We start from the raw sequence: 72089 nt of genomic DNA, 5'->3' as shown, positions 1-72089 counted from the left end.
TAGTTGAAATTTGAACGTTGTCACTATAGTGTCCACTCAATAATAATACTAGTAACTAGTAATAAACTAGTAATTATATATAAAACATTTGTACCAAACATTTTAAGTTTGTGTTCAAATCCCAGACTCAAACCTAGATAGGGAATGGAAACTACCAAGTCGAAGTATGGAAAGAATAGAGGAAATCTCCAATGAAGCAGTGAAATGCATAGAGATTGAAATGATTTCCAATGGCAAAAGTGCTTTGTTTGGCAGACATTGACACTAAGAGATAAAAAGTTATGGGAGCAAATTACATTAGAGACTCCCAAATCCCAATAGTTTTTTGGTTTATTTAAATTGGTTTATTTAAATTTTTTTATTTTTCTAATCATATAAGCAGACACTACTATTATTTATGGTTAACACCACACCGGATTTTGAGCTATCAAAATATAATTTGTAAAAAATTAATTCTCTGTAACGATATTCTATGTTAAAAGTGTATTTAAGAAGTTTCATTTGGATTGTCTAAAATAATTAATTTGTTATTTGTTATAGTAAAAACTACCAAAAAAAATGCATGAAATTATTTGTGGTAGTTGCTTTTATATAAAGTTGTCAATTATACTATTATATTTTACGTTCTAGTATGTCCTATTCTTTTAAAAATATTATTCTATAATTATACTATTATGTTCAGATTTAAATTAAATTGGATGTCTTTTTATATTTTTATATCAATTTGATTGATTAAAAGAATATAATAAAGTGATTTTAATATATATAATAAAATAATCATAACTATTTAATACATTTACGAGGATTAAAATTCTAGCTATTATCTAATTTTCACCAACATTATCAATCAGGAGAGAACAGGATTATAAACAGTTTTTTTTATAAAAAAAACAGATTATAATTCTTAAAATATAATCCAATTCAACGAGACGCCAAATATGATAAAATTGTACATTTAAGCTCCTCTAAAATGGGAAAACCTTTAGCATGCATGTAATGAGCATTTTTGGATGTGTTCATTTTCAAGATTATCAATTTAAATCCTTTCATGTTATTCGATAACATGATATGTTAGTGTTGAAGACAGAATGATACTGTACAATCTTTATTAATAAAGATCCAACATGATTGAATGTCGCAACCACTAATTATATTTGATAAAAATTATATCATCTTCCTCACTCTAACATGACCATATAATCTTCTCAACAAAAAAAAAAAAAAACATGACCATATAATGTTACTGACTATAAGATACAAATCTCAATGTTACAATTGATAATCAAATTCAGTAAAAAAAACCAATAATCAAATGAAAAAAGGAAAGAAAAAGTTATTTACTATTTAAATATGTTTGATTATTTTATATTATAATCAAAGATTAAAATATTAACGAAGAAAAAAATTGTAATAAACAATTTTGAAAATTATGATTAAAAGATAACAAGTTACTTTCCAGATAACGCTTGGTTTCTCATTTTATTCTCAATAATTCACTGACAAATTTAAATACAAAAATAATTATTACAAATAACTTCATCCACTTATTTATAATTTTATTATTTTTTTCAGACAATCAAACAAAAATTAATTCTTCCAAAACATTTTCTACATAACATATCTAAAAATAAAACTCATTAACGCAATCAATTATAAAAATAATCGATTATACATTCGTAATATATTAAAAAATCACATATCATATAAGAATCAAGATCAATAATAATTTATAAATATTCTTCTTCTTTAACTCATTAAGACATCTTTTAAAGATGAAATTGTGAAAGGTTCATATGAAAATTAAAGCAAACAATATCTCAAATATCTCAAATATGATTAGCCTAACAGTGCAATATACTTGAGTTCGAAACATATGTATAATTGCAATCATCTCTGAAAAGTATATCTAGCTTTACATTAAAGTGAACTAAGTTTCTTCGAGACATTAGGAAAAACTTTCTTAAGAGGAATAATATTCCCTTGTTTTTCAAAAAGTTCCCTCACTTCTCAGAACTGAACAAGCACTTAGTTAGAATAAAGAATGTGCACGCCCTCTCAGTCTCATATATACTTCAGAGGTTTTCTCACAATAAAAGATCTATTTCCAAAATTGGAATCAACCATCAACTTCATCCTCAAAGCATTACTCTCTACGTACCCTGTATAGTCCCTAAAGTTAAAAATTAAAATCACATTAAGCAGGACAAAACTTAGATGCAATTCTTTATGTATTTTTAGTATTGTTCTTCATTAACAGTTAGAGTTTCACATTGGTAATCAGCATAATAAATGTCTACATGCAAATTATCGAAATGAAACTATAATTTTAACTTGAAAACAGTTCCTAATTAACTGTATCTAAGTTTTTTCCATAAAAGTATCACTGAGTATTATAAATTATCCTAAAATTGGTGGTATTCAATACTTAAAGAAATTACTTAAATAACTTTATTACTTTAATTAATTTCATTATTTAAGGGCTACAGGACAGAAAGTAATTGATGGTTTATTTCCGAAATTGTGAAAGAATTCATGGTATAATTATATTATGTTTGACAAGTCATTTTAGCTAATTAGTAGTTTTTTTACTACCTTGTAACTTATAAACTTGTTTGATTATTTAATAAACAAGCTTTTTTTGGTAATTTTGTAGTAGTTTTTAGTTTTTTTAAACGCTACTTGAATTCTAAGTTCTAATTTATTTATATTTTTTACCCACTTTTATCCTCGATATATTTATTTACTTTCCTTGTTTATATTTGTTAAATAAATCATGATTTTATTATTTTTGTCATTTACACTTTTTAGTTACTCCAATCCAAAAACTAGTTTCACCGAACATTTGATAAGTTAATTTTTTCAATTTCATCTACCAACTTTCACTACCAGCTAGTTTTCTTTAGCATTTTAGCTTACAACTAGTGTTACACATAACCTATAGAGATGGTACACGATAGGAAACCATTATCAACATAGATTTGGTATGGGAGTTATAAGGTTGGCCAGTAAAAGAAGAAGGGAGGGAGGAAAAGATAGGGGTTCGATTCCCCGCTAACAAAATAACTAACAATAACTATTAACATTTGTGGATAAAAAAAAAAACATAAATTTGATATTACTAATCATCTATTGATCCAAAACATTGCCATTATTAACATAACTAAATGTAAGCTAAATGAATTGAAAATCAATTAATGCTAAAACGGTAAAGCAACTAACATGAAACAATGTTGCACCAGAAGCTACTTGCAATCAGCACAAATTGGGGGAAGAAAAAAACGAATCAGAAAATGTTTATTTCCACGGAATCCATGTGGATTTGTCATAAGTCATAAGAAGCAGAGTAAAAGCAAAAAAAAATGTGATATGTAGCTCCGAACTTAAAAAAGAGGGGCAAAAACACATATTCAGAGAATGAATCACTCGTATCTACGTGAAAAGCAGGCCAATAAATGCATATTTATTTATGAAGATAAATTTGAAGCTTACCTTGGCAGATCCGTTTGGGTTCTTTGGCTTCCTCGTTCTCCATGTTAGGTCACACAACTAACCATAACTGTTCACAGTAAGCAAAACTACTCAGTTCAGTTAAAAACGCCGGCGAAAACAACAAAAGAGAGAAAGAAAGAGCCATGTGCTTGCCGGCGAGAAGCAAAGCACGACGGCGATCGGCGAAGAGAACGAGAAAACGAACCAACGGTTCTTCATTTTGAATCATTCAGAGGAAGAATCACTAATCAGCGTTTTCTCAAGAGTTTGGTTTGGTTTGCGGAAGGGCATGAGGTACTATAAAAACGGCAACGTGGTAGAGAGAGAAGAAAATATCTTACTCAATAGGCATTAAATTATTAGTTAAATAGTTGGAGGGATGAAATTCTCTGCACAAGAGTCAAGAGGAAATCATGTACCTGCACAGCTGTTACTCATTCAGTGGAAGTCGATTAGTGATTATTAATTTAATAATTACTACTGGTATTTTAAACATACTACTAATTTATAATTGAATTATTTTTCATCTTATTTTTTCTTTAAATTACTGTATTGTACTATGGAAAAAGTTATTATATATCAATTCATACAGTTGTATGTACAACAATATTTTTTTTATGTTTGTCTCTCTTTTTGGTATCATTTATTAGATATCATAATATTAGAGAGATAAAAATAAAAATAATATTATATAAATTAGTATACATTTCTTCTTATTAAATATAAGAAGAAAAAAACTAATTGATATAAAAAATAAGAAGTCATTGTAATTAAAACTCATATTGAATGAACAATATTTTAAAAATGATATTTTTAAATAAAATAAAATTGATTGATATTTACTTATATTTAAAATCAGCATTCAAGACTTTTTGGTTATATTTAAAACTAGAGGAAGTAGTTGTATAAATTATTTCCGTTTAAATCACAGGTATTAAAATTATTTTCGAGTAGGATAAAAGTACTTGTCTGAATTATTTTACACGTATTACATCTTTTTATTATTAAAGCACTCCTTACATTTTAACATAATAATTTTTAGTTTTTTTCTTCTTCAAAATAATAGTTGTTTTAGCCCTTTGTAAGCTTCTTTTTTTTTGGAAAATACTCTTGGATATAATTAAAGGGATGAAATTCATTTTTGTATTCGAAAGAGATACCAGCCGTAAAATTAAGTTGATGAATAGTTGAATGTGTTTGTTATTGATGAATATTATAATCTAAAAATACATATTACTATTATTGTTTGCAAAATAAACAAATTAAAACTACCTAGAGTTGTAATCCGTGCAATGCACATTTTTTGGTAAAAAAAAAGTGATAGAAAAAAAAGTAATAGAATAAAATGTTTAATTTTTTTAAAAAGACAAAAATAAGATGCATTAAAAAATAAAAAAAAAATGCAGTAAAAAAAATTCAAACTGTCCCGTCGTTGATAGTATGACCTAATAACCTTTTTGTCAATTTTTTTTTTTTTTTGGATTTTTTCATCATCTAATTTTCTATCAATTTAACACATAAAATTAACATAATCTTATAAGGTTTCATTGTGTCATATGTAAAATATTAGGAAAACAATTTATTTAATATTTTCTTGGATAAGAGGGTCGCGAATTATTTTTTGGTCCAATAAATTAAAAAATACCCTATTTTCTCTAACCCAAAAAAATAGGAAATTTTTATGGTTAATTGTCACAAAATTTCTAGAGGGTTTATGATTAACTGTCACAGAAATTAAAAACTGATGGATTTATAAAATTAACAGAGTTAGCATATTTAGATTAAAAAAAACTTTCATTTTCCACTAAAAAAAGTACTTCCGTTTGAAAACTTAAGTTTTAAAACCACCACCAATATGTTTTCCTTTGAAAAACTTGATTTGAAGGTAAACATAAATGTGCAAAATTACTTAATAAATAAGAAATCAAACATATCACCTGAGTTTAGCAAGATAGACCGACATTGAAAGCAGGTGAATGAGAAACCAAGCATGGCTTTAATTAAACTTACGGTTTTTAAATGTAGAATCCAAACAACTGTGTGGACTGTGGATAAGTGTAAGAACTAAATTATTAATTAAACAGAGAGAATTATATAAATTGTACAGGACTAGGATCACCAGTTAATTAATAACTCGAGGGTACTTTAATTTAGCAATATCTACGTTCATTTGCTACTACTTCAATAGATCAATGTATTAGTTTTTGACAAAATTCATATAGTCTGACCGAAATTTAGAATGTCAAATCAACTGCAACTTATTATTGTTCCAATGCTCTCATGCCAAATCAACTGTATGGGTATCATGTTCTCGTGTATATGGTTTTGGGCACCCATTTGTACCCTCTTATACATAATTTAACCTTTTTGCTGATTAAAAACAAAATTTATTGCTCCAATGCAGAAATTTATCAGAAATAGACACCGGGTTTGTCAAATGCAATTAATTAACAAAAAGATCTAGGGCACATTCTATGCTAAGTTAAAAAAATCTAACCAACCTATTTATGAACTTTGTGCTTTAGAAAATAAAATGTTAAGTAATATCATAAAAACATTAACTAAGGAACTAACAAGACTAAAAAAACTATAATTAAGAAAAAGTACAAAGAAATAATATAATAGAAGTTCTTTAGTGGACACGTAGAAAGAACAGCTGTCGGAAATAGGAAATTTTAGAGACAAAGACAACCAAAGAGTAGTGTCCCTTCCCTTTTTCCCATTGAATGTGGACGAGCAGAGAGCTAGTGGGCAACTTGAGCATTATTCGTGGTAGCTTTGGCGACCTCCAATGCTTAAAATTGATTAATATTTCTTTATGCATACGTTTGAGATGACGAATGTTCCTTTGCATGATCCAGCCTCCTCTTACCTTCTTACTACTTAATAATCAACATGTTGACAAAGATCATGAATAATATATATATATATATATATATATATATATATATATATATATATATATATATATATATATATATATATATATATATAACTTTAGTCGAACATTTGATTGTATTGAGCATAATCTGTAGGGATTTCCATTTGTTTTAAAAAAATGAAAAATATAAAATATATAAGAATAAATAATAAATATATTATCATTTAATTACAAACTAACATCTACCACGAGCTAGATAAAACAAAACAAACTTGTTATCAACCCAAATTTCATATGTTATGGCTTAGAACATGAGGTGCTTAGGATCCTCCTACATCTGGGTCAAGCACTTTGATCATAACTTGGCCCAAAAACCCCATACTTGTGGTATGACCCAAGTCCACTCTGGAGACAAGAGTCATTAGGTTCTTTAGGATAATTAGTTGGTTCGCATGATCAGTTGAGAAATCGTCAAGATATTAACATTAACGAGGATCTAGATCATGCTCTCCTAATCTTAGTCACATTCTATGATATTCAGTTTCCCTCAATTTTTAGCTACAAGTCTACAACAATCTAGCTTAAGAATAAAATACTAAGCTTATGTTTGGTAGATAAATTGAGAGAAATAGAGAAAAAAATATAATAAGTCTTACTTACTTTTACACCTTTTACATTCTACTTTAATTTAAATATTTATTTTTTATTTTTGTCTTCTATATTTCCATACTCTCAACTAAACAAAGACAACAATTGCTTCATTTAGAGCTAGGCCTTAGGACTACTCTCCTACAATTTTATTTCTCAAAGCAATTTTACTAGTATAACCCATTTTGGGTTCTTAGCACACTTTTTATGGACCTTTTATCGTCACTTAGAATTTAAGAACTCTAACCATTTTTTTTACTCTAATTGTAGAACCAATATGAGTTCTACATTACATTTAAGAAAGAGAGATTTTACCTTTGTGATAACAAAGATCTTTAGAGTTCTTATACAATAATGATTCTTTAAGCTGACAATCACCTCATTCCTCTATAATAGAAGAACTTAGCAAAAACAAGTTCTTACTTATAAGATTTCAATAAGAACTTAACGATAAAAATGCTTTCAACTATATCATTCCAGCCAAGAATTGAGGAGAATGAAACCTCGTGGAATCCATCAAAGATAGGGGGAGCAAAATCTAGATCCTCATAAGTGTTAGAGAGCTACTATTTGTTACAAAATGATATTTGCTCAATTTATAAGAATATACATGTGCACTGTTTTAACAAAAACAAGGAGTAGAGATGAATTGGTTTTGGTGGAAAAATATGAGAGTAAAGATTATAAAGTAACTAATCACAGTCATTCGTCTTTATTCATGTAACTAATTTTTGTATAAAACATTTTCCTTGGTACTAATTAGGGGTGGGTATATGGACCGATCCGTGAAACTCACATCTTAGACAGGTTGGATAAGTCCAGTCTGCGAGATAAATGATCTATTTTTCTAGGTCTGTATCTAGTCCGCAAAAGCCTATGGATAAATGAACCAGTGCAGGGGCCTAAATAGCAAACTAAAAAAAACCATCAAATTTCACAAAGTGAAAGAACAAGAACAACAATTTGATCTCAACATCAAAACAAAAGATAACTTTACTATTATGGACTAATCTCAATCATGAGAACAACAACAAAGCTACAACAAAGTAAAAGCTTCAAATCAGAGGCAAATCGAAGTGACCAGGGCACTATGACAGTAACGCAACAACGACAAGAGAAAAGGAATGAAGGTGGCACGACCAAGGATGATTCAACAATCTGCAAGAGCGAACAAAACATTGATATGCGAGCATGGAGGTGGTGCGAGTGCGACCAGAGAAAGGATTATGCCCAACGGTGGCAAGAGAAAGTCGCAGTGGCACGAGTAATGCATGACTAATGAGATTTAGAGGTGCGACACAAGTTTGATATTGACTGCAACCACGATGCGTGAAGGTGTAGGTGGTGCGAGTGCCACCAGGGAGCAGACGATGTATGAGCACGATGGCTAGAGAATGTCGTTGTGGCGCAACTAGTGTAGGGTGAAGGAGGTCTGGAGGTGTGGCGTGAGGAATAAGAGTTTGTTTAGGTTAGGTTTTAAGTTGTAAGTTCTAAAATTCTAAGTGAGTATTCTCTCCTAGTCAAACAAAGTGCACAACATCATGTGTTTAGTGGGCTAGTCCATGAGCCTGAGGATTAATCCCGCAAAGTTCATGGGTTTCAGGGACCAAACTCAAATTCACCTATAGTTATGCGAGCTTTTAAAAAATAGGTTTGTTATCTGCGTGGTCCACAAACTTGAACCCATATATCCACTCCTAATACTAATATCTCAATTATTCCCTGATCATACATGCATGCCAAATAATTGACCTAAAGAACCCAATAACTTTCGCAAGAGAATGGCTTGGTTCATAACTCAGTTGTGGGGTTTTTGGATTGAGGTATGACCAAGGTGTTTGACCTGGAAAGGGTTCACAACCTCTCAAGTCTCAAGCTAACTGTATAAGGATTTTAGTCCTAGATATGGCTAATTTCTTAAACTAAAATCGAAAGGGTTCACTACTCCTTGAGTCCCAAGGCATAGGCATAAGAACTGTGGGCATAGTTGTGGACTAGGTACTCGGCCTAGAATGGAGAGGACTACAACCCCTAAAGTTCTAACCGACGGATGTATAGTGTGTTTGGATGGAGTAATTTAATAGGAAAATTCATTTTTTCAAGGAATTTAAAATGATTCATGATAAAATAGCTTGTTTGGATAGAATATTTGAAAGGAAATTTAATTTTTGGTATTTTTATGAATCATTTTGATTGACTAAAATAGTGGGATTTCAAATTCTCTAAAAAAATATAGAATTTGAAATTCTTTTTTCGGAGATGCTCACTCTAACTCACATTCTTGCTCGCTCAACACTCACAACTATGGGTGACCAAAGCTTTTACGCCCAATATCGACATAAATTATTTTTCACTAACATTGATCGAAGTTTTTTCGGTCAGAATTTTTTGTATGATGTCAACCAAAACTATTTTTGCCAATATTGGCTAAGATTTTTTTAGATGATGTTGGTTAGGGTTATTTTCTCACTGATGTCAGTCATGGGAAATTTTTCCTAGTGTCGGCCAAGGATTTATTTGGTTGTTGTCATCCAGATTTTTTCAATTGATGTTGACCAATGATTTTTTTTTTTTACTGACATCGGTCATGACTAACTTTTGAGTGGACACCTGTTAGGGTTTTTCAGCCAATGTCAACTAGGTTTTTCCAGCCAATATCAACCAAAGCTATTTTTTAGCCAATATCGGCTAGGGATATTTTTTAGCCGATGTTAGCTAGGGTGTTTTGGCTGATGTCAACTAGATTTTCTTAGCCGATTTTCGTTAGAATTTTTTTGCTGACATCGACTAGGGTTTTCTGGCTGACATCAGCCAGAACTATTTCTTAACCACATTAGCTAGTTTTTTTTTATCGATGTTGGCTAAGGTTTTTTCTGCTAACACCAGCTAGGTGTTTATGATCGACATCGGGCATGACTATTTTTAGTCGACACCGACTAGGTTCTTACAATCGACATCCACTAGAGTTTTTTCGGTTGACATCGGTCAGAGTTATTTTTTAACCAACATCAGCCAACGTTATTTTATAGCCGATGTTGAGTAGGGTTTTTTGTCCAACATTGACCAGAGCTAATTTTTAGGCAACTTCGACTTGGGATTTTTCGACCAACGTTGATCAATGATGTTTTTCAGTCGACATCGGGTAACGTTATATTGGTTGGCATTGACCAAACTATTTTTTAGTTGATATTGGGTAGATTTTTTTGTCAACGCTTGCTAGGATTTTTTAGGCCGACGTTGGCTAAAAATAGCCTTGGTCAATGTTATTCGAAAAGACCCTAGCCGATGTCAGCCAAACAAACCCTAGGATAATCACACCTCTTGTTGTACCCCGCAGTGAGAAAGAACATCAATAAAAAGCGTAATAAACCATGTAACACTAGCTATTTACTTGAAAATGTAGTTCTTTTATGTTTTACATTTTGTATTTGCCATAAATACGTGTTTTTCATGCGTGGCATTGTGCTGACAGAACATAGTTGTACCTCTGCCACCATTTCTTCCTATAACGGAAGATAAAGAAGTTGAAAATTTTTTCAACGAAAATCCAGGCATTGTAGTTCAATGGGGTTGCTGGTGGCATCATTCCAGTTGCTCCCAAGAGAACTGGGAGATTGATTAGTGAAATCCATGACTATTTGGGAAATGCTTTGTGCAATAGGCAACACAATTGCGGGTCCTAATGCACCTCCAAGGAGAAACCAATTCATTGCACTGTACTTTCCTTGGGAACCAAATATACACTTTGGTCCCACCAGACCCCAAATAACTGATGCATCAAAGAATGCACGGTCACCCGGGCATGTCCAAGGACTGTTTGCAGGAAGGAAATCATCATGACATATTTCCTTGATAGAATTCAGCAACCACCACGCTACTTAAATGTTGATGGTTCCATCGAGCATTGTGCTATGAACTATACGTAAATGTGTGAACAAATTTAATGCATAAGAAATTGCAGAATAGATGTAAGACAATTTTATGTAAATCATCATGACATATTTCCAGTTTCATTCGCAGCTTCAGCTGTGTCATGGCATTATATCTTAAGATATTACACACGAACTTTATGAAAATTGTGGGTAAACATCATTGTTTTAATATCTTTAACACAATTTTTCAAAGTTATTCTGTAAAGCATAAAATTTCGAAAGCTTCAGCTTATACAAGTAAATTATCTAAAATTCTGATAATTATTGTTCAAATGTTAGGTATTTATTAGTTAGCACAACATGCAACTGTAAAGTGCCTTAGCATCATATGAATCACATTGAATTTTTTAAAACCAAAGCGATATGCAATCTAATTAGAACATACTACTGCATGTGTTTATTCCAGAATTTCAAAACATCAGTTTTCTTTACTATGATCTTATTAAATTAATATAGTAAAAAAATTAAACATCACTGCTAAATAATTTGAGTAGCATTACGTACCTTCCATAGAAGCAGACAACATGTGTGAGGGTGGATGCTATGGTGGCAAATCCAAAACCGTAAGTAAGAGCGAAAAACATACTTAGATGAATTCTACCTTGCTTTTCATACTCTGCAACATTTAGCTCAAAATGGTTGTCTACAATAGCAGATATGTTGTATTTTTGACCTTGGGCAGTGAACAAGTGTGAGGAGAAAATAGGAAACCTATTGGCATTGTAAACATTGAGGCCCCAATATGATATAGGAATGACCACGTAGACAATTAATGCATAGCCCACAAAAACATTGACAATGGCAAAGAAGGGTGAGATTAGAGGGCTGGACAAGAATGATGCCACGGCAGTCCAATCAAGTGTGAGGGCCCCTCATGCCTGAGCCTATCTGCTGAGCTGTAACTGACTTGGAGAATACCCAACACACCCATGAACAAGTATCCAGGGACAACATACCACAAAAAACTGCACACTAGTGCAATAAAGAAGAACTTTGCCCGTGAAAGTGGGTGGTCATCTTTCTCATGCAATGCTCTCAATACCAACAATTCATTGGTGTTAAATAGATTGTTCATAAATACATCAATATAATATATGAAGGTATAAGATTAGTTTGGTAGCTAAGAAAGAAGCATACTGCTAACAAAAACTAACAAATAACATTTATCATCAAAAATAAAAATAAATAAACACATCAATACGGAGTCTACGTACTATGTGATTGTTTGCATGTGATACTTTTTATTGCTACATCTTGTACTCGTAAAGGAGATGCATGAATAACTACTCTAGCACTTTTACACATGTTTCCTTGTTACATTCTTAATTTGCCGGTGGTAATTTTAATATTGCTATCTCCCAACAGTACGACACAAATGTTTTACACTTCCTTAAAGGTTTACATGACCGTCCTAAACATCCGGAGAAATTATTTTTATTTCCCCAGACTATATATATATATATATATATATATATATATATATATATATATATGTGTGTGTGTGTGTGTGTGTAACGACGATTTTGATTCTTCGTCTTCATATTTTTTAAGCTATTTTATCTTTTATTTAACATGCATTATATATAAACCATTCCACTAATTCGCCAAAAAACAAACCACTCCACTATATTACATAAAATTTAATTTTTAATAACCGTACGCGCTCATTATTGATTTACTTGTATAATTAACTTGGCTTGTTTATACTGTATATGTACATAAATATATTTCATGTCAATTATCAGTACTATTGGCCAAATTTGTTGTATGGAGAATCGCTGCCAAACACTTAAATAATCATCACTATAGTATAGACAACACAACTCATCATGATTTTTTATTTGATAAATGATTAATATTGTATACTTATATAATTTTTTATAACCACCAATACATATTTGTACAATTCCATACTAACTTTAGTATTTATAATTGCATAAACACATTATTCAAATTTATTTTAAATTTTACAAGGGCTTGTTTATTTGATTTTTAACAAGATTTTTAATTAAAATCCTATTTTAAAGATAATTAAATAAGATTTAACAATTTAAAAACTAATTTTCATACTTTTTCATAATTTATATAAAACAAATTATAGGAGTATGAAAATAGTTACATGATCATAAAAATATTGTAAAAGATATATAAGCACACCATGACTTCTAGTTAGATCTTCAGTTCTACTGAGTCTCAGTTGCCTACGTGGAAATTAAGTGCACATGCAACTTCAATAATTTGCAAGCCTACTTTCTTCTACTGTTCTAATTCTCCGTTTTGACTGGTATCAATCACAATATCATGTGTTCTAATTGGTATCTATTTTTTCTTTTTTAAGAAAATTCTAATTGGTATCTTTGATGCGTTTATGAATTTTTATTTATGATGTTGGCGCGAAGTTTTTGTCAGTGGTCCTTTATACGTCTGTAAGCTAAATGTCTATCCAATAGAAAAATCAGGATCTTTCACATCTTGAATATTTGTTATTACACTAGAAACAACGTCACCCAACCTGTAAGAACCAATTAGGATTGGTTGAGTGAGTTTTTCCCCAATAAAATTACTTTTGAAAGGTGTATCTGTTTAAGTTTTTAAAAATAATTTTTAATTATTTAAAAAAAAAGTCTTGAGTAACTTTTTTGAACATATATAATTATACCTACACTTACAATATATATTTTTTTAATTATAACTAAATAATTTTCATTTTTTATATTTTTAAAAAATAAATTACTTGTATATTCTTAAAAATAATTTTTGATAAATTAAGCAAGTGCGCCCAGTAATTTGATTTTGGCTCTGACTAGAAGTCATATTTGTAAGAATCAGTGAGTTGCTTTCTGAAGTCGGGGGCCAATTAATAAATACACGGTTTCAGATAAAAAAAAAACCGTGAATATATCAATTCACTCGATGGAAAAACCCAATAGTTTTTCTAGGACTTATACTTCTATATAAATTTTAAGATATTTTATATGCCACCTGGACTACCTCCAACGGAGAAAAAAAGGAAGACAACATTACTGAGTTTAAGCAACTCTAACCATATTACCACTGTCGTTAGCCAACTTTTTTATTGACACAGTTTGAGCAAATTTGAATTATGAATTATTCAAGGTAACTTAATGTTTGTTGTTGAAAATTCACAGAAATTGGATGCTAAGAATGAACAATTGATGTTGATGAGGAAAACTAACGCAATAAATAAATTCAATTGATGTGTAAAATACGAGTAAATGCCAATCATGATAACGAATAAGAGTAAAAAATGTGTCACTAGTCACTAGGCAAAATTTTGAATATCGTTATTCAAACAGGCATAATTTGGTTCTCCAGAAGTACTACAAGTTTAAAAGGCCTTAAGGTAAAAAATGAACTCCATCTTTTAGTACAAAAAACCTTATATTATATGCTAAATGAAAAAAGATGATTCATCTCTAACTTGTGATCTAGACAAATAAATCAGTAAAAAGTGGATACAAACTCCTCCCCGACTTACTTCTTCACCTCCTCATATTCTGCCTCAGGAGCCTGGTCCCCACCCTGAGAACCACCAGCTGAGGAACCGCCACTAGAACCACCTGACATGTGCTCTCCAATCTTGGACACAGCTTTGTTTGCAGCATCAAGCTTTGACTTGATTTCATCAACATTATCCCCTGACATCGCCTGTCTCAAATCCGAAACTGCATCCTCAATTTCTTTGGCCACTTCACTGGGAATCTTCTCTCTGTATTCACCTAAACTCTTCTCAATGCTATAGATGGTAGTGTCAGCACTGTTTCTAATGTCAATGAGAGCCTTTCTCTCTTGGTCTTTCTGAGCATGCAATTCTGCTTCTTTGACCATCTTTTCAATCTCATCATCCGAGAGTCCACCGGATGACCGAATAGTTATTTGTTGTTCTTTACCAGTGGACTTGTCTTTGGCAGAGACAGTAACAATCCCATTAGCATCAATGTCAAATGTGACCTCAATCTGAGGCAGACCTCTGGGAGCAGGAGGAATACCAACAAGGTCAAACTCTCCAAGCATTTTGTTGTCTGCAGCCATTTCCCGCTCACCTTGTAGCACCTTGATACCTACCTGAGTTTGATTGTCAGCTGCTGTTGAAAAGACCTGAAATAATGATACAAGTTAGGAAAAAGATTCAACCACATAGCAATAATACATTCCACTAAATCAAATAGGATCTATGTATTGCAGCAGATACAATACTTTCAAGGGAAATTTCAATTAAATATAAAATGCATGATTTCAATGTTAAATTAGAAACAAATGTCTGAAGCAAAGTCTGTAGAGTTAAGGCTTACCTGACTCTTCTTTGTAGGAATAGTAGTGTTGCGGTTGATCAATCTTGTAAAGATACCACCCAAAGTCTCAATACCCAGAGAGAGTGGTGTTACATCTAGGAGTAGTAGCTCTTTAACATCTCCCCGTAGAATACCACCTTGGATTGCCGCCCCCATGGCAACTGCCTCATCAGGGTTTACTCCTTTACTAGGAGACTTTCCAAAGATCTCTGAAACCACCTCTTGGACTTTAGGAACACGAGTCATCCCTCCAACTAGAAGAACCTCATCAACATCCTTGATAGAGATGTTAGCATCCTTCAAGCAGCTTTTACATGGTACCTTGGTCCTTTCAATCAAGTGATTCACCAAAGCCTCAAACTTCGATCTAGTCAATGTTATGTTCAGATGCTTAGCACCAGATGCATCAGCAGTGATGAAAGGCAGGTTGATCTCAGTTTGAGATGTTGAAGACAGCTCGATCTTAGCTTTCTCAGCAGCTTCACGAAGCCTCTGCAGTGCAAGCCTGTCCTTTGAAAGGTCGATACTCTCGGTTCTTTTGAATTCATTCACCAGAAAATCCAATAAGGCATTGTCAAAATCCTCTCCTCCCAAGAAAGTGTCACCATTTGTTGCTTTCACCTTGATATGAAGATGTTGTCAGTACAATTTTTATCATATTATTCCATCTGACAGGTTAATAAGGGAAGACAGAAGAAACAAATCAGCATACCTCAAAAACACCATTAGAAATTTCTAAGATGGACACATCAAATGTTCCACCTCCAAGGTCAAAAACGGCAATGAGACCCTCCTTGTTGTTCATCCCATATGAAAGTGCAGCAGCAGTGGGCTCATTGATAATTCTCTGCACGTCAAGACCTGCAATTCTACCAGCATCTTTTGTTGCCTGCCTCTGAGCATCATTGAAGTAAGCTGGTACAGTAATTACAGCCTTAGAAATTGACTTTCCTAGATAAGCTTCTGCAGTTTCCTTCATCTTGGTGAGAACAAAGGCACCAATTTGACTAGGGGAATACTGCTGCCCATTGGCTTCCACCCACGCATCTCCATTTGGAGCCTTAACAATCTTGAATGGAACCATTTTCATCTCCTTTTGTGTTTGAGCGTCATCAAAGCGCCTACCAATCAACCGCTTGGTACCAAAGAGAGTGTTTGTTGGGTTAGTTACAGCTTGACGCTTAGCTGGGGTACCTACAAGCAGCTCCCCTTTCTGGTTGAAAGCAACCACAGATGGTGTTGTTCGTGCACCTTCAGAATTCTCAATGACTTTGGGGTTCTGAGAAACATATTTTGAGTCAGCACAAAAATTGCACAATGGAAACACATACAAACAAACCAAAAGCATTAATGAGTTAATGTGTTACTGTTACCTTTCCTTCCATAACGGAAACACATGAATTGGTAGTACCCAAATCAATACCAATGACATCGTTTCCAGCAGGCCTTGAACTGCAGTGAAGATGAAAAGTCATAGTTAGTAATTTTGATCAACACCTTATGAGGATTATTACAAAAGCACATAACAAACAAATGGCACCTGAATGGTCGAGACAAACTAGACCAGTTGTGAGCTACATATGCTGGCTTGGTGCTGCCCGTTAACTGCACAACAATGCAAAAGTAAAAAAAAAAAAAAAGTCCTCCAAAATTAAAGTTACCACACATCATAGACAACACAAATCAATTAATTATATAAATTCTATGGACAACGGCATAATATCAACAATTATTCACGTACTTCGTTAAGTCCCCAGGATTAAAGAGCATAGGAAGGTTAGATGCACGATAAAGCAATTATAGAAGCTAGAAAAGTGACCCATGAAAAACTTATATTAGAAGTAATAAAAGCAATATCGTAGAGTAGCTACTAAGTGACTTCACAATGATCTAGCAAAATCTTGAGCTACTACAGCAACGGCTTAACGCTTTTGGTATTAAAACCCCACTCTAAAACACTAGAAATAGAAAATCAATTACGAAAATTAGAAGACTAAAATTCTAAACAACTCGAGCCAAAATCCGAACAAAAGCAAGACATAACTGGATTAAGGCATAATAGGATCAAATCGAGAAAACCTAGGTAACATGGAGTAACCAGCACAAGTATATTCAAAATAAAGAAAAAGAAGGAAGCATAGAAGAGGTGGACATGGTACCGAGCGATAGGCGGAGAGGGAGGCGGAAGCGACATCACGGCGGCGGAGAGAGCGGAGCAAGGAGGCCATGGCCGGAAGAGAAGAGGAGATTGATTGATCAGAAAGGAAATGGAGAAAGGTGAATGTGGTGACAAGATAGGTTTTTAAATATCAGAGAAGAAGGGTTTAGGGTTTTGGTGCTATGTTGCCAAACCAAAAAGAAAACCGTGTTGGTTTTTAAGGATAGTGGCAGATTATTCTAGTTCTTCAGAGAGAGAAAGTCAGAGAAAGAAGGTTCTAGATCGATAACCCAAACGGTGTCGTCGGACATCCTTGGCTACGTGGCACGCAGGAATTCCACGACCTCTCCTTGGTTGGTTGGTACTTTTTGAGAATTGTCATAATAATTGTATTTCAGGCAAAATCTAATGTACTAATCAAATGGTAGTTTGAAGTTTTTCTGTTGATTAACACTTGGTATTGAGCTGTGTTTGATTTAGTGGAGAAGAATAATTTGAAAAAAAAAAAAGAAATACAGTAGAAATAAAATAGTATTGTATAGTTGTTTAGTAGGAATAAAATAAAAAAATTAGATGATTGGACTAGTTAATTACTTATTTCTTTCAGGAATCATCTGCATCAAACCCGTCCCTGTCATTCCCGTTGGAGGCCTTTTATTTCTATCGTAGGAAATAAAACACTGCCTTAATCAACAATGAGCATATGAAATATACCAAATCATGGATACATACATGTGTAGAAAACTTTTTGTACGGACTTAATGTGTAGGGTTTAGTAATAATCTATCTATAATTATTATAATAAAAATTATCTCATTTAATATACACATTTATTATGTATTTCCAATCTATCCTCAATTGTTTTTTTCATTACTACCTATTCAGAAAAATCAAAAACAAAAAAAAAATATTATTAGTTATCATTCTCAAGATGTGAACATCATACTTAACTATGTCATTATCACATGAACCTCAGTTGCTTTGTAAACAGTGAGATAGGAAGTGTCTCATTTGTCCCAGTATATATATAAAAAAATGTGTAGGGTTTAATAAAATTTAAGAAATCGTGTAGGTAATTTAGAGGAGAGATTTTTTTTTCATATTTAAAATATGGGCGAACTTTAAGATACATCGGCGAACTTTAAGATACATAAGAAAGATACCTATCGATAAATGAATTTCTTGTATTTTATCATTCTAATTCTTAATTTTTTTCTTAAAAAATACTTTTTTAACCTAACATCAGCTAGCGGCTATCATTTTTTTTTTTTTGTATTTAGTTACTACTATTAAGAGTAAATGGTCAATTTAATCATTAAAATTCTATCTTGTTGTCACATTAATTTTTAAAATCAAGAAAAAAATCAAACAAAACTCAAACAATTCAGGATTTCATTTAAGTTCCGAAAATTAATCATATTTTTTTTTCATTTTGGTTTAGGAACTTAAATAAAAATTTAAAGGACTTATTTTAAGATTTTTTTAGTTTCATGAATTAATGTGATAGCTTAATATAATTTTAGGAACTAAATTGACTATTTAGTCAGTTTATGGGCATTTTTTATTCTCTAATGTGAATAATAGGAATTAGTTTACAAATTGAAACATTTCTAAGGTCTGGCTCATGACCTTGCAAGTTAAAATTAATTAAGAGCATCATGCTAAACCAAAATTTTCTTAAGAATCCATGGTCGGTTGAGGGAGCTCTTAAGAAGCATCATAGTAGCATATCATATGCTTGTATAAGTACCGGATTGCCGTGGTTTCAGCTGGTGTAAGATTTTATCGATTAAAAAAAAAATTATCCATTGCACTGCATATCACCATTTTTATGTGATACACACACTTTCTAATCTCACTGCACCATTTTTTAGTGTTAGGAATTTAATCTGTAGTCGTTACACCATTTTTTAAATTATATAATTTTCACTATTTTTCGTAAACTTGAACAATTTCATGAAAATTGACAAACACAAAAAATAATAAAAACCTTCCCAATGAGAAAAGAAAATTGATACAGGAACAATTGTTTGATTGTTTCTCTAGAGAGAGAAAAAATTATTGTCAAGAAAGTGAACTAATAAGCTTAGAAAAGGGCAGGAGAATAGCAATTACAGTCCCAGCGAAGCAGCTTGATCTGGTCCTCCATGATCAATCAGAGACAATTAATAACATAAGAAATAAGAAATTAAAAAAATCTGCCGCTAACCAAAAAAGAAAAGTATACTGTACAAGTTTAAAATGTACTAATAAGAGTTGCCAAAAAGAAAGTGATAGATCCATATATCCTCTCCTAAAGGGGGGGAAAAACAATGAAAGAATAAGAAATAAAGCTTGCCTTGATCACAAACTCCATTTTACTGTACCAGAGAATCTGTGCTTCATGAGAATTCCATTGAGGCTTCAGATGATTGTTTTACTGACAACTAATTGCCAGTTTATTACATGTTGTATGTGCATGCGAGCCATTGAAAAGCAGCTAATAAAATAGCTTGCAAGTGAGGCATTCTTGAAAACAGAAGGAAGTAATAATTGACTTAAATGTTCATTCATAGAATGAAATAGGCAATCCCATGAACCATCAAATCCGAAGATAGCCCCCTCGCTCCTGCTCTCCTATTCTTAATGATCTCCTGAGCAATGACTTCCTGTTCAGTGACCAGCTTCTTCCCATAGCTCTCTTATTTCGCCAGGCAGCCGCTATACGGGTATAAAGGGCCGGGAAAATGAAGCAGAGTAGTACAAGAAATAACATAGCAACACACAGTAACATGACATTACGAAAACCTTCTTTTAGCTCTGGGGTATTTTGACCTGTCCATGGAACTCCTCCAACATTCATGCCAAAGACTGCAATTAGAGTTCAAAAATTAAAATCATACCAGTATTGGATAACCAGTGGAAGTGGATATGAAAGTTCATAACAAATCAGAATAGGTAATGTAAACGTATTCATCAGTGCTTCATAAGACCATTGGAGGGGGTGCTTATGAAGTTTCGGTTACATACCAGGTGTTTATTTAATCACTGGTGCTAAAATTTTGTTGTGGATCCTGAGTGTGTACTTTTATAAACAATATAAGTAAAAATGATTGATGTGTAATGGTAAAATAGAAGAGTTGCTTAAGCTGCTGGGTTGGAGAGAAGAGTTTCTTGAGTTGTAAAAAGTAAAATTGAGTTATGCATAATGGTGGGACCTACTTAATATGTGTAAAAAGTGAAAAAGAGAGGTGTTGGGTTGAAGATGCTCTAACCTCCTGTTATGATGGACAAAGGGAGGAATATTATGGAAAGGAACGAAAGATAGTACAGCTTCCTGTTTATTTGCTCTGACTGCCAGCTGTCTAGACCAGCCTGAATTGCTGTGACACGATTTACTATAAACCCCACATTCTCCTTCAGCCTCCTTAACCTTCCAATTAGTTCTTCAAGGGAGTTAAGGTCATCACTGGCAAACCATCTTTTTGAAGAGCATTTTTCTTTGACCCGAAGATATACTTGCTCTCCATGGGCAATCACCTGAATAGAATTTGATTTTGATTTCATAAATACGAGAACAAATCAGATGGAAAAAGTACTGTCATTCAGTCATGGTAATGGTCCTCATTACTGTAATTTACAAATTCATGTTGACACTCTTTTCTTTCCATGTTCATTTTCACCTCTAACACAATAAAGAAGAATCATTTTCCAGTAGCAATTATGTTTCCAAAAAGCCTTCTTATTTTTCTATTTTGAACATGTAAATATACTTTTATACCCCCTCTCCCCCAGATTTATCTGCATTTATGAATTCAGAAGACACCTTTATTGAATATTGATGCCATTGAATGATGAAACCCTTATGCTTGATCACAAAACTACAATGTTTCATTATTCATGATTCACTAATAGAATGAGCTTCAGCAAGATTTATTTAAATTACAGCTTGATGCCTTTTGATCAGAAAGAATGAAAACAAATGAGTAAATTATCACCTGCAAGAGACGCTGCAAATTAATATGCAGTTTGGGGAATCTTCTGTCGTCTAGCATTTGTTTCTTCAAAGCATAACCACCTACAATTAAGCAGAGCAATTGTTCCTTATTCAATTCTATAAAACCATTTCATATGTGGCACATCAAGGAACTGGTCTAGAAGAAACTTGCACAAAACCTGTCGAAAACGGAAATTCAGGATACACACAAAAATGTTACACAAAACATTCTTATTATTTTATAAACCAGCTATACCTGGAATTATTCCCCTAGTTTCACCTTTTTGACTAGGGAACAGTGGCGTAAACAATTAACAACAGAATGTCCAAAACAGTCACTTTCTGCCAAATATTATGCTCTAAAAGGCCTTCACGTGGCCTTCCTCATTGCATAATAATGGCAAAAACATTTAAAACCACAAATGTTTTACCACCACTCTTTCATGACTTCAAACACTACAGTTAAAAAAAGGAGACACGAGGATGCAAATGCAAGGGTGGCAAGGCCATATTTTGGAAAATGGATTCAGTCAAAATAATCAAAATATATTAAGCTGACCTTGAAATCTATGGATATGTATAAGTTTTCACAAAATCAATAATCATATTACCATAACTAAATTTATTACTAAGATAAGATAAAAACGAAACAAATCTTATGGACTTCACAGGATATTTGACGAAATTAGAGAAAGCTCCTTTCTTATTTCAAAAATGTTTTTAATGTGACAAAAATATAGCCTCCAAATGGGAATGTATCAAACATAGGAACATTTCAAGAAGAGAAACTTAAATACGATTTGCTAGAGGTGGCATGTTGTCTGATTTCTTGTGAGATTTTATAGGCGGGCGCTAAATATTTAAGTCTTTTCCAAAGAGAAATGTTAACAACATACTATTTGACAGAGTCTGTTCAATACACTGCTATTGAATAAAATCTATGTGGACACCTCCCAAACCATATATAGTGGGTACTAGAACTACATGAATTTCACCCACAATAAAAGTATGTCATTAACATTTCTCTTTTCCTGAGAAATAGCTAGTAATTTGTTCCATCAGATCAATAATCACATTGAAATCAATGGAAGAATAAACAGGCCAATCGTGAAAAGAATAGTAGTGCACCATGTAACATTTTTCCAAGGACAATACATCATTAAGATACTGGATAAAGAAATAATTTAAGAGTTAACTATGTTTTTGGTCCCTGAACTTTTTCAGAATTTTGTTTTTAGTCTCTGAATAAAAATTTGACCGGTCAAGCTCCCTAATGTTTAATTCCGTTACAACTTTTGGTCCCTGCTGTTTACTTGTGCTGTTAAACAATGACGTGGCAGTCATTGAGACTGCCACGTGTAATTTTTCAAATTATTAATATTTAATTAATTTTTTGGCGGTTAAAAACCACCAGAAATCACTTAGCAAACACATTTAAAGGGTGTTAAACTATTTGTGGCTGCTAAAAACGCTGAAAAATACTTTCCTGGGCATAATAGGAGAGAACACAAACCGAAATCACTTAACCAAAAATTAAAAATGCCAGACAAAGCCAAACAATGCAATGCAAGACCAAGACGAGGGTGTGGACGCCCGATTTGAAGATGTCCGGAGTGCAAGCCAAACGTTGTCGTCCTGGAGGTCCTCGTCACTGACCACTCACTCCAGCAGTGGCATCAGGTCTTACACGTGGGGTCAGAGAGGATGCACCACAATGTCAGGTCTTGAACTGCTGTCGCGCCAAGTTGCGGTCAGCGGCGACGTGGTGGTCGGGCCGGATTTCTCTCTTGTCCTAGTCAAGGTTGTGGCGGCGCAACATGGTGGCAAGGATGCCCAGATCCAAATCTCTCGCGTTCGGATTTCTCTCTTGTGCGACATGCCTCATGCCTTCCTCATTTCTCTTGAGAAAATTTCCAGATCTAAATGCAAGAATCCCTTTTCTTTTTTAGACATTTTCATTTTTATTTCCTACCACTTCCCAAATTCCATAGTCAATATCAGTGTCGGTGATTGTTGATTAACCAAAAAAACTGCATTTATGATGTTTGTATTCTGCAATAAAATACTCAAATCTCATATTTTTGGGTGTAGTTCATGACCACGAATGTGGTTTTGATTTGAAGTTTCGACAACCAATTTTATTACACTTTAGTTTTCTTATGATTATTTCATCTTATATATTCATTTTAAGAATATCCAGTGATGCTGGACTCTTCTTTCCAGAAATCATGGTTATGTTGTTTCTCTTCTTCAATGTGCAGTGGAAAGGGAAAACACAAGAAGCAATAGGCAAGAAGCAATTTCTGGTGGATTTTAACCGCCAGAAAATGAATTAAACAATAATAATTTGAAGAATTACGCGTGACAGTCTCATTGACTGCCATGTCATCGTTTAATGGCACAAGTAAACAGCAGGGACCAAAAGTTATAACGGAATAAAACATCAAGGACCTTGACCGGTCAAATTTTAGATCAGGGACTAAAAACAAAATTCTGGAAAAGTTTAGGTACTAAAGACATAGTTAACCCTTAATTTAACTCAGTTAACAGATGTTAAACAAACAATCCAAAAGAGGCTTTGGGGTAACACTTTTAGTTAGGTCCCTTTCCTCTCTTCTTATGCATAAAAAATTATAACAACTTAAATTTGTTTTATTTATTGCAAACTAACACAATGATTTAGGATGTTATTCAATTAATGTCATCAACAAATTTTGTTTAATGAAGTCATAGGTAAAAATAATCAAACATATGAATCATCACAAACTTCAAATGTCATCTGTTAGACAATTTCAACCAGTCTACATTAGAATGGCCACAAAGTATGTCTATATTCACATCAGTAATCTTTTCAAGTCAATTGATAGAAAGTTAAAAACTAAGGCATGCTTTCAGTGATCAAGAACAGCCGGAATTTGTAATTTGAACCATGAAGAGTACTAAAAGTTCAGAATGGATTGGGAGGGGGGATCAAGGAGTTTATCACGAAATCACCTTTATCCAAGTCAAGCTCCACGGAGTCCAACTCCATCTCAAGCTTAGTCACAAGGTCTTGAATCTGATCTACATGTGTGTCAATTATGTGAACTACAAGATTTGAGACAGATCTAGGCACAGGGTTGTCAGCTTCCTCAGAGTGATTCATAGTCAATAAGAATTCAAGAACATGCTCCTTGATCACTGTCCTTTCCTGCTGCTGACCTCTTGAAGGATAGGAACTTTCAACACTAGGAATCTCCGAAAGTAGAGATTCACCCACACGTGAGAAGCCTAACCTGGGAACACGTCCCAAGGAAACGGTAATTACTGAATGTTCTGTAACTCTAGCAGCAATCCTAAATGTGAAGTCGCTGGAGGGAGGACCAGGCGAATTAACCCGGAAGACAAGCGCCCCATCTACATGAGCACAAAAGGGTCCATTGCTAACAAGTGAAAGAATGTCTTGGAGTTTCAAAGGTGGGCAGAAAACACCAATCAGGTCCTGTGCAGATTGTGACAACTTTTGATTTCCTTTCGGTAATTCAACGTGGTACCAAGAAAACTCATTTCCTCGGCCTTCTCCTACACCCGATTCCTTCTCTTCTTTTTGAAAAAGGTCTGCTAGATCCCAATCCTTATGATAAAAGTTCCCCATGCCATCAAATATATAAGCTCTCTTCCTCACCAAGCATGAAGGATGAGCAGGGTAGACACGGCGCTCCCTGAGGGGAACCCGTGCTGAAGTTTCACCCTCCATCTCCTCACCTACCCCATTCTCCATAACTCTATGCCGAGCTAGTTCCATAAACTTTCTGCAACTACCCCCAAAATAGGCTTCCAACTAATAAACAAGATTATATGGTATTAAACAACTTGATCCAAAAAACCTCAACTTCGAACTCAATTTTCGTATCTCATAAACTTGGCACTTGAAATCTCACGTCGTTTAAAACAACCTACTTTCAATGAAAACGCTATTATTCGAAATCCCAAAACCAAAGTCAACAAATCCAGCAGCGCAACGCAATTAATTGATCCAAATCCAAATTGACTGATAGTAAGGTACACCCAGAATTATTTCAAACAACCGAACTACGTTCATACAAATCTTCCAGCAAAACCCACCATGCGCACACTACGAATCAAACCCTGAAAAAAGCTGCAGTTTTCAGATTCTACTCAACCCAGCAAAGTAAGACAACCAATTAAAAAACAAATAAAGAAGAAGTGCATTATTACCTTGTTGAATGTCCAGATTATGAAACTAATGAATGAATGCCTGAAAAACTCAAACGTTGAAATTGGCTAAAGCGACACAGTATTGAAAAGTTCAAAGGGGAAAGGGGGATTTTTTTTCTCCTTTTTGTTGGTAATAAGGAAAAGGGGATGTGAGTGCGATAAACTAATTATGAACTAACAGAAAACATCGAATATAATTGTGAAGTGGTTGAGCTTCTAGGAAACTTCCCTTCACTATAAAATCCATGTGTTATCTGTCCCCAGCAGTAGTTATGAACTCCCAGATTTGAATGTCTTTTTAAAAATCGTTCACGAAAATTTAGTGGTACTTTATATTGAAATTAATTAAACATTAATTTTTCCATATTCGCCCAAAGGCTAGAAGACAACGTCATGGACTGACTCTCTCTTCCTGTATTTAGAAACTATTACTAATTTATCAGGATGCTTGATTGAAAGAGTGAGGATAATAAGATGTTCACTCTCCAAATTCAAAATTTTAATTTATAATATAGGAATTGATTAAGATTGTAATATAGTCATTTTTATTAAATAAAATGATAAATAATTATATAAATATAATAGTGATATGATACGATAAAAAGAGAGAAACAATATGAATAAAATAGATAATATGTGTTATCTCTTAATTTTATAGTTGATATTGATGAGATAGTTATTAATATTGCTATAATAGATACTACATTTTACAAATGTTAAATTCGTATATATTAATATAATAATATGTTAAATATATAATAATTTGTAACTTAATTTTATCGTCGATAATTTAATTATATTATATTTGATAAATATAATATAGATACACTAACTATAGCAGCAATATCAACAATATGTTAAATATATAATAATTTATGGCTTAATTTTATCATTGATAATTTAATTATATTATATTAATAAATATAATATCTAATGTTATTGAGAAGTCAAATTACTCATAACTTATTAATTATGAAATTATTAAATATAATATATTGATTAAATTTAATAAATATAATACATCTTTTAAAACCTAAAACCTTTATCTTTGCATTTCAGTTTATGTATATTAAAATTCATTATCAAATAAAATATAATTGTCGCGAAATTATATATATACATATAAATTAAGTTACAAATTTATAATTTATATTTTTAATGAATTAATTTATTAAACACAATTTAAAGCAGAAAAATGCAAATAGTTGAATATAATATAACTAAATTGATAAGTATATAAATGAAAATACGTTCAGTAAAAAAATGAAAATTACGAAGACATTTTGTAATATATTTGTGTTTCTTCAATTAAAATAATGTATGTGTGTTTTAGTTTAAATTTGTTGTCTCTTGCTTGTTTTTTACACAATTATATATTTTCACCTATTGTCAACTGTTACATGAATAAAAGGATTATGATATATTAGATCGGTGTAAAAAAAATTATTATAAAAAAAAGGTGTTTTAAGTTTTTAACCTAAAAATATAAAGGAGGCCAAATGTCAGAAAGCAGAAGAGACTAGACTATAATATTAACCGTGTCTTCATTGCTTTGCTGTGCTAGTGAAGTAGTGTGCGTGCCAGGTTTAAGAACTGATACAAACTGACCCTGACCCTAACCCTAACCCTATACTGAACCCCGCAACGACGCCGTCTTTTGCCGCCATGGGTAGTAGCAGTAAGAAAAGGAACTCTGCTTCAGAGGAACTTTGCTTGTTTTTCTGTTTTGGTATTGAAGCATTTGGAACTAGCCTTGCGTGTTTTTAAATATATGAATATAAATCTATGTTTTGAGTTATGTATAACAGTTCTTGAGATTTTTTTCGCTTTTTTTTAATTATGTTTTATTCGTTCACTTTAATTAATTAACTAACGTCTTGCTTCTACTCTGCTGCTAAATTACCTATGTTTTGTCATGTTCTTCATGGCTGCTAGGATTATATGTCAAATCTGCTGCAATCTCTTCTGCTTGCATAATAAACGTTCTGTCTGTTACACTGGTTTGAAGCAGGACAAATTCTAAGCTTTGCTTATTACTCTTTAGTCAAGAAAACATTTAATAAAATAAATGATTCGTTATTAATAGCATAAAAATCATCAATGTGATGAAGTTAAGTCATATGTACTCTCCAAAAGTATAAGTCATGATGAAAAAAATGACACATTGATACTTCATATTATGTTGGCATGCAATATGTGCTTCTTACCATTTAAATTATAATAACTTTGTTGATAGTGTATATAAGTTGAAAATATTTATAAAGTTTATCAACATCAATTTTCATTTTTTTAAATGATTTTATTAGTTGAGTTCATATTTTATATTTGATCATTTAAAGATAAAACATATAATAAAAATATTAACTTCTGTCCTATACATAATGAGATGCATTAACTAATTCTAAATAGACCTAGAAAAAATATATTATATAAAACAAAATGACATAATCATAATAACTGTCCATACAAACAAGTCAACGGTTAATATTATCTCTACTTTTAAATTTTATGTTTCTATTTAATTTATATTTTTCATTCTATATTAATGTATCATATTTTTATTCTAACAACTACTTTTATTACTAAATTATTTTCTTAAAATAATTTATAAAATAAAATTAATTAATATTGTTGGACGAAATTATTAATTTATTTAGTGATAATTGTAAAAATTAATTATTTTTTATAAAAAAATTTAATATTATTTAATAAATTATAAGTTAATATTAGTAATCAAATATTTCAATATTTTTGTTAAATAAATATGTAGTGTATTTTAATATTTTTATTTAAATTTTAATGTTTTGCATTATTTTCTTAATTTATAAAATAAATAATAATCCTTAATATTAGTAAAAAAATATAAAATAGAAAAAATATTAAATAAAACTATATAATTTTTAAAAAATAAATAAATAAATCTAATAAAAATATACATTAATTCATTAAATAATTAAAATAAAGAATTATTTACAATTTAAAAAAACAGGTAAAAAAATAAAATTATAAAATAATTTACAACTTCAATAAAAAAATATTTATTTACGAATGGAAAAAAAAAGTTTTAGAAATGATAACATTCAACATATCCATTTCGAGATACTAATTTAAATTCTAGGATGAAATTATATATTTTAAACAAAATTGCCCCACGTTGGTAGCTTGCCCTCACTATTTCGTAGAAGGATCCAAAGTAGCTTTCAACTCAACGCTTTATATTTTAAGTATGCATGTTATTTTAATTATTACATTTTTACTTATAATATGAGGATTCAGGTTAGAGACGTTGGAAACAGGTCCAGGCAAACGAACATGGATGCATCTTCTTTGCACATAGCAATGTTTCCATGGTTTGCCATGGGACACCTAACCCCATATCTTCACCTCTCCAACAAACTAGCAAAGAGAGGACACAGAATCTCCTTCTTCATCCCCAAAAGAACACCACACAAGTTAGAGCAATTCAACCTCTTCCCACATCTCATCACCTTCTTCCCTATCAACGTTCCTCACGTTGAAGGCCTTCCCCATGGCGCAGAAACCACTTCCGATGTCTCTTTCTCCTTAGCTCCACTCATTATGACAGCCATGGATCGCACTGAGAAAGACATAGAGCTTCTTCTCATTGAGCTAATGCCACAAATCGTTTTCTTTGACTTCACATATTGGCTACCAAACTTGACTCGCCGCTTGGGAATCAAATCTTTTTAGTACTTGATTATTGGGCCAGCGACAGTGTCTTACATAAGATCCCCAGCGAGGATGCGCCAAAACATGTCTGAAAGTGATCTTATGCAACCCCCTGAAGGGTACCCTGTGTCTTCCGTCAAGCTTCATGCACATGAAGTCAAGTTTCTTGCTTCTAAAAGGGATTGGGAGTTTGGAAGCGGTGTTCTCTTCTACCACCGTCTCAACAAGGGTTTGATCTTTTCAGACGCTGTTGGGTTCAAAGGTTGCCGAGAAATTGAAGGGCCTTATGTTGAGTATCTTGCAGAACAGTTTGGGAAGCCTGTTTTGCTTTCAGGACCTTTCATACCTGAGCCACCCAACACTGTTTTTGAGGGAAAATGGGGTTCATGGCTTGAAAGGTTCAAGCTTGGTTCTGTGGTTTTCTGTGTACTTGGGACTGAATGGAAGTTACCACATGATCAATTCCAAGGACTATTGTTGGGTCTTGAACTTACAGGGCTTCCTTTTTTGGCTGTTCTAAAAGTTCCAATTGGGTTTGAGACAATTGAAGCTGCTCTACCAGAAGGGTTCAAAGAAAGAGTTGAAGGGAGAGGAATTGTCCACAGTGGATGGATACAACAACAATTGATTTTGGAACACCCTTCAGTAGGCTGCTTCATTACGCATTGTGGTGCTGGTTCATTAACCGAGGCACTAGTAAATAAGTGTCAGATAGTGTTGCTGCCGCAGGTAGATGCTGATCATATCCTTAATGCAAGGACTATGGCTACAAATAAGGTTGGGGTGGAAGTGGAGAAGGGTGAAGAAGACGGGTTGTTCACAAAGGAGAGTGTGTGCAAAGCTGTGAAAATTGTGATGGATGATGAGAATGAGCTTGGGAGAGAGATAAAGACTAATCATAGTAAAGTGAGGAAGTTCTTACTGAACCACAAGTTGGAGTCTACCTGTGTTGATAGCTTTTGCCAGCAGCTTCGACATTTACTCATGATTTCCAAGTTTCAAGAAACTCAACTGAGATTATCATATTTCTAGTCTATGATTAAATCTTTTCAACCAATTAAACTAAGTATATTTTGTTCAATCTATTCGGTGTTTCGTGCTATCATGTTAAAGACATGAAAAAACTATGAAACTTGGAGTGCATTATTAGATTGATTAATTATTAATCAATTAATTAGCAGGACTCATTATCTAGTGGCATTCTATCATGTTTTTCCACCAAAAGAAAAAAAAAATGTACAAAATCTGATTCCCAGACCCGAATCCCGCATTAGCAAATTAAATATATTTCCCCTTGCTTTTCACGCGCACTCCAATAAATATTCGTGTGGTTGGAACAATTATAGCTAGCTAGGGATCATTTCTTTTCTTGAAACAAAACAACAAGAGACAGTAATGGTCCACGGGACCAAGGTATCCAAAATCATGATGCATATCAGATGGAATCACACTGCATTGTATTGGTGAAACATGAGTTATATATATTGATCGAGCTGGGGAAAAAAAGTGTTGGATTTAATTCAAAATTATAAAATGAGGTCACTTTTGAGAATTAAAGCCTTTTCATTGAAACAAAGTAACCAACAACAATATTAGAAGATGGCAATTAGTTTTGGATCATTAGCGTTTTATTGTTTAACAAAGAGAGGAGTGCTGGCTAAAGCTTCAATTTGTGCAATGAGTGATAAGCAACGTTTGGTTTTCTTTTTTGCATTCAAGGATGATTTTTCTTGGAGGTTTAAACTTTAAGAGATATAGGTAGATACATCTTTGGTGGAGATGTCAATACAAGGTGGGTATAGCCTGAGTCTAAAAGGTCTGAAATTGTATCTTTAGAATCACTAGGGTGCGTGATCCTTAGGGGTTGAGACAAGGGTGTTCACCATAGAAGCGTCCCAAGTGGGGTTACTCAAAGTGGACGATCTTGAGTAAAAACTCCCTGCTGTGTAATACTTTGATTTAGTGAAATATTCAAGCGGTTTTTTCTTAAATATATGAATAAGTGATTTAAATAATTAAAAATAAATTTAATTTTTTGCTAAAATAATTAATTAAAATATATGTTGCTTTTGTGCTTGAATTTTTGTAAAATTTGTTTGTAGGAATAAAATTTGTGTTAAATCTGACAGTGTATAAATTCATTGTTGAAGCAAGCATGCTGAGTTGTGAATATGAGAATTTAATTATATCTAGTATGTAGAGCGGTGCAATGCACGCTAAATTAGTATTTATTTTTATTTCAAGATATGTGATTTTGTATTATTTAAGGTAAATACGGAATATAATTTTTTTAATGTAAACTTATTAATTATTTGTTTTAACATTTATTATTATAAAAAAAGGCCTATAAATTTTAACAATATTAGTGAAATTAATTTAGATGGTGTTTATTTTGATGATAATATTATGCTGATATTTTTATTTAGTATATATGTATATATAAATCGATAACACACATGATAATTATTAAATATAAATGTTTATAAAAATATTAATGATTTTTAAAAATATAATTTGATATTGTGTAGACTAAATATTATTAGGGATGACAATGACATGAAATAATCTTAGATAGTAATTTCTTATCATTATAATCATTATCACATTAGATGAAAATACACTTCTTGCATATCTCATATTTGTACCAATATTTGGGCGAATATAAATGTATGTATTTTATAAATGTATGTTCGTAAGTACATAAACGATATTCGTGAATATTTCTTAAAATAAAACTTTAAAAAAATAGATTAAGAATTATTATCTCAATAGTGATATTAAGAAAAAATATTCCATTAAACATTATAGTGAGCATTGAGCATCAAAAAATATTTTTTAACAGGAAATTATTGGTAACAACTACTTCAATTAATTAATAAAAAATTTTAATACCATATTAAATAATTTTAATTATTGAAAAATATACTTAATTTTTAATGTATTAAATATTTCCATTTCACTTTTTTATGTTTATTTATATAACAATAATAATATTAATAATAATAATTTTGATTATAAGTGCTATGAAGATAATAATTTAAAATTATATAATATATTTTATAAATGGTTTCAATCACTTCTCCCATCTCAATTAATTATCATTTCAATGGAATTTATCAAAATAATTATTATTTATACAAATAAAAAATTTCATATTTAAAAGTAATTTTATAAAAATAAAATAATAATATATAAATAATTTAATGAAAATCTTATAAAAATATGAAGAGAAAATTATAATGATACTTTTTGTGTTTTGCTTCAATTACACACGCGCTTCCTTGTTTTCGATCTATAAAAAATTTCCTAACCTGTCTCAATATTCTCTTCTTGAAATAATGTTAACTCTTTTTATATATTTTGATCATATAATAGACATGTGTTATCAATATAATTTTTTTTTTTTATTATACATACAATTTGTTTAGTGTCGAATATTGAAATTTAATATTTTTTATTGACTTAATATTGAATAATGCAACACACAATTGATCACCAATGAAAATAGCTATTAAAAGATAAAATTAAACTCCAAATGAAAAAAATAGCTTCATTAACTTTTATTACTTCAATTAAAATATATATTGTTTATAATCATCTTAATCAAATAAAATCACAATATAATCGATTGTAATTATCATAATTAATATAGTTATGTATTTTAATAAATAAAAATATTTTTAGCAAAATTTAGCAATTACATATAATAAAAAAAATTATACATGATAATTACATATTTACCTTAAAATTTTATTTTTAAATCATTTTAATTAATGCTCAATTTTTGAATTCAAATATATTTAATAATTACATGTAATTACCTTAATTGTATATGATTGATTATTACATTAATTACTTTCATTGTATAATATAAAAAGATCTAATTAACTTTGTTTAAAATAATTTTGTGTGAGAAAAATATTTTATATTATTTTTGAAAATAATTTATAAAATAAAAATCAAAACCAAGAAATAAAAATAAAAATATTTTTCATTATAAATTGAAATTTATTAAAAAAAAACTAATGTCTTTTCATATAAATCATCAAATAGTCACTTACTTTATTTTAACAAGATACATATACATCATAAAAAACACAGTTAGAATCATACACATCAATGGCCATAATTTCTCATTAACACTTTAAATGATAACTTAACGTTAATATTTTTCTATATTATTTTGTAGTACTACTTAATTTAATTTCCCTGGTATTTATATGACGCATCCAACCCAACCAAAATAATTATGGGTTAAACATACTCTCGTAAAACTTACCTGATCATAGTCCTTTCTTTCTGATCTTTCTTTTGGGCAAAAAACTCAAGAGTTTCTAGGAGAAGCTTTTTTTTTTTTTCCCAAAAAAAAATGCTAACAAAACCTATTGATAGAATAAGAATTATAGTAATTACCTGATGGGATGATATCTAATAAAGTCATTTCCCACCTATATTATTCCATAGATTCAAATCACCATAACGGTACAGGTAAGTGTGTAAAAATTTCAAAATCCAATTTCTTTTCTTTCAATTTTGTATTTTTACCTACTTATCTTATTTTATCCTAAAATGAAAAATTGAATCTTCAAATCATAATATTAATTATCTTAATTACCAATTTTAATATATTAATTATTTTAACTACTTTTTTAGTATATTAATTCCTTAAATCTAGTATATGTTCAAGCAAATAAATAATATATCTTCTTTTTTTAAGTAAATGAGTTTATTTTTAATACTAATTTTTAAAAATATTAAATAGAAAGATAACATTGTTATGAGTTAATTATAATATTCCTTAGAATGTGATTTATGAAAATATATCATGATAAATTGAGATTTTTTTAAAACAAATTAATTCCTTTTTTTCATGTTTTGGTTGAATTTTATTTTAATGAAAAAATAAATTAATTTCACCAATACTTAAACAAACATAATCAAGAAAGCAGAAGAGACTAGATAATATTAACGGTGTCTTCATTGCTTTGCTTGTGAAGTAGTGTGCGTGCCAGGTTTAAGAACTGATACAAACTGACCTTGACCCTAACCCTAAACTGAACCCCGCAACGACGCCGTCTTCCGCCGCCATGGGTAGTAGCAGTAAGAAAAGGAACTCTGCTTCAGAGGAACAAACCCTTGCCGCCGACGAATATCCCAAAATGCTCAATAAGAAACAGAAGAACACCACCACCGATGATGATAGCCAACAACAACAACCTTCCGTCAAGCCCATGGAGAGGAAGAAGAAGCGCAAAGCCTTGGACAAAGGGAGGCGCCGAACCGCATCCCAACCCGACCCCAAACCTGTGCCTCCGTCCACGGATTCGCCTAGCACTAGTGGCGGCAGCGCTATGCCGGAGTTCCACATTGGCGTGTTCAAGGACCTCGCGGCGGCGTCCAAGTCGGCGAGGGAAGCCGCCGCGAAGCAAATGGTGACGGAGTTGAAGGCTGTTCAGAACGCTTATGATTCGCGCGAGAAGGAGAGTGGTGAGGGTGGATTGAAGTTGGAAGCGGAGAAAGACGATGGATTGGATAACTGTGCTCCGTCTGTGAGATACGCTGTTCGTAGGCTTATTCGCGGTGTTTCTTCGTCCAGAGAGGTTTGTTACATTCTGTGATTGTTGGAACTGAAATGCTCTTTTTCCATGAGGTGCAAGTGGCATGGAATGATGGATCATAAGGCTTGTTGTTGCAAGTTTTATTTGAAAATACATTTCCCATATTTAATCATCTTCTCTACATTTTGTTAGGAAAATGTTTCTGATCATTTTTCATCGTTACCTTGATGTTGCTTGTATTAGTTTTCTTTGCTGGAATATATAAAATCTGCACATTGATGCTACAAATTTGCCTATTGAATTGTTGCTAAGATAACATCTTCTATTACTTTTGCAGTGTGCGCGACAAGGTTTTGCTTTAGGTTTAACTATTTTAGCTGGCACTGTTCATAACATTAATGTCGCGTCATTTCTCAAACTTGTAGTCAATTTGCTGGAAGTAACTTCATCAATGAAGGGTCAGGTAGGAAATGGCAGTGGCATGATTATTTTGTTTTTTACATTCTTCAACATGATACGTACTATATTTGTGTATTCTTGTGAAATTGCAGGAAGCAAAAGATTGTCTGCTGGGGCGCTTATTTGCTTATGGTGCTCTGGCTCGATCAGGAAGACTCATACAGGAGTGGAATATGGATAAAAGCACTCCATACTTAAGAGAATTTATCAGTGTACTTATCTCTCTTGCAAATAAAAAGCGGTACTTGCAAGAGCCTGCCGTCTCAATAATTTTAGACTTGGTTGAAAAGGTTTGTACATTATAAAAATAAGATAATCTTACCCTTAAACTTATTTTTTATGATTGGCTTGGGTTTCCTCAGATTTCAATTAGTCATGATCACTCTCTACTTACGTTCCATAAAATATTTTTTATATTATATCCCCCTGTTTACATGTGCAAAATTTGTGGGTGGAGATTATCTATAGCCATTGCTTGTATCCTGGTAAATCTAGTTGTGATAATGTAAAAGGAACTTTTTGACTTATGGGATGCTTTGGTGGACCTCTAGGACTAGATTGCAAGTACATTTTCTATATCAGATCCTTGTATGCATATGTCCATGTGCATAGATCCTCATATGCACATGCAAACAACTAGCATCATTGGAAGTGTCTATGCTATATGAGTAGATCACTTACTATTCAGGCCATCAGCTTGTTCAACTGATTTGAAACTCTTGTGGACCATTTGTTAGACTGTGTTTTATTTGATTTATTATTTCAAACCTATTGCTTACTATTATTTATTTTTTATTATTTGTAGTTACCTGTTGAAGCATTGATGAATCATGTTCTTGAAGCTCCTGGGCTCAAGGAGTGGTTTGAAGCTGCTATAGAAGTAGGAAATCCTGATGCTTTGTTCCTTGCTTTAAAAGTTAGAGAGAAGATTTCTATTGATAGCTCTGTATTTGGTAAACTGCTGCCGAATCCATTCAGCTCTAGCCAGCTTTTCTCTGCTGATCACTTGTCCTCCCTGAGTAATTGCTTGAAGGTAGATTATATCAATTCATCTATGTGTGGCCAGTTCTGTATTGGATTAAGTAATAGACAGAAAGGATTCTTATGTATTTTTTAAATGTGGTAGGAATCAACATTTTGTCAGCCTCGCGTTCATAGTGTCTGGCCAGTTTTGATAAATATTCTGTTGCCAAATACTATTTTGCAATTAGAAGATGCAGCATCAGCTTCAAATTCATTAAAGAAACACAAAAAGAGTCGAAAATCTAGCTCCTCTGATGAAGAAATTGCGAAGAATCTTCAGTCTTTTTGTGAAATAATAATTGAAGGATCCCTTCTCATTTCATCTCATGACCGTAAGCACTTTGCTTTTGATGTTCTGTTTCTTCTTCTCCAAAAGCTGCCTGCATCTTTAGTTCCAGTTGTTCTGTCGAACAAAGTTGTTCAGTGCCTGGTGGATGTACTATCAACGAAGAACACATGGCTGTTTAAAGTAGCGCAGCATTTTCTGAAACAGCTGTCAGATTGGGTGGGGGATGATGATGTCAGAAGAGTTGCTGTTATAGTGGCTATTCAGAAGCACAGCAATGGAAAATTTGATCGTATAACACGATCAAAACTTGTTAAAGATTTTATGTCACAGTTCAAAACTGAGCCTGGTTGCATGCTTTTTATTCAGAACTTAATGAACCTCTTTGTGGATGAAGGTAATGCCCCTGAGGAACCTTCAGATCAGAGTCAAACTACAGATGAAAATTCTGAAATAGGATCTATTGAGGATAAGGATTCTCCTAGGACCAATGGGAATTCTGATTTTTTGAAGAGTTGGGTTATAGAATCCCTTCCCAGTATTTTAAAATTCTTGAAGCTGGACCATGAAGAGAAGTTCCGAGTACAGAAAGAAATCATGAAGTTTCTGGCTGTTCAGGGTCTGTTCACTGCATCACTTGGCTCTGAGGTGACTTCGTTTGAGTTACAGGAGAAATTCAGGTGGCCAAAATCTTCCGCATCGAATGCTCTTTGTAAGATGTGTATAGACCAGCTACAATTGTTATTAGCAAATGCTCAGAAAGGGGAGGGTAGTCGTCCTTTGGCTAATCGCGTTGAGCCAAATGATCTTGGTTCTTACTTCATGAAATTCTTTGGCACCTTATGCAACATTCCTTCAGTTTCCCTCTTCCGGTCTTTAGATGATGTGGATCAAAAGGCAGTAAAAAAATTGCAGGCAATGGAAGCCAGATTATCCAGAGAGGTAATTATGCTTGTGACCTATTATTGATGCTTAGACAAAACTTAATATGGTCTTAATTTTTCTTCACTATGATGAAAGATGGGTAATTCCATGTACTAATTAATAGTGTCTTATGTGTAAGATTCCACAAAATCTTCATGTTGAATATTGCGGTAGTTTTTCCCCAAGATTTGGCACATTTAGCTTCTTAGTTTCTCTGGGCAGAGACTAGCAGTGAAGTCTGGACTGTTTGTGTTTACTTTAGTCATGCTTTGTAGGATGGATAGTTTAGGAATATGAAAGATAGAAAAAATATTATGTTCCTTGCAATTTACATAACAAAAACAATTAGGAAAAATTAGTGGATGACAATACATCTGAAGATATTGTCGTAATTTTTTATGTGGCATTTGCATATAATCATATATAAGTTGTTGAAATCGTTGACCTCCATATGCTTTATGGTTGATAGACTGATTTTATTGTTATTCTCCAAATGAAGAAAGTATTGGATTATCATTATGTTTTCAAGATATTAAATGCCCTTGCCTTTTCATTTAGTATTTTTTTTATAAAGTATTTGGAGGATAAATAGAAGGGTATGGCATTACTCATTATCTAATAAGTTTTTGTGATAGAATATTATCTTATAATTTACATCTGGATTACTATCCTTTGTGTGTGTTTCTGCATTTGCACCATTAAATACATTGTGGTTGAATTGTGTGAAATATTGTAATTTCATTTATTTTATTCAAGATATATGCTTGTCTTTCATATTTTTGTGGTAATATTAAGCAGGAAAGGAGCCATGACTGTAGCACTGATGCTAATAGATTGCATGCACTGAGATACTTGCTTATCCAACTGCTTCTGCAAGTGCTTCTTCGTCCAGGGGAGTTCTCCGAAGCTGCATCTGAACTCATCATTTGCTGTAAGAAGGCCTTTTCAACTTCTGATCTTCCTGAGTCCTCAGGAGAAGATGATGTGGAGGTTGATGATGCCCCTGAATTGATGGACGTTCTTGTGGATACATTACTCTCTCTGCTTCCACAGTCATCAGCTGCTATGCGGTCTTCCATTGAACAGGTCATGATGAAAAATGTTGTTTTATCTTTTGCATCTATAATTTTACATCAACTAGATTGGATTACCCCATTGTATTACCTCAATGCATGCCCATTTTTTTGCATCTTAACATTGTACTGGGGAAATTCCATAAACCTACACCTAGAACTGCATGGGAAAACTGTGAATGTCATGTTTGTTTAATAGGACAGGTCAGATGTTCACATATTCAATTAACAATGAAAAATATTTAGCCAAACCTTGATTGAATGGATGGTATGAACATGCTATCCAATAATGTATGCAATCTGTGTCTTGGTTATGGTATGAGTTATAGATTTGTTTGAGGCTGTTTGACAATTGATTAAGCTATATATGTCAAATTGGCAATTGTGCAGAGTGATAGTAGGAGATGTTAAGTACTTTGTTGAAAGACAATGTCATTTAAGAAAACTTAGTTGTCTTTGGTCGGACTCCTAATTTAAATTTGGCGTAGATATCATGGCTTATGTACTGTCTTCAGTGTCTTGCTATTTATCTAACACATGGCTCTATGTGCAGGTATTTAAATATTTTTGTGGTGATATCACTGATGATGGACTGATGCGGATGTTGCGGGTCATTAAGAAAAACTTAAAACCTGCAAGGCATCCAGATGCAGCAAGTGCAGATGATGATGATGAAGATGATGACTTTATCAATATTGAAGAAGAAATTGATCAAGCTGAGACAGGTGAGAGTGATGGGCAGACAGATGACTCCGAGTCAGTAGTTGAAGTGGAGGAGACTGATCATGGCCATTCCGAAGCTTCTGATGATTCTGATAGTGGGATGGATGATGATGCAATGTTCAGGATTGATACATATCTTGCCCAGATGTTTAAAGAGAAGAAAAATCAAGCTGGAGGTGAAACTGCTCATTCCCAGCTTGTGCTGTTCAAACTTAGAATCCTTTCATTGTTGGAAATTTTCCTTCATGAAAATCCAGGCAAGTATACATTGCTTATATCATTTATCACTTCTTGGGTTAGCTTTATGTTTTTAACACTGCTATTCTCGAAATGGTATTTTCATATATGCAATAAGAGACTGAGAAAACAAAAAAGTGTCAATTTTGCATTTTACAATTACATTTTTGCATAAAAAGTTCAAAATTGTCATGCATTGAACGTGGGGTCTTACATATGACAATCGGATCCAAAAGAATGGTGAGTATTAATCAGACAGGCTTGGGGAAGTTGAAGTTGAGGTTCAATAGTTTTCTGATTTTCTGCAATACTTGTAATCACTAGTTCAATGAGTTAGGGTCGTGAGCTTTTAACATCGGATTTACTTCATGTGTACATAAATGCTCAATTGCTCTTGGTGTTTTGCTACTTTACAGGTAAGCCTCAGGTTCTTATGGTTTACTCAAATTTGGCTCAGGCTTTTGTTAACCCTCATACAGCAGAAGTTAGTGAGCAGCTTGGACAGCGTATATGGGGAATATTGCAAAAGCAAATATTTAAAGCAAAGGATTATCCTAGGGGTGATGGAGTCCAGTTATCCACTCTTGAATCTCTGTTGGAAAAAAATTTGAAACTAGCTTCAAAACCATTTAAAAGACAGAAGTCTGCATCTAACCCTTCAAAGCAATCAGCTGCCTGGAACCGACAGAAAATGATTTGTTCCCTTGCCCAAACTGCGACCTTCTGGATTTTGAAAATTATTGATTCAAGAAATTTCGCAGAGTCTGAATTGGAGAGGATTGCTCAAATTTTCGGTGAAGTGTTGGTGGGGTATTTTGACAATAAGAAGTCTCAAATCAAATCTGGGTTTTTGAAAGAAATAATTCGAAGACGACCATGGGTTGGGCATGCTATACTTGGCTTCATTTTGGAGAGATGTGGAAGTGCCAAGTCAGACTTTCGACGAGTGGAAGCACTTGAGTTGGTAATGGAAATATTGAAGTCACTGACATCAGGAAATAATGATGAACAGAATGCATCGAAGAAGATTCTTAAGAACAGTTTTGATAAACTTTCTCGGCTGATGAAAGAATTGGTGACTAATATGCCAAGTAAACCGGCAAGGCGGACCGAAGTACTGAAGTTTTGTGTCAAGGCCTTGGAGATCTTGTCTAAGCACAATCTCACCAAGAATTTTGTTAAAACTTTGGCACCTGATACTCAAGCTGCCCTTGAGGTGCAACTTGGTGAGCAATTCATTAGTTTGAAGAAGCTGGAAAAATAAACGGCACAATTTAAAATTGCTGCTACAGCCTGACTAAAGAAGTTTTTGCTGTATCACATTGCTTGCACACTCGACAGAACAAAACAAGTTGGAAAATACAGTGAAAACCAGAAAAGCAATCCCCCATGATACTTTAAATTTATTCTGCCCGCAGTATGGTGAAAACAGTGCTCCGAAAATCCTTGAGGTGTTTGCAGTGAGAATTTTTGGTAAAACTTCAAGTTATTAGTTCTTATTTGTCTTTTGGATATGCTTTGTTTTTGTAAGCTCTATTATTGTTACACATGATGAGATTTTGAGTTGGTAAAGGGATTAACTTTTATGGTGCTTAAATTTGATCCTTTTTTTCCATAAAATATTTTAATAGTCTCCGGCGAGCGTTACTCTTTTGACATTCGAAATCTTTCTTTCCAGTTGTAATAGGCGACTTTGTCAAAACGTGCTCCTCCTTGTTTAATGGTTGTGGTACGTTGTTCAATTTTATTTCTCCACCAAATTCATTGTCTTTCAGTAACAACTTCATAAATTTTAACCGATAGGTAAATGTGTGTTAGTAGGAGTTTGAGAATGTGTTGTTAGCCCTCGTATAATTAATCTTCTATTACCAAAGGCATTAGTAGCAATCTCTTCGGCCAGCGAGTCTTACAATAACAGTAATATAAACATGTCGATTATAAAAAAATGTGCATGTTAGGGATTGTTTGAGAATGTGTTGTTAGCACTCATAATTAATCTTCTATTACCAAAGGCATTAGTAACAATCTCTTCGGCCAGCGAGTCTTACAATAACAGTAATATAACCATGTGAATCATAAAAAAAATATGCATGTTAGTGATTTTTAGGAAGCCTTTATAAATTGTAAAATATACCTATGTCAATTATTAAAAAATATGCTTTTTATTGATTGTCATGAAGCCTTTATTCCCATTGTAGTTTTTCCTTGGTGTTCAAGCATGTGCTTGGCACACAACATACAAAATGAAAGATGATTGATCTTTTCAAGTAATTAACGATCCCAAAATTTCCGATGCACAATCCACAAAAAAAGGCAAATTTTCAAGGATCTTCCATCTATTTACTGTTGTAATGTGTACAAGGTAAACTCAAAAACACTAACTCTCAGTTCTATTCCTAATTTTTAACGATTCTATCCTAGAATTTTCACCACATTTAAGTCTACTACTTTCTGGCCTACAAATTGTTTTGATGATTACTTCGGTTCCCGAAATTGTTTGTACAAATATGTCACACCACAAATCCTGGAGTGGACAGCGCCACAATGCAAACCGCTACTCCCAAAACGAACCAACAAACAACGGTCACAATCCCTGAAATGAAAAGTAATCACAAATTTAGCCTATCATATCCATCTGCGACAATATTCACAGCGTAAAAAAATAATACATCAAATGAAATGAGCATACCTCGTCCATGTATTCGAGCCACGCCCTCAAAGGAAGCCAATGAAGCAAAAGCATTTTCTTCATCTACATGACCATTAGTTCCAAAAACCCACTGACTACTACGAGTGCCCGTTGTCTGCTTCAGAATCACTCCCTGAGGAACTCCCCGAATCCGAATCTGCAACAGCGATCAAACTTAGGTTATTTCTAGATAGAAAAATAGCTTCAACTACAAACCAAAGACTGTTAGGGGCAGGTAAATACCGCTTGACGAAGACGAATCACTGCTTGAACTGCCAGAGCTACTAGAACTACTACTTGCATGGCCTCCAACAACATCTTTATCTTTCTCAATCTCCACAGGGGGGAACATACTCGTTGGCATCTCATCCCCAATGTCAATATCCTCGTCCCCTGCTTCTACTTTCTTTGGCTTCTTCACTTCAACTGGCCCCCCATCAACCTTCTCGCTAGAAGGCAATTCCTGTCAATTCAATGACATCAAAAGCAGCAATATTAGTAAATGCTAAATAAGAACATGCCCATTAATCAAAATGAACTAAGTGGTAGAGAATTTACCCCGTTGCCTTTGTTAGACTGCACATCGTTGTTGTTGTTGTCAATGTTGCCCATCAATGCCTGCCTCTTAATCTTGCTAACCATCTTCTTGTAATTAGTCACCAATCGATCAAGTTCCCAAAGTGTCTCTGTGTCAACAGCCTCAATGTCTAGCTCGATCTCATCCCCATCCTGCTTCAAATGTCCATTCCTCCTCCTTATGATCTGCACCACCTGTTCCATTTTCTCTGGCGGCAAACTCTGCAACCCTAACCCCAACTTGTGTTTCTCTTCAAGACTCATATCCCTCTTGTTGGGGTCCTTAGCCTTCGGCTTTGGTTGCTTCAAAGGCTTCACAGGAGGAGCTCGCATTGGGGATGGTGTGCGCACCGGAGACTGCACCAATGGAGGATTTGAAGAACTTGCAGGGTGCTGCGGTGGAGGTTCTTTATGCAATTTTGCAGGAGGGATCGGATTCTCCTTTTTCTTCACCCTCTCTGGCTCAACTTGGCTCCACGAACTGGCTTGCAATTCCTCCTCAGATTCGCGATCATGAACTATGCTACCTTCGAATTTCTCATGCACCGGTCGATATAGTTCCTCAAACCTAGCCAGAAGCTGTTCCGCCATGGTGTACACGTCGTGACCCTTAGGGTTATAAGCCAGTGCATTGTTGAACGTCAATCTCACATCAGAGGCGAAATCTGCAGGCGTGGCGTACACGTTCTTAGAGAGATTGGACTTCACAGTACCCAGATCCATGGGCTGCTTAATTATATCGCAGTAATCGTGGAGTTTCAGTCCAACTACATCGACGGGGGCTTTGAAGACCCACCCATGTTTGTGTTTGATCAGCTTCTGCAAAACTTGCGAGCAACACTTCATCAAGTTTCCAACCTCCGAATGCGACCGTTTCAAATCCTTTGCGGAATTAGATGGCAAGGGTCGCTTGTTGCCGGAAATTTTCTTGCCTGACGGTTTCTTTGGATGTCCGTTGAGGCTCTGCCCGGGTTGAAACTCGCTGGACCCGATTTGATTCCTTAGCTTCTGAATTTGTTCGAGCTCCGAGACGAGGCGATTCTTGAAGTCGTTGAGCTCCTTCTTGGTGCACGAAGCGACGTTGAAGGTCACATACTGGGAGTGAGTTGCGGCGTCGTTCGATCTCCGGTTGATAGAGGAAGCATCATCGGACGCCGATTGGGTCTTCTTGCCATTCGCTAATTTAGGGTTAGAATTAGGGTTAGGGTTAGGGTTAGAGAAAGGTACTTTTCCCATGAATCCAGCTCCACCGCTTCTATGCCGTGGCCAATTAGGTTCGTTCCGGTAGGCGGAAGCCATGAAGATGCGAAATCACGATCGTCCGGTGAGATTCCGCCGTCTCTCCGGCGTGAACTCTACAATGCGGGTCGAGCGAAGCATAGGTAAGCGGGGAACTAGGAATCACGCGCCAAAGACACTCCCACGCGCCGCCGGAGGAAGCACCGATTGAAAAAGAGAAAACCAGAAAATTAAAATCGTAGCGTTTAGGGTTTGGAACTTTGGTTACCCTAATCTGTGCGAGGAACGAAAGGGGGCTAGGGCCGCTTCTTAAAGGCGATGAGATCTGCCCGTGGGTGCTTCGGGAAGCTTTCTCTGCCGTTGATGCTTTCTTGATTCCTGATCCGACGGATAGCGTAGATTTCTCGGCTGTCCCGAAACCTGACCGTGAGATCTGGCACGGAGGGTGATGATTTCGTGATTTTGCCACGTGTCGTTATCAGAGCCGGAGGATGTAGGAGGCCTTGTTTTGATTTGGATTTGAGTTTGAAGTGAATTTGGGGTGAATGTGTAGTGCATTTAGGGTTTGACAGGGGATTGGGGCCCACGTTGATGACGTGGATGGACGCCAAACTGGCGTTTCCGGCGTGTGAGCGAGAAGGTACGCGCAGCGCGTGGCTGCGAGGAAAACGCGTGTCGATGTGAAGGGTAGTATCGTAAATGAACAGTGCAGCTTGAAATCCTTCTTCCTTCCCTGTGTTTTCACCTAATTATAATATCACCCACATTAGCGCTTTTGATTTTTGAATGATGAATTTTCTGACGAAAATGAAAATTAGTTAACTTAAAGGGTTTTGCGGTAGTAGGTTAATGATCAATTAACTTAATTAATTATAGGGATGGTCTAGCAACTTAGCTAAAAGATACTGGAAAAAGGATTTTTGTTGAAGTGATATCAAAATTCAGGAGCGACTTTTTTTTCTTGGTTTTAAGGTGTGTACTTTTAGTACTTAAAGATAAAACCTATCTTGTTATTATTTAACTGTTGAACAAATTTAATGGAAATAAAAGCAAAATTACTACAACAAAATAAACAAACCCTCTTCTTTATATATAAAAAAATATCTAGAAGTTCCATAAGTTGATTACTTCAAGTTGTATTATATTTGATGAGGCTAATCTTAATTTGAGTTCATTTTTTTCACCAATAATATTAATAAGTCAATAAATACATTCACTTCCACATCGAATTAGTAGGTATCTCCTTAATAATTTTTATAATATTTAATGGTATTAAGATTTTTTTTACTGTGATGATATTAAGATTTGAAAATTAATTTATATTTCTTAAATTTGCAATGTAGACACAAATTTTGTCTACAATTTATTCAGACATCTGATCATTTGGTTTGCACTGCTCCTTCACAAATCAATTATGGAATTAGTCGGAATATAAGTTGAAATGAATAATAGACAGATCCTTTCTCTCTCAATCATGTGTGTGTATATATATATATATATATAGTTTTATCGTAAAGTTCTTCGTAAAGTTATGCTTAAATTAATGATGTTAGGATGATGATTATGACTTATGTTATTAGATGATTTGTGTTTCGACTTAAAATCTGCAAATATTGTTGAAGTTTTTGTATACAAGGTATTGTCCGTTTAGATACTAGATATATCGTCATAATTTTATTCTTATAAAAGGTACCTCAGTGGTTGAGAGATAAGAGTGTTTATAAACGACTTATAAGTCTTGACTTCCAAGCGATGCTGGACCTTGTGACTACCAGAACAATTTGAAATACTTAAACCAAGAGTCTCTTTCAAGACAAAATAAAATTATGATTCATAACTTGCTTCTTGATCGTTGTCAACACTGAGGTAATTCATTTGTTAATACAATATTCCAGTCGTAGAATTAATTGTTGATTCTCAAAGCTTTTGAAGTTGTTTGTCACCCCAAAAGGCGCGCTAGTCATCAAACATGTCAATGGATACCCCAAAAAAGTGTCGGTCATCAAACATGTAGTAAAAATAAACAACTACTCATTTCGTTCCTATTTATAAGACTTAAGTTTGAAATGATACTTATTACTTTCCAAAAGATCCAATTTATCATATTTCTTGCATTAAGTATTTTTAGACTAAAAATATCCTTTATTAAGAGAAGAAATATAACCTATTGGCAAATCATTAGAAAAAAGAGAAATATTAATGACAAAGATAATTTTAAAAAAATTATAAATTTAAAACAAATTTATTGTTATCATTGACCATTTTTCTTAATCTTAATAATTAGGTAATTAAGTCTCATATATAATAAAGAATGAAGTAATTAATACAAATGTATTAAATACGACACACACATTTAGAATTAGGGATATGGCACGAGGATTTAGCTTCATTAAATGTGAATTTCTCCATGTATCACACAAAAGTGGTATAATTTTTAGACTTAAAGAATATTTTTTATTCCTAACTTCTTATTTTTTGGTGAATTTTATCCTTGATTTTTTAATTTGGCATATTTTATCCTAAACTTTTAAGAAACTTGCAAATTTCATCCTTTGTCATTATCTGTTAACAAGTATAAAAGTTAAGGATAAAAATTATCAAAAAAATAATAAGTTAGAAGTAAAATGAGTAATTATGTTAATAGTAAAATGACTAAAGATAAAATTCACAAAATTCTTAAAAGTTAAGGGTAAAATGTACCAAATTAAAAAATTGAGATAAAACTCACTTAAAAACAAAACATGTAACTAAACCTGATTTTGAACCACTTACTTGAGTTTTCCACCAATAAAAGTCTAAATAGGCATTTGGACCAATGTACACAACGACAAGTCTCATGATTGCAAAGAAACCAATAAAGGTTATATGTTTTTAGAAGCACCTAAACAAGATTGGTTAGGTCAATCCATAAAATCGTTTTTTTTCTAAGAATCAATAAAAAAAAATCATGAATGACTAATTCGTTGAGAAAAAGCTTTATTGTTTTCTAATTAAGAACTTATTATGATTATTGATACAACTCTAATCCAATTTTATGAAAATTGCCAGTTACATCAATTTTATGATTAAACCATTTTTTATTTATCATCTCTAAATTAAGTTAATAACTTATTCTTATGTATCTGCAGATACAGTGGCGAATACAGAAGTTAAAAGGTGTATATAATGATGTATTTAAATAAATAAATAAAAAAACTGTAGATGTATAAATGTATTGCAGTTACGTATTATCTCTATTATACAGTAAAGACAATGGTAAAAAATGGGGATTGATCTTATCTTCTTTGTTCACATTTTCAACTAATTTCAAGGTGTCAATTTTTCACTTTTCCTATTCTCGAATCTTGGATATGACACAAGTAATAATTAAATTCAAAATATTTCAGCCTGATCTTACAAACACAGTTAATTAGACCTTTCTTTAACTTATCTTTATTATGTATTAATGCGCAAAAGAGATACCCTGAATGGGATTATGCAATCTCATGTCATTAGGTGTAAACCTTTTAAGCCTGTATGTGAAATCATTAATTTCTTCAAACACGATAATAATGAACAGTGCAATTTTGAGTTAATCTTTATTTTTTTACTGCTATTTAATCTTTATTTTGATAAATAAGAAAATTATGTAGTAGTATTTACATTGTCACTAGATATTTAGGAGACTTTTATTTCAAGTGCTATATATTTATTTTTGGAAATATAAGACTGAAGAAATTTATCCCACATTTATTACATGATATCAAAATAACTATTTAAAAAAAGTAATAAAATAAATAAAATAATTATTCCTAGATATATTTTATTTTTGGAAAGTCATAATCTCCCATTAAATCAATATTTATTCCCTACTCATCTTACTATCAACTACCCTTTTAAATTTCCGGAAAAAAAATCAATTCAACCAAGCATATATTTTAACTACTAGAGACTTACATTAATATTACAAATATATAATATACAGAATTCAGTTTAGATCTTTTTTTTTTTTTTTGTCTAAACAAACATGTACTCCATTAAGTTATACCAAGCTCACAAAGAGTCGATCCACGTGGTTGCTCATAGTTTGGATATGGTTTAACTGATTTGCAAATTATTAACTTGTTATCCAAACTAATTACTAATATTTCTAATATTTATAGATCTGTGACTTTTTATTCCCCGACTATTTTTTCTTTTTGCTTTGAATTTATTCCTTTTTTTTTCACCAAAAAAAATTGTTTCTAGCAATCAATGCGCCGATGCATTTAAGTTTCGGAGTTGGAAGCCATATGGCAACAGAAAAGAAAAGCAATTAAGCTCATGCATAGCATACCTCTCTCTCTACTATGTTATTTGATTCTTCCATACATTGGACACTTAATTTGCTGGCATTTTATTAATTAGACACAAATTTTTGGTCCAAAAGAATAGCATCCAACTCTGGTGACATTCCTAGAATCCCAGTTAATGGGAATGCTTGTAGTATTCGTAATTCTAAGGTAGAATCAGTAACTATCTTGAATGACATTCTGTCACCACTCAATTAGAAAAAAGAATCAACTACATTAAATGATTAAATAGCATGTTCACACACAACCGGTAAAAGAATGTAGAAACTTTTTTCCAAAATTATAAACTTCAAGGAAAAATTCATTTTAATTTCATATGTTTAAAAATAACAATAAGGTAAAATATCATTTATTCTTTAATATATTTTTTGATTTTTTTAAAAAAATACAAGAGTAAATCTAGTTAACCAGCTATAATTTTAAACAAATGCTTGTAAACAAAGAAATATAACCTATTTATGACATGTTAGGATAAATTTCTGCATCGACACTTATAGGAGAAAAAATAAAATAAAAAATGACATAATTTTTCCACAAAAATAAGCCGTTCCTCTCAACATTTTCTAAAAATAAAACAAAGAGAGACGAAAAATTAAATAAAAAAATAATATTGAGTTGAGGGACAAAGAAATTTAATGAAAAGTGAAGAACAAAAAGGTTTATAACTGTTATATATCATTTTAGATAAATTAAATGTATTATTTTGGATAATATATTTTTATGGGCAAAATTTTAAACATTTAATAATATTTTTTAAATATTAATTAATTATTAAACATATTTATTAATTATATTAATAAAAATCTTTAGGTTATTTTTTATGATTTTTATATCCTTGTCTGCTATTGAATCAACAACACTAGAAAAATTATCTGTAAAGTTTTTTTTTATATAAAAAAAATAAAAAAACATTTTAAAAATTATTCAACATAAACTCTGTAAGTGTATGTGAAATTCTTCACCATATTTAAGGAATTGATCATATTGTTCTAAAAATAGTTGTAGCAAATTTTGTAGAATTTTTTATAGGAAAATGTCATAAAATTACAATTTTTTTTAAAAAATATACATAACGAATTTACAAGAAAAATATAATTTCAAGTCATATTGTATAAAAAATATTTAAAACCCTCAGTAGAAGCATAACCTTTTTTTTTTAAAAAAAAAAAGTAGAACCATATCTTTAATAGAGGAATCCATTTTGAATTTTTGAGTCCTATGATATCATATAAAATACAAATAACTTTTGTTATTTTTTATTCTGAGTAAAATGAATTTTACTTGAAAAAAAAAACACTTTTTTGAAAAAAAAGAAGGTTATGAATTTTTTTCTTTCTAGAATCCAACCTCCAACCAAAAAAAGCGTTTGAATAAAAATAGTGATAAATATGATGAATAGAGATTCTTAAGGTAAAAAATTCTTATTGAAGATATTTTATCCTGATGTTGATAACTATAACATAAAAGGTTTATATATATATATATGATTTGCATAACTTTAAAAATGTCAAGTTAATTTATTTTCTGTCACTTGTTCACCATCTTCGACAACTTTGTAACTCTCTTTTCAACATTTTCTTTTTGGTCTGCAGTCTCTTTACAACATACGCCTATACTATACTTATGAATTATTCGTACAACGAGATTTCCTGGGTTGGTCCTTTATCGTCCTTCTTCAGTTCTTTGCTTGATATTGTGGCAATTTTGTTTTACTCTTCCGTCATTTACTTTTGTTTGGTTTTGCATTTGGAATGTGTGATCAACATTTTCTGTATGTACCATTTATTGTTTAAGATTTTGTTTTTTTTTTCCCTATATACTTGTGATTTCTACAATTTTGACGCCAAATACGTATGAGTATTTTTTTATTTAACTTTGAAATAAATTATTTTTAGTTAGTGATTTGATTCTATAATTTTTTTTCATCTATTAGTGATTTGTTACTATGATGGTAGAATAATATCTTTATTTTTCAGTTAAAACTAGGAAATATTAATTCATTTTAGTAGAAATATTTTATTAAAGTATTTTTTATGATATTTTGAAAATATGTAAGGTTAATTTTATTTTCATTCCTAAAAATCATTTAAGGTTAATTTTATTATATCCCTAAAATTATAACGGGTTTTATTACGCACAAGGACAAAATCATTTCTCTGCTTTCTCTTCTCTTGGTGACTCGTATTTTTCTCAGGGTTCCCCTCTCTGTTTTTTTAACAGACTGAGTTAGAGTACAAAGAAAAAAACAAGTAAAAAGACTCATACAGCCTCTTTACCAAAGCCCAAGATATAAGAGAGGCTCGGAGAAATTGATTTTGAGGCATTTGCCCACAATAACTTAAATTAATAAGTTTGTCATCAATAAAAAAAAATAAGAATTTATATTTATAAATTATAAAAATATAAATTTCATTTAAGATCTCAAAGTTTTTATACATAAACCCCGCACAAAAGTATGTAGTAATTTCAAGATGTCGAATGCGCAGTTCCTCTTTAAGCTTAACTCAATTCATATTAAACCCAACAACCTAAAACTAAATATTCAACACCAAATGGAGAAAGTCAAGGCATGTGTAGTGTAGAAGGAACATTTGAGGATCACTAAGTTCAGGTTCTTCGATTCAGGCAATACATTCACACTTCTTTCCATCCTCTTCCAAGCTTGGACTAAAACTTGTATTGATAATTCTTGTTTCGGGTCACTAGTTTTATGATTGTAAATCCGTGAATTTTATAGTATCCAAAATATGGGGGAAAAAGTAGCAGACAACTCTGTCAAAGTTTGCTTGCTTTCACGGTACAAAGATATATAATATAATTGTTGGGAGGAGAGAGGAGAGAGGAGAGGAGTACCCAAATTGGATATCTAGGACTCTAACTACCTGTCTCATTATGTATGGGATTTGCCAATTTCGTGGTGGAAGGGTATGACAGACAGATATTAATGCACCTCCATATCTACCGCTGTCTCTTAGTCTTAATTAATAATTAGTACTATTATTTCGTGCTCTTAACCAATTACTATATTTTAGTCTTAAATCTTAATAGTCCTTTTCTGCTAGTCACTTTTTAGGGTATTACAGCTCATTTTACAAATAAATGGAAAGTCAGTCTTTGTTATTCGAAGAAGTTATTTAATGAACTTTTTCTTATCACATTTTTTATGACTTTTTTTTTTTGGGTGGAATTCACTTTTTTTTTATGATAGTTATATTTCTTTTATATTTTAGGAAACAAGTTTCCAATTATATACCGTTAAATATATTCACTTAATACAAAAGAAAAATCAACTTAGTACAGTGTGTTTCTTTACTTCTCACTCCAAGGGTAAGACTATAAGAATCGAGGACTTGACTAAAAGCATCAGAATAAATTGTTATAAGAACGGGCAAGAGAATCAACAAAGCAACTCCAATATGCAATTAGCAAGTTTCTTACTTCATGAGATGAACTGGTCCTTCTTAATAGTTCTTACAAGGTTGACCATCCTTACAAAACTCATTCCCAAAACAACCACACCCTTAGCACAAAATCCAATGAGAATATTGAGCCCTACACTCAAGTGAAAGCTACAGATTCACATTCCCTGAACAATGGCCAATCTTGGAGTTCAATACTATCCATCCAGAGCTTACCCATTTATTCCTCAAGCTTACTCATATTGATAGAATCGGGGGCTCCCAAGCACAGGGGAGAGGCAATCGATCCAACATTAGGGCTCTAACCTATATTGAACATATTTGAAGGGTCACCAGACAAGGGAAAAGACGCTAGATCCAGTATTGGAATAGGGCCAAGTGGGTTATTAAGAAAAATTCAATACATCCAGATACACCAAGTGATAATGATGACATATTCAATGAATGAAACAGGAGAGATGGGTAGACAGAGACCGGTCATGATCATTCTGAAGCTTCTTCTGATAGTGAGATGGATGTATATCATCTAAGATGAATTTTACACCATATCACACATATTTTAAATGGAGACAAAAATGTCTATTCATGCTAGTTGTTTTACCATTCTGCGGTTCAATTTCCAAACTTTTCGGTATAAGCTTTAGTTTATTCATTGTGTCTTATCGAAGTTCATTAGATAACAATTTTACATAAAGTAGTCTCCCTCTGCCAATCTCGCTCTATAGCACCAATCAGAATAAAATAACCATGCCAATTAATAATATATTGTGAATATCAGTAGTGATCCTCCGTGAGGAAACTGTTTTTTTGTAATTGAAATAAACGGAAAAGCCCAACAAAACAGATTACACATTCATAGAAGGGAGGGGAATTTGATAAGATTCTTCCCCGAGGGATGGGAACAAAGGAGGCAGCGGGACAGGAAAAAACCTGAACATCAAAGTCTACGGAATGACCATATATAGTTTAGCAAGAAAGTGATGTGCCTGACAAGAGAAAAGCAATGGTGAGAAAAATTCACATCCCCACCAGACCAAGTTCAAAGCAATTTGGGAATCCATTTCAACCAAGACGTTTGGTAACATTTAAAGAATAAAAGAGCTTTATACCACGCTACAGACCCCAAATGCCAGGTATCATAATGAAAGACAAGATATAAGCAACGCCCGAGTCACGAACAATACCAAGACAAGCACATGAGTAATGATGCTCTCGAGGTGGTTGTTAGAAAGTGATTCAAATAGTTAAGGGGTTAAATAGGGAGTACCGTTATAATTAGAAAATGAGAACAACTTGTATTTTTCTATTTTTACGAAAAATTGATTGTTATAAATAGATAGTTATCACCGTTGTATAAGTATTATTCATCAGAATTCAGAAACAGTTTTTTTGTATTTTTTTCCGTTACATTCTTTTTTTCTCCAACACAGTGATATCAAAAGCAGGTTAAGGGACATAAGAAATGGGATCAATTGGTGAAAATTTTTCTGCGAATCTTCTCGTCCTCAATGGCAAGAATTGGGATCGATGGGAAGGTAACTTTGGGTTATCAAGAAGTGATTGAAATTGTTGAGGAAGGTTATCCCACAATCACTGAAGGCTCTAAGAAGCACAGAAAGCCCTTTACAAAGAAAACAAGAAGAAAGATTGTAAAGCTACAGTTTTGATTCATCAGTGTGTAGATGATGCACACTTTGAGAAGATTGCAGGCGTGCAACTTCACGAGAAGCATGGAAGATCTTGAAGAAATGTAATGAGGGTGCAGAACAATTGAAGAAGGTGAAACTACAAATGATGAGGCATCAATATGAATTGATGTAAATGGAGAACAATGAAAAGATAGCTGATTTCTTCAATAGAATCATCATTCACACAAATGCTATGAAGAACTGTGGTGAGAAGATTTCAAACCAAACAATTGTAGAAAAGATCCTGAGAACTCTTAATCCCAAGTTCGATCACATTGTCGTAGTCATTGAAGAATCCAAGAAACTTAAGGAAATAACAGTAGAAGAACTTCAAGGTTTTCTTGAAGCACATGAACAGAGAAATAGAGAAGCCAGGGGATCATCAGGCGTTGTAGGCTCATACATAAAAGAGAGTAGGCAATAATTCCAAAGGTAATTTTAGAGGTCGTGGACGTGGGGAAAATTTCAGAAGTGGCTTTAAAAGAAACACACAAAATTAAGAACAAGGAAAGAATGAAGAAGACCAACCAAAAAGCTCTAACAGAAAAAGGAATTTCAGTAACTGGAGAGGAGAGAAAAAAATGGAAAAAGACAATTGACAGGAAAAGAATCAAATGTTTCAATTGCAATTAGATAGGACATTTTTCAACAGAGTGTGTAATCGCACCAAGTAGCATAGATCACAGGGGGAATCAGTCACACAATGATTATCAAGCACATATGGCCAAGAAAGAGAATGAAGCAAACTCTGACGAACAACCCTTGACGCTGATGATGGTTATCGATTCAGAAACTCATAATAATGAAGCCTGGTACATAGATTCTGGATGCTCAAACCATATGATTGGACATAGGGACTGACTTGTCAATTTTGATGCAATGAAAAAAAGTAAAGTAAGGTTTGCAGACAACAAAATTATAATACTTGAAGGAGCGGGGAATGTGACTATTAGAAGTATCAAAATAAATAATAGCATTGTTAACGAACAAGTATCAAAATCAATAAAACATTTAATATAGTTTATTATGTATTTCCTAATTTAAATTAATAACAACTACTTGTCCATCCCATGATGCGACGCTTAAAAATTATTGATATTTTTTTAGCAATCTTTAGTCATTGAGGATTTACTCAATATTAAATGATCATAATATGAATAAACTGTAATTCTAGTCATTTAATTTATAATAACAGCAGTTTAAATCTTTATTTTCTTCGAAGTCATCAGCAGATCATTAAATCTTGAAATAACTATTTTGAAGATCATTTCATCTATCACCCTCAACTAAAAAAATAGTCTCACGCGAATCCTTCCTCAAACGCAATAACAGAACAAAGTTTATTGGATATTTTTCGTTCATTACATAGGTTTACAACCCTGTTATGTACACGTATCCAAGGAAGGAAAGGGTAAAAGAACAAGGTTTTTAACAATACTTATCTTTTCAAGCTTTATCACCAAAACTTTCATCCATCAAGTCTTTCCATTTTATTTTATTGGAAAATGTTTTTGAATAATTAAAGTAGAGGATTGTTTTTCTAATTTTCTTTGTTGCTAGAAGATTTTTCTTATATATATATATATGATAAAAAAAACAAGTGAATGACAAAACATAATTATGCATAATTTTATGTGTACTATTTTTTTTAAGATTGTACCAGATGTTCAATAATGATGCTGTATTTTATTTTAAAAAGAACAAGGACATGACCAAAGGAAAATACTCATTTAAATATAACAATACAAGATGAAAAAAACAACATATTGATTACTACTCATTCATGCGTAATAATTTGATGGGATCCACTAAACAATAGCAACTGTTAAATCAAAATATTGTTACAATAAGTGTCTTTCCCTGTATGGTAAAGTCATAGCATTAGCATTAGCTAGCAAAAACAATAGTTGGGTCACAGCAGCACTCGTCCAAGAGGCAACAGCAACACAAAGCCGCTAGGCTGCCAATTGGGGAAAAAACAAAGACAAAGTTAAGAGGAGCATTGAACAAGAAAAGAATATCTATGGTAGAATCAAAAGTAAAAATCTTAGGGTTAAATATCTTTTTCTCTCTTAAATTTGGTTCTAGTTTATTTTAAAAATAATTATTTTCAATTTAGAAATAGTTTACTTTTGATCCTTATTTTAAGACTAAAATGATAAAAAAATGATTGTAAGAATTAAAAGTAAATTATTTTCAAATTAAAAAAAGGAAAATAGTCATTTTTAATTTTGAGATTAAGCTCAAATTTGAAGAGCTAAAAAAAATTTAAACCAAAACTTAATGTTACTTTTGGTTAATTTGAAGAGCAAATCCTTTCCTATGCAATAGCTTACCATCCCTCAAGGAAACCTGGTTCTCTTCTAGGCGGTGGAGCAGCATAGTACTGTGGAGGTGCTGCCACCGGAGGCGGCCCCTGATAAGGACCTGTGTGGGACAACAACAACAACTATTCAGTAATAATTGACAAAAATACAAATTAAAAAATGTTTCATATTCAGGCAATGACATATGCAGGGGACAAAAAATGATCAACTAGCAACTAAATAACTTCTTTTATTATCTGCCATACAAAGAAGAAAGAGGATTAATGAAATTCAAAAGACCATATGGTAAGAAGGCCAGGATTGAGCATAATTTGAAGGCTGAAAACTGAAACCTACCTTGAGCTGGATATGGATAGCCATATTTGATCTCACTCATCTTAGCAAGATTAATTAACACCCTTTGCAAAAACCAGATAGACCCAAAAAAAAATATTGCTTGGAAGACAGAGAACTTGGATTTAGGTTTGAATACAAGGGTTTGACGTATATTTATATACACACAATAGAAGGAAGGGAGAGTATAATTGGTGGAGAGAATTAAGAAGAAAGATCCAGAAATAGCATTTCATTTCATTTCATTTCACACCCAATTGGATGTTGGCATGTTACTTCACAGTCACTATTAGATGCTACTATTATACTTTTCTTTCTTTATAGCGTTACTTGGCAAAAAGTTATATCCACCGGCCACCGCCACCATCTTAGAAGAAGAATAATTGAACAATATGATCTAAAAACAACTCCTGCCTTTTTTTTTGGGCTATGGATTCCAGAGGAAGATGGCTATTTAATTACTATTCCTAAATAAAACTGCAAGAACATCTCAAAAAGTCTGCACCTCCTTTTTCACACGTGGCGTGATTCGAGGGCAAGAATACTCTTGTGCAGCTTCTCTTTCTTCCGAAGCTTCTTTCACCACTCGGAGTAATTAATAAAAAGGTTAGAAACTAGAAAAAAGGCTTGGCGTTGTGTGGTGTCCCATGTGAATACAAAGTTTGAGTCCAAAAAGCACTCACATGTTGAGACCGGACTCCATAGCATGGTTTTAAATTACAATGGCAGTTATGATTGGGGTGAGTCAAAAAACCCATTATATTATGGGTAATTGTGGAAAATTGAGGTTAATACGGTGATAATTACAGTTGCAACTGTGGAACGCTATTTAAAATCATTTTCTTTTGAGGGTGCTTGCTATTCGTGGGGAATGGTACTTATCTTAGCATTTTGGGTTAGTATAAGCTTTAAGGTCTCGAATATATTCCTTTCACAGTGGCACACGCTATTACTGTGTCTTGTATCTTCTTTATGGAAACTTTAATTAGTATAACAATAACTAGAGTGATTATTTAAGAATCTAACAACTACTTAAACTTGAGTAATTAAATTAGATAGGTGATTATTTAATCTTTTTTTGTCCTAGGTCAGATATTATGATCTCGTTTGCAATACGTGACTGTCGTGTCGTTGACTCAAGAAAATTTACATACGGTGAAAATCAAACACAAATTTTTTTGCTAAATTAATCGCTCCCGCTCAGGTCATTATTTAATCTTTAATATATATACACAAATTTCATAATTAACATATTGGTTCTGTCTGTGTAAGTTTTCACATTTGGGGCCAATGGGTGGGTTGCTATAACGTGCCTCAAATAGCCTTGCCTATTGGTGAAGGAAGGAAGGAATCATGGAGTAAAAAATCTATCTATATACAACTGATCAACAAAAAAAAGAAGCTATTTTGTACATCAATGAGTAATACATCAATTGAGGTTGTGGGGTGCCCCTCTTTAATCAGCGGAATGATCAAGCTACCCGAGGAAGCTAAGTTGGGCGGATACTATGTACTATTAAAGGATATTTAGATATATAATGGACGGGCCAATTGGCTGTGTTTCTTTAATGTTAGTTGCTTTTATTCACAACTTTAGACCTTTATAGATTATTTGGTTCTTGACGAATTATTTTTATGCAGAAATCAGTGTGCTCTGTTAATACTTGATGTATAGGAGTCTATGTGATTAGTTGAATAGAATTTACTCGGAGGGTACACTGATTTAAGATCATCCAGATCTCGTTTTGAGAAGCCTATTGATTAAGTCAGAAAGGGGATGCTTAGTGGCTGCAATAAGACGTCTGATGCAAATTCGACAAGTACACTGAATCGTGCCATAATATAAAGTGAGATTGCTGTTTTAAGTGTATCTCCTTTTAACTTTTAACCTTCTAAAATTTCAGTGTTTAAGCTCAACCTTACACTAAGGCCTAAGCTAAACTAAATCAGAACAGTAGAGAATCATAATAGAAAAATAAAAACTACTAAAACAGAGAGAATTTCACAATGCACTAGATATTAAGGTACAAGTCCTCTGAAACCCCCTTGCTCAAGTAATTGTTGTGTTTATCCAACAAGTTTATTCGTTGACAAATAGGAAAATTGAGTTCTTAAAACCCAAAGTATCGTCTTGAGACTACTCGGCAAGTGTTACGATTGCTGAATCCTTAATTATTTAAACAATATGTTGAGATGAATCTTACACTAATAATAAAGAAAGTGATGAAAGAAAAGAAGGAAAGAGATAAAACAAATTTGAAAACAATATCAAGAATGTAAATAATCACAAATAGCATATATAAATAGTTTAAAGCTTTGGTTTCACCTAAGTAATCATTCCATGTTACCCAATGTTGGGATAAATTTCTCCTTAAGCACTTGAGATAAAAAATAAGAAAAATAAAATAAAATAAACTTCTCTAGAAATTAAAAGTAATATATGCATAAGTTAAAAATTATTTTTTGAAGAAGCTAATATGCAAGAGTTTTTACAAATTAGCTTCTGTACAAGTTAATTTAGCTTTTGGAAAAATTTATTTCATTTTCCTTTCTTTTTTTTTTCCTATAACTTGTGTTGCTTCCTAATTATCAATTACACGTGCTAAATTTAGATATGAAAAGTTATATAAAGAACTGGAATACAAAGAGTAAAAAGGGGAATCAAATAGCAAACTTGAAAGGTTTTCCACGTAAACGAAACTGGTCCAGAGGTTTTGAAGTAGCCCAAATTCAGGGTCTTTACTGTATAGTGCTTTTTATAAAGCCCACAAAAGCGGCATTCAAATCCAACTGTAGGGTCCTTGTTATTGCCATTAGTCAATTAAGCTCTGCAGTGTGGCATAACCTTAATTTTTTTTTACTGTAAAAAAAAACTTTAAATTTTTTATACAGCTATAACCTTAAAATTTGATAACACTTCAATTATTTTAAGTTTTTACTAAAATAACATCTAATCACCCCAAGTTTATATTTTGAAGTTTATACAATTTCTTCACAGACTTCTAGGAAGCTTCATGAAGAATTATAAAATAGAAAAACGACATATATAAATAAATAAAAACAAATACAAAAGATGAACACATTTTATAATTTAAACAAAGACACCAGATACGCCCCGTCAAAAAAATATAAATAAAAAATAAAAACACCAGATACGCTGTGTCGACCTTAGATAAGAGAGGGGCGGAAGATGAAAGAAAACTACTGATCAATTTGATATTGAGTTAATGAGTTGAGTAATTGAATTGATTTTTTTTTTTTTTTGGTTTGATATTGAAATTCAAAACTTTCAACCTGATTAAATCGAAACAAACTCAATCATCATATTATATTTAAAGCTTGTATAGCGTAAGCCTGGTGTAGGGTCTAATTCAAAGTTGTAATTTGCAAGAAACTACTAGTCCTGTTTCTCTTATATTGACCTGGTTAAGGAGAATCATTTAGCTATTTTCTCCCTTCTTGCTTGACTTGACAACTGGAATTTGGTTTGATCTTACTCAGCAATGACTCTCCTACATTCAGAAACATGGCTTCAATATGTGTCCCATTTCCATATAACCTTGTGTTCTGACAGTTGGATGGCATCCTGAACTAATTAATGATCTATTACTTATTTATGGATAAAGACCTTTTGCAGTTCAACAGCCAACTGCTCATGGTGTAGTTATTAACCTCACCTTTCATTTCTTTCAAATCATGTTTCTGGAATTTCCTAGCTAGTCTATATCTGTTTGTTTTTAAGAAATGTGTTAATAAGTTATAACTTTATTCTTTTAAAATATATAATTTGCTAACATGCTTCTCTTTTATTGTTTGCCCACCTTGCTTAGTAGTAACTACCCATTTTTCCATCTCTTTTTCACTTCGTTAATATAAAGAATATTAATACACAGCTTTTGTTTTGGTTTACTTCAGAAATTTGTGTTAAATATTGTATTAAATTAGAAAATAGATGACTATCATGTGTGATTCAATTGACAAATTTAGTTCTAAACGTAGAAGAGTCTTATTTACACTGCATAAATTTAATATTCATGACATTTACACGTACTTTAAGAATATCATATCATACAATTTTAGAATAAATATATTATATATGGCATCATGTAATCATACCGGTTAGTTATTAGATTGAAAAAAATGTCAAATTAAACATAGACAGTTACTAAACTGTCACAGGCATGAATTCTTAGAACATTTTTTTTTTCTTACCAGATAAAATATAAATATAAAAGCCAATTTAGTGATCAAGTTTAGTAATTTACTTTATGCAAAAATTTTCGCTTATGTGAAGTTTCTTAAACTATTTTAGTAAATAAAAGAAAAACAACAGCGAAGTTAAATAAGTGGGTGCAATTATAAAGCAGATGATTAAGGGTGTGTTTAAAAAAATGTTCAATTGTGTACAATGGAAAGTAAACAGATGTTTGGTGCTTGTAAACAACAATCCAAAACATACACTAAGTCATGAATTTAGTATTTTAGTAAGGAACGCTAACAAGCAGTTAGCTGCTTTGCTTGTGTCACATATTTATTAAATATATTTATACTTACAGTATATAAAATTAAACTCTTAATAATGTTTTGCATTTTTAGTTTTTAAAGCAATTTCTATAAGATACTTGTTGTCATTTATTTATATAAAAAATAATCAAAATATAGTAACAACTCCCTCCACCTTTCCAACACAGATTGGCGCCTGCGCCACGGTGCCTCGAAGTATGTCATCAAAACAGCGACTTGTGCTAGTGTGAAGCTATAATGAATGTTGAAGAAAAAATGGGGTGAAAGAGACTCACCCTTCTACTTAAATTCAAAGGAAGATGTGGTGGGGGCAATCATGGGCGTTTGATTCTCGAGAAAACGCACACATGGATGGTATTGGAAAAACGAAATTTCCACCTGTTATGGCTCCCCTTTTTGTTTTTTCTAGCATAGCGAAATAATTATCATTTTGGATGTGAGCGTCTAACTAAACCCGGAGCACACGTCAAACGCTGGTACTATATCTATATGGGAAATCAAAAAGGTTCTATCCAAAATTATCTTAATTGGCCATAATATCAGAGGTGTGATTGCAACACTTTTGTTCCCTTGTGTAACCTTTGATGCACACTCAAAGTCTAGGATAGAAGGTGGACCAAGACCATGACAATTCTTTAATTTCCGGATGTGAACGCCCTTTCTGTCATTTTGAACAACTTTTTGATTATTCATCTATTTTCACCTATGAAATACGGACACTCCAGTTCCTTGTCGTGTCCGGTGTCTGACACGCGTCTGTGTCAGTATCCGATACCGACATGACATCCATACTACGTTCTATATTTTGGACATTACAGATGTCCACGTGTCTGTATCCGTGTCGTGTCCGGTGTCCATTTCGATGCTTCATAGGTTTTCACCGAATGATCTTTTTAAAACTTCACATTGTCTGAACTCTTTTTTCAATATCAGCGATACCTCTTAATTAGTATAAGTTAACATGCGATCATAAGAACAGATCAAGTTGATTAATATACTGATTACTGTGATTAATGATAATAAATAAAATGTCATTTTAAAGTTAAAAACAATAAATTGACGGCTTTAAAGAGAAAAAGGAAGACCCTCCAACAAATAGCATTTGAATATGCGAAAAGCTCTTCTAAGTTACCTTAACTGATCAATGTTCAATAGAAAGAACTTCAAATGATGGTAACTGTTTTTCAAAGAAAAGAGGAAACTTTTAATCATGACCTTCAATATCAAATTTTGAGAGTCTTAATAGGGGGATATGATTCTAAACTCAATTGAAGGGTAGCAAACAATAAAAAGAATAGATTTATAAAGTGGAAAAGTGTAAATTTATTTATTTTATTAAATTAAAATAAGTAGAGGCCAAACATCTTATTGGTAGATAAACTTCCAATTTTCTTAAAAAAATTTGTTATCGGCATATATTATATTGTTGAAGCAGATCTCTAGAGGCCAAACAAAGACAGGGTATGATTAGACGTAAATAGGCGAGAAGAGTGGAAATGCCTATCACGTTCTTTTTCTTTTTACGGTATGATTTCTTAAACATGATGGCGTAATAATGGCCAGATATCGGCGTGATCATTAAAGGATGTTTAGTAGTGTTTCTTCGTTAATCGAAGGTACATATAATATATAATATGGGGCACCAAAGAACCTAGGAGATCATACCAACTAGTACCAAGAAAGTAAGCACCGAAAACATCATTGCTAAAGATAGAGATGAGAGAAGGAAGAGCATGATTCAACATTTGACAAGCCCTTATCCATGGCGGTCGAATTATGCGGGACAAGCATTCTGATGTCACACACACCATATATATAAGATAATGAAATCTTGGGAATTAATTCAAGTATAACTGTTAAAACTTAAAAAGAAAAAAAACATTATCAAGACACAAATTAGCAGCACAGAAAGAAGTCTACACAAAACCATAGGAATAACATGGTATAAGTTATAACCATCATCGGCAACATTGTGTACAACAATAGCAAGCGAAAAACTAAAAGCTAATAGTATTCCTATTACATAAATAGGATTACGAACAAGATAGCAAAAAAAAAAAACATATTTAGCGATAACCATAATCATAATCATACTGAACTATTATTTTTATTTTTTTGTTCGATAATGATCAGACTGAACCTTGGGTAAGCTTGCTTATGACTTTAACATCCTGACCAAACGAAACCCCTCCCAGTCTCATATCAGCGGTTACGGGCGGAAAAACCCCATGGTACGGAGGAGCGTGCGTTACACCACCACCGGGCGCAGTATAATAAACCTGTCTCCCACTTCCACTATCGTACGCCACCTGCGCGTACGGAACACCAGTATTATCCACTATCCCACCTGGCCGAACCATTCCGAATCCTTCCGTATACGCGGGAGCCTTAATCGGCTGCTGGGCTGGCGCCATACTCGCCGGAACCGCCGCTTTTGGCGGCGGAACACCGCCGTACACCGGCGCTTCACGGTAATTATCGGAACCCATTCGTTGCACGGTGTAGTATCCCTGAGTTGCTGGAGGTGGAGGCCGCATAACCGGTGCATGATAGAACGTCCCCGGCGCCGGAACCATATAAACCGACGGTTCCCCTCCGCCGGACGTAGCCGTCACAGCCGGAGGATAAACGTCGCCGGAAACATGTTTTTCAGGCCAATAACCCGGCGAGCTTGCCAGAAAATTCGGTGGGGGGAACTTCTCAGGCACTTTTTGAACGTAGTAATCACCGGCGGGGTAATTATCCTCACCCTTCCTCCGATGCGCAGCTTGCTCGTTCTCCGCAATTTGCAGTTGCTGCAACTGGCGCTGAATCGCGCTCGGATCCGAGACCGCAGGGTTAAAATTGAATCGCAACGGATGCTCCGGCGGCGGCGCCACGGGCTCCGGCAGCGGATCATTGAATTTGACATCAATAGGTGGTGGCTGAGGCTGGAGACCGAAGAGAAAATCGACGTTATTAGGTTTGATAACCGAATCGTGTGGAGCAGAAGCAGCAGGTGGAGGGGAAGGAAGAGTATCGGAGGGAAAGAGGAATAGTCGCATGCGGGAGGGTCTAGCGGAAGCGCGATAGAGGCGATCGTATTCGTGCATCATGTGATCGAGGTCGTCGTCGTTGGTGACGGAGATGAGGGCGTCGAGGTCTTCGCCGGGAAGCTGGTACTTGAAGGTGAGGTTGTTGTTGTCTGGGGCGTCGCAGAGGGCGGAGAGTTTGGCGAGCATGGCGGAGAACTTGATGGAGCGGTCGACGGCGAGAATTTTGGTCTCGCCGGCGACGTAGGAGAGCTGGTTGTCGTGGGAGCGAGGGAGGATCTTGCCGCCGTAGCTGCACATGAACTTGGCTTTGTAGTTTTGGTCGTCCCATGGAGGAGGGTTGTCGAAGTCTATCTCTCTGGATCGTGGTGAGGACTCGCCGGAATCTGGATACGATTGGTATGAGTAGTTCTCCTGCATCCTTCTTCTTCTTTGGATCACTTCGCTGTTATGCTTCCATTATGAGACACTCACTTCTGATATCATATGATATGCTATCCTTTTTATTTTCTCATTTCTTCTTAGCTTTGCTTTTCAAATATCTTAATTCAATTCGATCCCGTGATATTTTATCCTGCTCTACTATACTGGAAACTCGTTTATACTATTATGTAGGAGAAAGTGGGTTGTGAGATAAATTAATATCTAATTAGATATCCAGTTGATTTAATTAAGATAAGAAATCCAGTTCAATTCTACGTACGTTGTATTGTATTAGGCATAACTCACTTCATTCTTCATGATTGGAGTTGCAATTAGTCAAATTGCTCGTTGGAGGTTAAGTATTTTTAAGAAAAATCTTGAATTTGAATTAGGTGATGAAAAAAAAAATATAATTATGAAATAAAATTTAACTAAAAATGTATGTCTTTTTTTATGGAGATAGAGATTATCACCAAAAAAATATTAGTTATTAGTTATGATGACCAAAATAACTAATAATAAAATATTATTTGAGGTTTAAGATTCTGTGTAGAAATTTATAAATGAAATTACTATTACTTTTCATAAAAAATACTAGTACTACATAAGTTTTTAATACATCTCCTAGTTTTCATTTTAATTACACTCTCTCTTATTTTTTTTCATTCTATAATAAATATTACATGGTTAAAGATGTAATAGAATTTTTTTTATTAATGTTATAAAATGACAAATAAAATGATACTAAAATGTCAAAAGAATAGGATGGAGAGAATATTAAATAAGAATATTTTTGTCCAAATGTAATAGTAATGTTTTATATTTATTTAATATTTTATATTCCTGTGCATTGTCACAGTCATAGGAAGAAGGTAATAATTGATGTTGTGTGCATGATCAATGTATTCATTAGGTGAAGCCTACTAAACTTATTAGGTGAAGGCTACATGGAGTGGAAGTTAAAATGTAGAAATTTTGTGCTCTTGGATAGGAAAACCTACGTATAGAATTGCATCTTAGGAATCTAATTTTAATTTTTTTAACACATTTATTATTATTATTATTCAAACTATCAATATTAGGAAAATGTGTATCAAATAAGAATTAGTGTAATTCATGTCATTTTAAAACTTGTTAAAAATAATGAGTAAAGAGCATATTGATAACGTTTCTCATTTTTCTCATTGTATAACTCAAGCTAATTCAATTAATTGAATCGAAAAACTCTAGTTATTAAAAAGGGACCCTTCCTTCTCAAAAAATAAAAATAAAGAGGGGCCTTTCACCTTTCTGATAAATACAAATGGATAATGCGGGTTTCCCCAACCTATACGACACAGCTGCACACAGACCAATAATTAAATTAACTGTGTCTGTATTTGATAATAAATTTGTCTAAATATCCCTGTTAAACGAGTTAGTCCTTGCGTCAGTCCACATATTATATTTTTTCAAGCGTTTTTTTTTCTCTTGTCACTCTACTTTTTACATGTTCCTTCTAATTTAAAAAATATTTTTTTGAGAAATTTAATTATTGTTATTAATTAATGGATTGGTCTCTGAAGTGATAAATTCAACCCATTTAACCAATAAATTATGCGAATCAGTCTACATAAACCTACAAATTAAATTTATTATGACTTATTCCTAACGTTTAAGCATGCAGTTTTGTGGACCGTACCAACTGGTGTCATGATAAATATGCTCCTTTGCTTTGCTAAAAGGAAATCTTTATTGTGTAGTCCTTAGTCTCTGTTTCCGTTTCCAGCGGGAACACTTGCTATTTGCAAATTGCATTATATAAAAAGGAGGTGGGGGCACACTAGTTAAATAATTTCACTTCCACCACTCTATCCGAAATGAAGTCAAAGTAAAGTTATGAATCTGCCAAATGCAAGAAAATAAGTTATTTATTCTTGATTGAAGAATAAATGGTGAGATTTATGATTAAATACGTACGTACGCACGCATGTAATAATATAAAATAATTATTTAGATATGATCTCACCTGTTATGTGCGTAGATGGCGGCGATGGCTCTCTGATTCAATAACGGTGATGACAGCGTGGACGCAAATAAGAGGTGTGTCATTGGTGCTGTGGTAGCTTACTTGCCAGAAAACGGTGGTAGCCAGACATGGGAGGACTGAGGATACGAAATAACATGTGAAAATATCAAGGAGCAAAAGAGTCTCAAAGTGTATCTTATCAATGATGTGTTTGATTCAGAACTGACAAATAAATGAGATTTTTTTTATGATTAAAATAGAGTATATATAAGATATATATGTGAGTTCCATAGTAAAATAAAGTAAAAAAAATTATTTACAAACTTATTTCTTTCCACCGAAACAAACACACTAACATGCCTATAGTTTTGGAATTTTACACTTTTTTTTTGTATTCATAATTCATTTTACCCTTATTCAAATTTAGTTTTATATTACACTTACACAAAATTATTATATTATATGGCTTTGTTTAATAAAATTAGCTAAAAGCTAAAAATAATTAAATGGTAGACAAAAATAATTTAAGTTAAATTATTATATTATATGTGTTTGATAAAAAAAATTCCTTATAAAAAAATGATTAAAAAGGAAATGTAATAAATATAGAAATTTAATAAAAAAATAATTACAGGTGAAAATTAGAAATTAATTTTAAATAATGTTAATTGAAGTAATGCTTCAAAATATATTTGTTAATTAAATAAGTTTTTCATCTAGTAAAAAATTACAAATTAACTAAAATGTCTTATGAAATATGTAGTATAATAAATGTTTACATAATAATATATATTATATTTTATTTAATTATAATTTTTCATATAATTAAAAATATTAATTTTATAATTTTTAAAAATATAAAATAATACATAAATAATACGTTAAAATCAAAATCAGAAAAATTGAAGGTTATAGTAATTGTTTCTCTAAAATGCTTTTTTATTGACAAACTAAAAAATATTTGAAATAACATGTAAGTTTTTTTTTTTTTAAATGATACGTGTATAGAAATTCTTAAAATAATTTATATAACATTATTTTATATATCTATCTATTTCCCGTATCATTTATTATATTTAAAAATTTTATCTCCCTTCTTACTTTTATCCCTTTATCTTTCTTTGTTGTACAAGTTTTGTATATGTATACTTTTTGTTTCTTTTTTTTCTAAATTACAAGTATCATTTATTTATGAGAAGTAGTTATGCTTTCATAACAATTGTGAGATGGATAGTTAAATTTATCTATGAAAGAGCAAAAATGAGAAGCTCTAATTTGAAAAAAAGGAGCACACTTTTTTATAAAATCAAATTGGTTAATTAAATTGTTTTTATAAAACCAAATCAATTAATCGAATTAATTTTCACTTGAATATTTTTTTATTTTAAAAAAATAATTCAAAAATTAGTTCAAAACTAGTTCGATTCTTAGAATCAGTTTAAAACTAGTTAAAAATTAATTCGTTTTTGAACCAGTTTTTAAATTAGTTTAACTATTTGGATATAAAATCAAATCGGTTAAAACAATTTGAAACTAGTTTGATTTTTTTTTTTACAAGAACTAGTTTATGCACATTCCTACCTAAATGTGTAAAAAGTGAGATAAAATAGTCTATAGATAATTAATGACAAATTGATTCCTAAATTTTATAATTTAATGCCAAATTAGTTCTCGAAAAGTATAACTTATTATCAAATTAATTTTTTAAACATTATAATTTAATGATAAAATGATCTCACAAATTTAATAAAAAAATTAACTTATAGCCTTTTTTTATACATTTAAATTTAAATTTTTACTTTTCATTTTTCACGTATCAATTTATCGCCATATTATACTTTTTAGATAAATTGACTATTTATCCACTATTGTTTAAGTTGAAATAACTTTGTGAGTTAGATTACATATTTGATGGTAATATTTAACTTTTTTATTTGTTTCCCCATTCATTATATTAATTTAATAATGGACAACAATTTTTTAAAGATAAATGGTGAAGACATTTCAATATCATTTTTAAAAAATAACTTTCCTCTATATTTTGTTACATATTTGGTCAAATTTGCTTAGAATTAGTTAAAATAGTTTATAAGCTACTTAAAAAACATTTTTTTTTAGAAGATGGGCTATTCCCAGAGAGAAATATTATTAAAATCCACGAAGGAATCAAATAGAAGCAACATCGACTAAATTAGGAAGATAAATAAATGCCGGATTAACATAGAAAATCCTGTCATTACCTTCTAAAGACAAACCGAATTTAGCAAGAGCATATGTGAATTGATTGATTTCGGGACGGAACTAGAAAAAATAGTTGGAGGGGGGAGTTAAAAAAGAAAAAAATATTGCTTAACTTATTTTAAATTTTCACTTTTTAGTGTCTTTGGAGGTAGAAAAAGGAAATAGTGCTAAAAAAAAAGAAGAGAAATTAGAAAGTGAGATAAGAGAATAAAAAGAATACAATATTTGATATTGCTAATATGACAACTTACACGGCACACCCAAACATTTTTAATGAATAAAGATTATTTGATCAGGCACAATATAAAAAAGTGAACCATTACTAAGATTACTTTTTGTAAACCTAAAAGCAAGGTATATATCATGCAAGTGAAAGAATGAGTATTGTATTTCAGTAAAAAAAAAAAAAAACGCAAGATGAAAATTTTAAGGGAGGGCAAATACACAATACTAGTGTATGTATTAAAAACTTTTTCTGCAACAGGGGGCGATCGCCCCTTGTTTTTGAAACCTGGTTCCGTGCCTGATTGCAGGAATATATTTCTCCTTGTACAATAAACTCTTTTATCAATTTCAATATTTCACCAACTGAAAACAGCAATGAGTTTGCTCCCAAACTCCATCCATCAGTGAAATAGCATATTTATAATCTGACTCAACACATAGCTTCTTAAAGCCTCGAGACCAGGCTAGTCAATAACATTAAATCCAGGCTAGTCAATAACATTAAATCCTCCGTGTTTAACAAAATTTATACCATAAATAATATATTTTAAATCTAAGTAAAATTATAAAATCTATAAACTTAAGATAAACAACTCATCTAATCGATTATACATTTATTTTAGATGCTCTTAGTTTATATTCATCATTCCTATTTTGACTCCTTCTCCAACCAAAGCAGATTTTTAAAAAGTTTATAAGTTTAAATCAACCTGACCAACAAATTGACAATCCAAGCTAAACCAATCAATTTGTTTTGTCTTATTAAATGCCTTATCGATATAACTTCTCATAATTTTTAACCATTAGAAAAAAATAATTACCATGCATATTTAAAAAATATTCGTCATATTATCTTTTAATGTAGAGATTCGATGATAGAAATAAAAAATCAAACAAAATAAAAATTTAGGAACTGTGTTTGAAAGATATGTTGTACTTTTTAAGAGAGAAAAAGACTATATGGGATAATATATAATAATTTTATATTGTTATTTAATCATAAATATAAAATTATTTTAGATTTTCTTTATATTTTCAATAAGTTGCAAAATTACTCATAAGCTGCAAAATGTATTATTGCATTTAAAAATTACTCATAAGCAGCATTATCACACCTATTAAATATATATTCCTTGTATTTTTGACGACATAGCATCAAATGGATTAAGAAAGATGGAATTTGACGTGTCAACTTATTAGGGAACATGAAAATTAATAAATATAGACTTTGCTCAGTCTATAAAGTTAATTTGTTTGTACAAAATATCTCAAAGCAAGAGTTACCTGATATTCATTTTAGGAAGTGTTATTTTTTTTTCAATTTCTTAAAAAATAAGCAGAGCGAAATACATATCACGATAATAATATATTAAAGTGTTGGCATGCTGAACCAACTTTTTTTTTTCAATTTAAAATATAAATTTAATTTATTTTATGTTGGTTCGGAATAATTGATTTTTTTATTAACATTTTTAAGTACATATAGTCTATACATTATAAGTGTAATTTTACATTGGTAACTAATAAAGTTTATTGGTAGTATAATTTTTTATAATAATTATTGTAAAAGTTACTAAAATTATTATGAATTGATTGATTATGTAAAATATTTTTATTATACTTTCTCAGTTATTGTTTATAAGATAGTTATTGAATTTTTTGGTCTTTTTTTCATATCTTATTATAATTTTTTTTCTTATGTATTAATTATTTTTTATTAAAATATATTGAATTGTTTCTTTTTTTTCTCTTATGAAGATATGAGAAAATAAGTGAATTTTCAGTAAAATTAACGACAAATTTTAAAAAACATAATTATAAATAAATTTAATATCAACAATTAAATTAACTAATTTTCTTAATAAACATAAATTAATAACCTATATTTGAGTCCAAATTTGTTAATTTCACTATTACAATTCTCTCTCTATATATATATATAAAGTTGGACGGTGATGCATGCATTTGGTTGGTGGGTTGTGAACTTGTGATTGAATGAGGTGCATTATTTATTTTTTGATAAACAAAATATTGAAAGAGAAATATGAATTTTAAGTATAATATAAAGTTAGTTATGAATCTCATAAGTGTTTACACTCACATGTATTAGCTTAGGTAGAAGATTTTAAAGGAGGGAAGGATAGTCAGAGAGTTTGTTGGTTTCAGCAACCAGAAGCAGCTTGGAAGATGAAACGCATTTAAGAATCCATATGAAAATGACAGGGCCGGACTCACACTACCATTCATGCTTCGCTCTCACTTCCAAACAAACGAAAAACGTTACTATTACCACTTAGGAGTTTACTTCTTCATCGCTCACATCACAATTCACTAGGTTTGCGCTCCGCAATTGCAATTTCTAACTTCGTTTTTAGCTTTTGTGTTTTTCTTCTTTCTTCGGCGATTCGAATTTATATGTTTTTTTTTTTATTTTCTTTTTTATAATTTGAATTCAATTAGGAAGCTGTAAGAAAAAGGATCTTCAGTGTTTCGAGACCTCTGAAGAAGATGGGGAAAAAGCGTGTAATGACGCCAGCCAAGGACGTTGACTTATCTTCCATCAAATACGAACGTGAAATTGTGCAAGGTAATTTCATTCTCTTGCTTCTTCTGCAATTAAGTTGAATTTTCAGTTTCTACTATTGACATTTGTTTTTTGCAGCTCCGCATTTGACTGGATTTGTATTTAGATTATTTGTGAGGATAATTGAAGCTCCGGTTATAGGCCCTATCATTATGAATATTCTGAAGAAAGAAAATAAAATGGATGAGGTGCGTGTTTTGTTGCTGAAATTAGTGACTACTGTGATGTACTCTTTATTCTAATGTCATGGTTAACTACAGGTGTTTTACTTCAGTTTTTGTGTGTGTCATTATGATTTATGAATAATACATGAGTGGCATGTGAACGACAGTAACAAAACGAATTGACTAAATGTTGTCTGTTTTTTTCCCTTATGATTATGCACAGATATTGCGGCACACTATGATACCTGAGGAACCCATGTTTAAACCTGAATATCCACCTCAAGGTGGTTTCCTCTCCTCATTTGTGAATTGCTTCTTGTCAATTTGTAGTCTGTGTTTAAATTGCAGGTGGTCTTATATGTTGGATTTACTTAAAATTTGAAGTTCTTTGAGATAATTAGATTAGGATAGGAGGAACAAATCATTTGCATTGCATTTGAGGATGCTTGCTTATTATATAATCCACCCTGATGTCTGTAACATTAATTTAGAAATGGAGCCTGGTGTTGTTGTCCTTGAGGAAGATGGGAGACCTGAAGATCGAGTTGAGTATGCTCTGAAGTGTCTTCCACATTATGATGTTGCTGAATCATGGGAAAATTCATCTGCATCCTTTCGGTACTGGAAAATACGTGACTATGCTCATGCTTATCAATCTAGAAAAGTAACCCCATCTATGGTATGTAGCATTTAGTTGG

General features: G+C 32.4%; 7 protein-coding genes and 1 long non-coding RNA gene across 11 annotated transcripts in view; 3 read left to right on the top strand and 5 right to left on the bottom strand.

The window, feature by feature from the left end:
• The window catches only part of LOC100805629 (uncharacterized), a 6851-nt gene extending 3088 nt beyond the window's left edge, over positions 1–3763 (bottom strand). The window contains exons 1-2 of the long non-coding RNA NR_157182.1: positions 3695–3763; positions 3490–3556 (exon numbers count right to left, since the gene is read on the bottom strand). This is a non-coding gene — a long non-coding RNA (uncharacterized lncRNA). The remainder of the gene's footprint in view (positions 1–3489; positions 3557–3694) is intronic.
• Positions 3764–14208: 10445 nt separating this feature from the next.
• On the bottom strand, positions 14209–17611 carry LOC100804559 (Hsp 70 family protein). Its single transcript, NM_001357343.1, has 6 exons — positions 17423–17611; positions 16804–16868; positions 16637–16715; positions 15976–16542; positions 15264–15884; positions 14209–15069 (listed from the first exon to the last, which is right to left on the bottom strand). The coding sequence occupies exons 1-6, from the start codon at positions 17489–17491 to the stop codon at positions 14446–14448; spliced, it is 2025 nt and encodes a 674-aa protein (NP_001344272.1). The 5' UTR covers positions 17492–17611; the 3' UTR covers positions 14209–14445.
• Positions 17612–19468: 1857 nt separating this feature from the next.
• On the bottom strand, positions 19469–25923 carry LOC100804031 (zinc transport protein ZntB). Of its 2 annotated transcripts, none has more exons than XM_041008357.1 (5): positions 25616–25923; positions 24392–25535; positions 21399–21478; positions 20676–20940; positions 19469–20271 (listed from the first exon to the last, which is right to left on the bottom strand). In XM_041008357.1, exons 2-5 carry the CDS (start codon positions 25179–25181, stop codon positions 20003–20005), a joined length of 1404 nt encoding a protein of 467 aa, XP_040864291.1. In that variant the 5' UTR covers positions 25182–25535; positions 25616–25923; the 3' UTR covers positions 19469–20002. The 2 variants fall into 2 exon arrangements, with proteins under 2 accessions (XP_040864291.1, XP_003543128.1); XM_003543080.3 differs by having other exon boundaries at positions 24392–25525.
• Positions 25924–28620: 2697 nt separating this feature from the next.
• LOC100813643 (UDP-glycosyltransferase 79B30-like) lies at positions 28621–30404 on the top strand. The gene has a single exon (XM_014765848.2). It carries the CDS (start codon positions 29378–29380, stop codon positions 30335–30337), a length of 960 nt encoding a protein of 319 aa, XP_014621334.1. The 5' UTR covers positions 28621–29377; the 3' UTR covers positions 30338–30404.
• A 3852-nt stretch (positions 30405–34256) lies between these two features.
• LOC100803141 (rDNA transcriptional regulator pol5) lies at positions 34257–41185 on the top strand. Its single transcript, XM_003543078.4, has 8 exons — positions 34257–34905; positions 35201–35326; positions 35415–35612; positions 36128–36355; positions 36449–37573; positions 38354–38641; positions 39182–39608; positions 40005–41185. Exons 1-8 carry the CDS (start codon positions 34393–34395, stop codon positions 40850–40852), a joined length of 3753 nt encoding a protein of 1250 aa, XP_003543126.1. The 5' UTR covers positions 34257–34392; the 3' UTR covers positions 40853–41185.
• A 721-nt stretch (positions 41186–41906) lies between these two features.
• LOC100802622 (transcription factor GTE7) lies at positions 41907–44388 on the bottom strand. Its single transcript, XM_003543077.5, has 4 exons — positions 42836–44388; positions 42521–42740; positions 42278–42434; positions 41907–42181 (listed from the first exon to the last, which is right to left on the bottom strand). Exons 1-3 carry the CDS (start codon positions 44150–44152, stop codon positions 42376–42378), a joined length of 1596 nt encoding a protein of 531 aa, XP_003543125.1. The 5' UTR covers positions 44153–44388; the 3' UTR covers positions 41907–42181; positions 42278–42375.
• Positions 44389–62643: 18255 nt separating this feature from the next.
• Positions 62644–64415, bottom strand: LOC100801566 (protein tfg-1). Its single transcript, XM_003543075.5, has one exon. The coding sequence runs from the start codon at positions 64164–64166 to the stop codon at positions 62844–62846; it is 1323 nt and encodes a 440-aa protein (XP_003543123.1). The 5' UTR covers positions 64167–64415; the 3' UTR covers positions 62644–62843.
• Positions 64416–70604: 6189 nt separating this feature from the next.
• The window catches only part of LOC100800479 (fatty acid amide hydrolase), an 8521-nt gene continuing 7036 nt past the window's right edge, over positions 70605–72089 (top strand). Inside the window, exons 1-6 of one of the 3 annotated variants that reach the window (XM_041008356.1) lie at positions 70605–70643; positions 70759–70978; positions 71104–71230; positions 71306–71415; positions 71615–71675; positions 71883–72070. In XM_041008356.1, the coding sequence (XP_040864290.1) occupies positions 71152–71230; positions 71306–71415; positions 71615–71675; positions 71883–72070 (438 nt within the window). In that variant the 5' untranslated portion in view covers positions 70605–70643; positions 70759–70978; positions 71104–71151. Of the gene's footprint in view, positions 70644–70715; positions 70979–71103; positions 71231–71305; positions 71416–71614; positions 71676–71882; positions 72071–72089 lie in introns of those variants that run through there. The other 2 variants (XR_001384206.2, XM_014765847.2) reach the window with 2 other exon arrangements.

This window comes from Glycine max, chromosome 13 (genome assembly GCF_000004515.6).
Source record: "Glycine max cultivar Williams 82 chromosome 13, Glycine_max_v4.0, whole genome shotgun sequence".
Taxonomy (NCBI): domain Eukaryota; kingdom Viridiplantae; phylum Streptophyta; class Magnoliopsida; order Fabales; family Fabaceae; genus Glycine; species Glycine max.
This window is presented reverse-complemented; position numbering and strand designations above follow the sequence as displayed.

Bases quoted from the DNA above. Each gene is read 5' to 3' on its own strand.
- LOC100813643 (XM_014765848.2), top strand. From the start codon at position 29,378: ATGCGCCAAAACATGTCTGAAAGTGATCTTATGCAACCCCCTGAAGGG.
- LOC100804559 (NM_001357343.1), bottom strand. From the start codon at position 17,491: ATGGCCTCCTTGCTCCGCTCTCTCCGCCGCCGTGATGTCGCTTCCGCC. The intron at 16,716-16,803 runs GTGCCATTTGTT...TCTTCACTGCAG, and splicing joins AGTTTGTCTCGACCATTCAG to TTCAAGGCCTGCTGGAAACG. The intron at 16,543-16,636 runs GTAACAGTAACA...TATGTTTCTCAG, and splicing joins TTTCCGTTATGGAAGGAAAG to AACCCCAAAGTCATTGAGAA.
- LOC100801566 (XM_003543075.5), bottom strand. From the start codon at position 64,166: ATGCAGGAGAACTACTCATACCAATCGTATCCAGATTCCGGCGAGTCC.
- LOC100802622 (XM_003543077.5), bottom strand. From the start codon at position 44,152: ATGGCTTCCGCCTACCGGAACGAACCTAATTGGCCACGGCATAGAAGC. The intron at 42,741-42,835 runs GTAAATTCTCTA...TTGAATTGACAG, and splicing joins AGTCTAACAAAGGCAACGGG to GAATTGCCTTCTAGCGAGAA. The intron at 42,435-42,520 runs GTATTTACCTGC...TCGCTGTTGCAG, and splicing joins TGATTCGTCTTCGTCAAGCG to ATTCGGATTCGGGGAGTTCC.
- LOC100804031 (XM_041008357.1), bottom strand. From the start codon at position 25,181: ATGGAACTAGCTCGGCATAGAGTTATGGAGAATGGGGTAGGTGAGGAG. The intron at 20,941-21,398 runs GTGATAATTTAC...AATTCTATTCAG, and splicing joins ATTTGCAGCGTCTCTTGCAG to GTGATTGCCCATGGAGAGCA. The intron at 20,272-20,675 runs GTTAGAGCATCT...CTCTAATTGCAG, and splicing joins TTTGTCCATCATAACAGGAG to TCTTTGGCATGAATGTTGGA.
- LOC100803141 (XM_003543078.4), top strand. From the start codon at position 34,393: ATGGGTAGTAGCAGTAAGAAAAGGAACTCTGCTTCAGAGGAACAAACC. The intron at 35,327-35,414 runs GTAGGAAATGGC...GTGAAATTGCAG, and splicing joins CTTCATCAATGAAGGGTCAG to GAAGCAAAAGATTGTCTGCT. The intron at 36,356-36,448 runs GTAGATTATATC...TAAATGTGGTAG, and splicing joins CCCTGAGTAATTGCTTGAAG to GAATCAACATTTTGTCAGCC.